We start from the raw sequence: 72,089 nt of genomic DNA on the forward strand, positions 1-72,089 counted from the left end.
CAGTGCTCCAGGATTCTAAGTGGGGAGAGCACATACAGAAAAGTGACTGTGTGAAACAGATCCTTCTACTGACCCAAGTAAGGCAAACTTACTACAGCTGGCTGCTGAGACATCAAATTAGGGAGTCCAGTTGATTGACAGATGTCATGTTCTTTTAGGAGGTCTTTGCTTTGGTCTTTACCCTTGCATCAGTTGAATCAAAGGTTTGGCCACTGGCTTCCATACAGTGTGACACTTGCTGCGTCTCTGTTCAACACTGACAGCATAAATGGCACCATAAATAACTCCTTCAATCTTCTTTACAGCTTCATTTGCTTTGAGTGGGTATGTTGGAGAGACTAAGAGAACATAGCATTTAATGGAGATACCGAAGACCAAGAAGTGGGGACAGGAATGAAAGAGGCATAAAGTATCTTGGTGTAACCCTAACCAAGCAAGTCAAAGACTTGCATAAAAAAATTTCAAGTCTCTGAAGAAAGAATTAGAAGAAGATATCAGAAATGGAAAGATCTCCCATGCTCATGGCTTGGAAGGATTAACATAGTGAAAATGGCCCACTTACCAAAAGCAATCTACAGATTCAATGCAATTCCCATCAAATTACCAACACAGTTCTTTACAGACCTGGAAAGAAAAATTCTCAACTTCATATAGAATAACAAGAAACCCAGAATTGCTAAAACAATCCTCTACAATAAAAGATCTTCTGGAGGTATCTCCATCCCTGATCTTAAGCTGTACTATAGAGCAACAGTTATAAAAACTGCATGGTACTGGCATAGAAACAGAATGGTGGATCAAAGGAACTGAACAGAAGACCCAGAAATAAACCCACACACTTATGGACACTTGATCTTTGACCAAGATGCCAAAACCATACAATGGAAAAAAAAGATAGCATCTTCAACAAATGGTGCTGATCTAACTGGTTGTCTACACGTAGAAAAATGCAAATAGATTCATACTTATCACCCTGCACAAAACTAAAGTCCAAGTGGATCAAAGACCTCAACATAAAACCAGACACATTAAATCGGTTAGAAGAAAAAGTGGGGAATACCCTCGAACTCATTGGTACAGGAGACAACTTCCTGAACAGAACACCAACAGCACAGGCTCTGAGAGCAACAATCAATAAATGGGACCTCATGAAATTGAAAAGCTTCTGTAAAGCAAAGGACACCATCATCAAAACAAAGCGACTGCCTACAGATTGGGAAAGAATCTTCACCAACCCTTTATCTGACAGAGGGCTAATATCCAGTATATATAAAGAACTAAAGAAGCTGAAAAGCTGCAAACCAAGTAATCCAATTAAAAGGTGGGGAACAGAACTAAACAGAGAACTCTCTGTAAAGGAATATCAAATGGCAGAGAAACACTTAAAGAAATGCCCAACCTCATTAGCCATTAGGGAAATGCAAATCAAAATGACCCTGAGATTTCACCTTACACCCATGAGAATGGCCAAGATGAAAAACTCAAGTGACAACACATGCTGGAGAGGTTGTGGAGAAAGGGGAACCCTCCTCCACTGCTGGTGGGAATGTAAAATTGTACAACCACTCTGGAAATCAATCTGGCGCTTTCTCAGACAACTAGGAATAGTGCTTCCTCAAGATCCAGCCATACCACTCCTAGGCATATATCCAAAAAAGGCTCAATTACACAATAAGGACATTTCCTTAACCGTGTTTGTAGCAGCTTTATTTGTAATAACCAGAAACTGGAAACAGCCCAGATGCCCCTCAACTGAAGAATGGATGCAGAAATTGTGGTACATCTACACAATGGAGTATTAATCTCCAATGAAAAATAAGGAAATCATGAAATTTGCAGGTAAATGGTAGGACCTGGAAAGGATCATCCTGGCGAGGTGTCCCAGAAGCAGAAAGACACACATGGTATATACTCACTCATATAGACATATAACATAGGATAAACCTACTAAAATCTGTACATCTAAAGAAACTAATCAAGAGAGAAGACCCTGACTAAAACACTCAATCCCCATCCCAAAAGGCAAAGAGGATGGACATCAGAAGAAGAAGAAAACAGGAAACAACCTAGGAACCTGCCACAGAGGGCCTCTGAAAGCTCTTCCCTGCAGACTATCAAAGCAGACACTGAGAGTTATGGCCAACTGTTGGGCAAAGTGCAGGGAATCTTATGTAAGAAGTGGGAAATAGTAAGATCTGGAGAGGACAGGAACCCCACAAGGAGAGCAACAGAACCAGAAAATTTGAATACAGGGATCTGTCTGAGACTCATACTCCAACCAAGTACCATGCATGGAGATAACCTAGAACCCTGCATAGATATAGCCCATGGCAGTTTAATGTCCAAGTGGGTTCCATAGTAATGGGAAGAGGGACTGCCTCTGACATAATCTGATTGGCCTGCTCTTTGATCACCTCCCCCTGAGGGGGAGCAGCCTTACCAGGCCACAGAAGATGACAATGCAGCCACTCGTGATGTGATCTGATAGACTAAGATTAGACAGAAAGAGAGGAGGACCTCCCCTATCAGTGGACTTGGGGAGGGGCATTCGTGAAGAAGGGGGAGAGAGGGTGGGATCTGGAGGGGAGGAGGGAGGGGCTTATGGGGGGATACAAAGTGGATAAAGTGCAAAAAAAAAATAAAAAGAATGAAAGAGAGCCCTGCTGTCCATTGCATTATGTCCTTTGTATCTTTAAAGTTTGGGATCACATAACTTATTTTAAAATTCAAATTTTTGAAGTGCAAATGGCATTGCTAGCCCCCTCTGCTTTCAGCTTTTAGTGGGCAAAGATATCCTTTTTCACAATTGCCTCAGTCCTTCAGCAGACACTAGCATGAAGACGGCATTAGTGCACAGTGGTTAGGCATCCCAAGTAGGCAGAGCTGTACTGAATCTGTTGCTGCCTGTTACCACCTGTGCGGCCATGTGCATGTTCCTCTGCTTCTTCTGGCCCAATTTTCCTTATCAGTAACATATTATAATGATAGGACTGATGTCACAACTGGTTAGAAGTACTGCATGAAGACATTGGGTGTCCACATGTCACATCTCAGTATGGTGCCTTCCTGGGGTGGCTGCATAAATGTTACTGTTTATAATTAGACATTGAGTAAATGCCCTCTGAATTGCCACTGAACTGGACAGCCAGATCCTGTTCCAAAATTAAACAAACAAACTGAAGTGACTCAGAGATCTACACACCCTGTGTTTGTGCTGTCCAGGTTAGTTTGTCTGAATTTATTTGAACTGTAATACAATCAACAGCCACAAAACAGTCTGTGGCTCAGCTGCCTCCCTTCCTCTGTTCTTTGCATTCAATTTGGCATGTATTGATGACCATTCAGAAGGAATGTTTATTCCCTGTGCAATCACATTTCCGGAAGGCTCAAACAAGGAAGGACAGTGGTATGATGAGGAAATTTTATTAAGAGATTATTTAATGTTATTGATAACATTGCACTGAGAGTCAAGGAAAGGTACTAATCGATAGATGCCCACATCAATGTTTAATCTGCTTTCAGCCCTTTGCTGGGGTGTTTAATTAGCTTGTGATTTGGAAAATTGCATGGCATACACAAGGCAACGGATGTTCTGGAACTCAAAGCAGAAGCAATTATCTTGTTTCCAAGGTTTGATGAAAAAAAATGTCTGGAAGATGCAGTGATGGGCAGAGAGCGCAGAATAGACCAGAGTGGTTTGATGGTTCCAGAAGCCTTAGTTTTGGGATTTGTACTTGTTTATACCCTGCTTGTATCCTTTACATTTCATTCTCACCCTTTGGGGCTAGTTTGCTCCTCATTTTGTGGATGATGAGGCACACACACTGTGCGTTTCAATAGCTTGCTCTCCGAGTCACACTTGGTAGCTGTGTTACTGGCCTCCACTGAGTCTGTTCATTGGTTTTGTCATAAGAAAAGGTTCCTCCATGTAACTGATCTATGTCACCCATGACTCAAGGGAATGGCAGAAAGATGATAAAATGTCTATTTGGTGGGCAGGGAAAGGGACAGGCAAGATAGGAGACCCCCCAGTACCCGGTCCCAATATCTATATCCTTAACAGGAAATAGAAAGTGTTCTGCTACTTGAAAAGGGGGACTGAGATTACAGATGGAATTGAGATTAGTTATCAGAAACCTAGAGATGGAAGTAACCTGAATGGCTCAATAGCCCCTGTATAATTCCAGAGTTTCTTGTAAGTGTAGTTGGGGGAGAGTGCAGACACATACACACACACACACACACACACACACAGAGAGAGAGAGAGAGAGAGAGAGAGAGAGAGAGAGAGAGAGAGAGTGCAGCATGCAGAGAGTGTGTGTGGCTGGAGTTTGCTTACTTTAAAGAAAGGACCATAGGTCAAAGAATCAGCTCCTGCTAGCTAGAAAAAGCAAGAAAACAAAAACAAATTCTCTCCTAGAGCCTTTGGAAAGAACACAACTCCGTTAATATTTGGATTTCAGCCCAGTGGCTAGTTATGGCAGCAACAGATAACTAACGCACGTACCATCAATTATCTCACACAGCCAACTGTTTTTTCCTACAATGAGAAATTTCCAGTCTGCTTAGGTCCTAGTCTAGGGCACTAGCTGGGCCATATTTATCAATAGGTGAGATAAAAGGTTACAAGTGCACACTGCCAATGCTTGCTTCTATGCCTGACCTTTAGTCCTACGAGGGAGAACTCGTGCACAGCTGTTCTCTGCCTGTGCTGGCATTCTTGCCTCTGTCTGCTGTTCCTTATGACGGCCAGGTGGTGGTGTCACATGTTCAAGCATCAGCTGAGGGAAAGAGGGACAGGGAGGGTCTTAGTGAAAGCAAAAGCCTCAGCTACAGCTCTGCCTAGTTTATCCACAGATACGGTATGGCGTCTTAGGTTCATATCCAGTTCAGGTAGATAAGTCGTACCCCTATTTCTTCCCTGTTCTCTTTATTCTCTTCTCTGTCTCTCTGTCTCTTTCTTTCTCTTTCTCTCTCTCTCTCTCTTTCTTTCTTTCTCTCTCTGTGTGGTCACATATACGAATGTGGTCTGGGAACAGCTCAGGTGATAGTATGTGACAGTGCATGCAGAGATTAGAGGACAACCTTAGATGTCAGCCTTCACCTTCGCCTTGTTTGACATAAGATCTCTTGTTTGAAGCTGCTACCTGACAGACAGGCTTCCCAGGGACTTGCCTGTCTCTACTTCCCATCTCCCTGTAAGCGGTGCTGGGATCATAAGTGTGTGCTATCGCGGCTGCTTTAACACAGGCTCTGGGGATTTAACTTAGCCCCTCACACTTGCTCGTCAGGCACTTTGACCACCGAGCCCCATCTCTCTGCTTCTTTCAGTCCTTTTATTTCTGTGGTGTTGGGAGAGGCACCATTCCTCACACAGCAGGTGAATGCCCTACTGCTGAGCTGCAGGGCCAGGTCTCTGCTTGCTTTTCTGTTTTTAGGCAGGGGGTCACTAAATTGCCCCAACTGGCCCTGAACTTGCTCAGAAGCCCAGGCTGACCTCAGATTTGGAACCCTCCTATCTCAGCCTAGAGAGTAGCTGTGATGATAAGCCTGTCCCGCTGAGCTTGCCTTGTTTTCCTTTAGTCCCTATGTTTATGAATCCTTTGGGGTTCCCTTGTGGGGTGAATCTAGTTTTAGACTGCATTTCAGTACATATTCCAATATAAGCTCAAGGCCTCACATTCACCCCAAGACATGCTCACCCCTAGGTCTGCCCCCAGCCCAGAACAAGATCATGGCTGCCTCAGTGCCACAGGGATGAAGTGCAGCTTTGCTTCAGAGGGATTGATTCCTCTGCTTATGGAGGCCTGTGAACTGGAGACCTGAAAGCCAGTGCCACATCCCAGGCTGTGGCAAGCCTTGAGTTCGAAGAAAGATGAGAAAATCAGGCCAAGGGAAGAAGTCCATGTCCCTAACAGAATCCAAGACGTACTCTCCTTTCAGCCACTTTCTAAAAATTCTGTTCTGGGTCTCCACAAGATTGATAGCTGCCCACCGAGAAATACAGTTGGTAGTGTCTGGCCTGGGTACTCCACAGGGCGGGCAGGCAGGCTCTTTAGACAAGCGGGTCCTTTGGAACAGATTCAGCAAGATCAGGACACTTCCCACACTAGCCCCACAATCAGCACTGTTGTAGCTGCCGCTACACCCAGCCAGACTGACCTGTTGACTCCTTTGAGAAGGCTTACCACTCCTCCGAGAGGGTGTGGAAATCAGCAGTGAGCGTCAAAACGAAAAGACACACGTGAAGAACAGGTGCTGCAGTCCCCTGCCTTGGGAATGGCATCTGGCCTGTCAGTCACCAGCTGTGTGCTGCTGGGAAAGTCACTTAATGTCTCCAGGCACCGGTTACCTCACCCGAGAAAAGGGGGACAGGTTTGTGTGAGTGACATAATGAAAGCTGAGTGCTTGCAGGGCGCCCGGTGCTGGCCACTGGAGCACACAGAATTCCCAAGGAGCCCGAAGGCAGTAACTCTTGCTGTAATTTCTCTCTACCAAATGAAATATTTAAATTTTTTTATTAATTAACTCATTAGGTATTTTGAGACAAGGTCTCACCAGGTAGACCGAACTGGCCTCAAACTTGCAATTCTCTGAGCTCAGCCTTCAAAACACTCACACAGCAGGTGTGTGTTTCCTGATCAGCCTTCAGTTATTTTTAAAGGAATGAATGAGTGAAGTGTCTGATGTGGTTTCCAGGCCACATCTCATCTTTTTCCCTGGTGCCTCAGAGAACCCGCCTCCCGTCTCCTTAGGCTCCTTCAGGGTCCCTTCACCAAGGAGCCTTTTCCCCGCCATTGTCCCGAAGCCCCTCCTCCCTGCCTGTTGAGCTGTAAGATCGCTAGTGCAATGGGGCCCCATCACTGTGGTGAATTACCTTGTTCCTGCTCTGTTTGTCAGCAGGAAGGATTTATAGGGGGGAGAGAATTCTTCCTGGAGACTTTCATCTTCTGTGTGTGTGCAGGCTCACCCCGGCACCCCTCCCAGCTCCCATCTATCAGCTGCCCTAAGTACATATATATTATCCCACCTGCGCCCTGTGATGCCTTTTCTTCCTCTCTCGCTTCCTTTGAGCCAAACATGGTTAGGGGTTAATGGAGAAGATGTGTAACCCGGTTGGCATTGGCAGGCGAAATCTCCAAGACGCTTTAGGAATGTGCCTTCTTCACATTCATGGTTGTTCGAAGCTGAAATATGGTCACAAGGAGCCCAGGAAATAGGCCCCATCCTCTTTTCCTGATAGAATTGAGCCATCTTTTTCCTAGTTGCTGCCTGCCACCCGCGCTGGAAGGTTAATCTCTTCCTCCTCTCAACTAGTGCATTTATCATAGGGAAGTGGTCTGTGGTGCAAAATATTGATCAAAGGCCTGCCAGGTCCTCTGCTGGGTTGAAATTGAGTGTTGCAGTCAATCAATTGCCTGGCGTTTGGTGGTGTGGAGAGCACGGTGACCTGCAAGTGTGGAGAGAAGGGACTAGAGACTGGGGGAGGGAGGGTTCTCCTCCAGCTGCCTCTTCTGATTGGCTCACAAAGCAGGTGTGGTCACTGTTGCTGGGAGGGATTGGGAACCTCAGGATCTTGCCAGCCTCAGTGTCCTCATAGACAGGTACACACAAGTGTATACACACACACACACACACACACACACACACTCACTCCATAACACTATATGAATTAATATGCTGGAAAAGTGCCAACCACTAAACTTGAAAAAAATTGGGGTAAGCACTCACATTATAATTGGCGCTCAGAGAAATGAATTTAATTGAGATGGCAGAAGTGACCACACTCTGAGACACTCTTATTTACAGAAACACCAGCGCCTCTTTGCACAAACTGTGCTGAATAATTAATTCTAGATTCCCGTCAGGAATTTCCCTCTCCCCCTCTGTCCTTCCAATCTTTTTTCTTCACGTGTGTGTGTGTGTGTGTGTGTGTGTGTGTGGTGTGTGTCAGGGTAACTGTGGGTTTGCTTACCAATATGTGGAGGCCACCACCTGGTTTTGGGGACAGGGGCCTCTTGCTCAGGTTTCAAAGAGACAGGCTGGGATTCACCTGCTGTCCACCCAGTGCTGGAGTTACAGGCATACACAGTTGTGTTCAGCGTGCTGCCAGGCACTTTGTTGGGAGTCCAGGGAGTACTGGGTTTTCCCCTTCCTCATTCCTGTGAGCAGTGACTGTCTATGGGATGTTTCCTTGAAGCTCTCCACACTTCATACTGAGGCAGCAAAGGAAGTGAGTGTACTCTGCCCCTTACCCTGCAACATATCCAGGTGGGCTTCAGGAAGGGGGTAGCTTTTGAATAGTGGTTTGAGGGAGGGCATCAAGATGTGGAGTGACGGTGAAAGTGTGCATGCAGAATGAGCCACCTGTGCAAAGGAGCCTGAAGGTAATTTGGGATGGCCTGCCTAACAACCACCAGCCTGGAGAGGCAAGAGGAACCATCTTGTTAGCTATGTGACAAGCCTGTCATGTAACAAGCTAAGGAGGCTATTGTAAGAAGTGACTGGGATCATGGAAGCAAAGGGCTTACCCCAGTGCTTGGCATGAAATATGTCCTCGAATGACAGCAGTCCCTATAGTAGCTGGAATAACTGGTTGTACGCAAACCGAGAGCTATCTATGTCAGCATCTCACACGATGCTAGATTTGAGGGTGGGTGAAGGAGCTACTTACCAAAGTGTGAGGTGGCAATAAAGGAAACCCACAAGGCACGGAGAGTGCAGAGGCTCAAGGAATGGCAAGATTGGGGGAGCAGTACTTCATCAAGCCTGGATGGGATAATGGGGGGGAGCTGTTGTCAGAATGAGAGATGGGGGCATTGGGTGACAGCGTTGTAGCCTGCTCTTCATAACACCGTAGCCAGGACCGAGAAAAACAGTCCTTGCCTCTCTCTCTCCTCTCTTCCTCTTGTCTCAGCCAATACATGCCACTGTCCAGGCACACGGGCACCCTGAAGACCTGGGAGCCAGAGCCCAAAGTCTGAGGGACAGAGGAAATGGATGAGGAAGAGCACACTTCAACCTTCCGGGTGATAATGGAGTTGAGTAGTTGATGGAGCAAGGACTTGCCAAGCAGCCAGGTCATTTATGTGTTGAGTGCAGTTAGAAGTGATGTCATCAGATTATATCATGAGGCTGGCTGCAAGAAATGTGAACTCCCAAGTTCACTTTCGCTCTGTTGTCCAAGGTGCTGGCTGGACTTTCAGACCACATGCAAGCTCTGCAACTTTGTGGAAGGAAAGGGTACGTCTTCCAGTCTGAATCGGGTCTGTCTTTGGTAAAACCTCCCTCAGTTAAGTATTCTGAAACCCAGTTTCTTCCTCTTTAAAATGGAAGCGCTATCGTCTTTACCCAGTTATAGAGAGAAGAAAGTAAAGCAGATAGGGCATGGGCTTTGGGAACTACCCTGCTTGGTTCCAGGCTATGCACTTTCGTGTGTCCTGCAGAGCCTCACACCATACACTTGGAAAGCAAGCATAAGAGTAGCTACTTCGTAAGTTGGTTAGATTGTAGATCGATGGTTCTCAACTTGTGTGGGTTGTGGCCCCTTGGGGGGTCCGAAGATCATTTCACAGAGGTTGCCCAAGAACACCAGAAAACACAGATATTTGTATTACAACTCAGAAAAGTAGCAAAATTACAGTTACGAAGTGGTAATGAAAACAATCTTATGTTTGGGGGTCACCACAACATGAGGAACTGTATTAAAGGGCACAGAGTGAGGAGGGTTGAGAATCACTGTGGCATTATTATACGAAATAATGCTTGAGAATTCCTAGCAGGACAAAACTTAGTAAGTTCTTTAAATGCTAACTGATGTAATTTTTATTAGTTTAATGGCACCATCATCACCATCATTATCATCATCATCATCACCGTGACTATCCTCACAGAGCATACTCAGGTGGATGAAGCCCTTTGCTCTTGAGTTTTCAGAGGATCCTTCCACATTCTTAGACACTCTCCACAGCTCTGCTGGGAGTGATCCGCAGCCTCACTGCATGAAATTTGTTTCACGTATCCCATTCTGTTTTCCCTCATTCCTGGCTTTGTTTCTTGTTGATGGCATGTTCTCTCAAATTGCTTTTCCACAGAGATGACCAATTTCTCTTGGCCTGAAGAGACCTGGTGGCAGTCACCTAATGCTCTACCCATGATCCTCCCATTCCCAGTGCCCTGGTACAGATACAGTCCTAACAGTGCCTAGGGTCAGTGGCAGGCTTACACATTTAGGGACAGGGAAAATGGGCTCCTAAGTCATCCCTCATCCCCCCTTCTAATGGGCTTCCTTTTCCTGAAAAACATCCATGCTCAGAAGAAGGGGCAACAGACGCCTTTTTTTTTTTTAATTTTCTCTTGCTTTGTGAAAGAACCAATTGTCCATGAAATCAAATAAAGGTGAAATACATATTGAAATACCGTGGGCCTGCTGAAATCGGTTCAATGAAAAAAAAAACGAAACTCAGAAGTCCTGCCAGTCCATGCTTCTAAGATGTATAATCGCATTACATCGCTTGTAGTGTGGCAGCAACAGCCGCAGAAACACAAGTGTGTGAGTTAAAAAATACGGTTCTGGGCAGCCTGGTGTGGTGCCTTCTTTCCTCTCCAGAAGAATGAGGTCACTAGATCCAGCGCACAGCACCCACCTCCTGTTGGAAGGTTCATCCCTGCAATGAAGTGGTGCGGCATGATTCTTTTTACTTCCTCGCCATCATCATTACTTGATTTTCGGTGGCTGGTTGCTGGGGGCTTCCAATCGCATTTTCTATTTTGAAAAGGAAAGGATGACTAAAACCGGCTGAAAACTCTGCAAGCTGCCTAGACTTCAGTGATTTGCACAGGTCCTGTGCCGCTCAGCTGCAAGAAGGTGGTTACTTGCTCCTTGTCCTACATAGGGAATATTGAGCTTGATATTTTTACACACACACACACACACACACACACACACACACACACACACACGTATACACATTGCCTTTCAAATGTTGCCTTTTGGGTACCCACCAAGTCCTATTTAGCCCCCAGAGGTGAAGTGTGGGATGCCCCTGCCTTGTAAAATGTTCTGGCCCAACAAATCTAAAGATTGGATCATGGAGCAGGTGGTGACAACACTGTTAGATGCTCAGGTCACTGGATGCTTCTGAGAATGAGAAGTTCCTTCTAGGCACCCCCTGTTTTACTGCTGAGATAAAAATGCCATAACCAGAAGCAACCTGGAGAGGAAAGGGTTTATTTCAGCTTATGCTTTCACATCACAATCCATCACCAAAGAAGGTCAGGACACAAACTCAAGGCAGGAACCTGGAGGGAGGAATTGAAGCAGATGCCATGAAGGCTCACTGCTTACTGGCTTGTTCCCCATGGCTTGCTCAGTCTGCTTTCTTAGTACCCAAGACCACCAGCCCAGGAGTTTTACCGCCCACCACAGGTTGGACTCTCCAACACTAATCACTTATTGAGGTTCCATTTCCCACATGGCTCTAGCTTGGATCAAGTTGATAGAAAACTAGCCAGCACACCCCTGTTACCAGGAATACCCATACCAGTAGTGACAGACTAGCTGGGACCAATAACTCAGCCCTCCTTAGCTCTTGTCCCTGGCCAACCCTCTCTTGGGAGACAGTTAATTCTCTAACTTTTCACCCCTCCTCTCCTTGGAGACTTTTCCAATCTTGCTCTTATCCTGTAAATGCTCATGATATCTCCTCTTGGATTGGTTTCCTACTGTTGCTAGGACAAATAAGCCAAAGCTTGTTATCTTAAGCAACACAGGTTCTGAAGGTCTGAAGCCTAAAATGTCCCTCCCATGGCTCAAGCCAACTGCAAACCTTCTGACGATTCTAGCGGAGAATCTATACTCTGGCCGTTGTTAACTCCTGAAGATTTCCTCTTCCAACTTTAAAGCCACCCAATACAACTTCTGACTTCTGCTTCCATCACTAGACTCTGACCCTTCAGGACAGTATCTTTTTAACAGGAATCACCCAGATGATACAAAATCATCTTTCTCTCTATTTTTTAAATTCAATTAAAAATTCTTGATGTTTGAGAAGTTCATGTATGAACACACACACACAAAAAAACATTATCACACCTATGCTCTCTGATGCTTTTTTCTTCCTCTCTCGCTTCCTTTGAGCCAAACATGGGTAGAGGTTAATGGAGAAGATGTGTAACCCAGTTGGCTTTGGCAGCCAAAATCTCCAAGATGCTTTAGGAATGTCCCTTCTTTGCATTCGTGGTTGTTTGAAGCTGAAATACAGTCACAAGGAGCCCAAGCTCTGACTGTGCTGGGAGGGAGGCAAGTGACTTTTGAAGCTTGGGTCGCAGGCAGGATGCAGCTTCAACCTGGGGTTCCTCCTGGGATGCACACCATGGAATTCTGAACACTCACAAGGAGATTTCCTACCCCCAGGGGCTGGGCTGGCAAGAGCACACAGGCAGAGAGGTGCTGGAGGGCCTCCAGCTATTGTTTAAATTTCTCTCCCCTAGTGAACTCAGTGCTGAGCCTGTGAGTTGCCTCCACAAAGACAGAATAGAACAGACACAGGCTTGTCTGCCCTGACTGCAGGGGCCATAAGTCAAATACAATAAACCACCCAACTGAAAATCAAAGAGGAAAAACTAACCAGTAGTGTTAGAAGTGAGGAGTGTGGGTAGCCTCAGGAAGCAGAGATAGAGGGGACCCCCCATCTTCACCAGACGCTCACCCCTAAATCTACAGACATTCACTGGTCTGCACGCCAGCGTTTCTCTCTCTTTCCCTTCCTTCCCGCACCCCTGTATCTTTCTCTTACACCTATCTCATTCTCTTCCCATATAGATATTTATATACACATGTGCCATGCTTCTATAAAAAGAACATACGCAATAGAGCAGGAGTTAAGTTTTTGGCCCAGATCCACTTTAGTCCCTGGCTTAGACTGTTACTTGTGCTCCTCAGAACTAATTTGTTCCCAAGGAAGGTAAATGTACAAGTCAAAAGAGGCTTCTGGGACTCTCACATGGTTGGAAAGACCAGGAGTCAGGCATGGCTGCATTCGGAGGATCAAATAACGTGTCTGTACTTAGTTCAACAGCTGTGACTCTGGGCTTACTTTCCCTATGGAATATCTACTTTTAAGTCCTCTCGGCCCTACAGATGAGGCAGAAAGAGGACCCGTCTCCCCACTTGTTCCAGTGAAGAGGTGACGTCTTTTATCTTACAAGTCAAAGTGGGTCATGTGCACATTCCTGGCTCAACCAGTTTTGCCCAGGAAGATGTAATATTGTGATCAGCCAGGGCATTGTCCAACAGCAATCCTGAGAACTGTCACTTACACTTCAGTGACAGTAACATAAGTAGAGGTATGTGGAGTACAGAGAGCACATGTTGGAAAGGAGGTGAGGAGCCTGAGCCTCACTTTTTCTGCCTGCAAATTGGGTTGAATGCTGAGCTCCAAGTGTCTCCCTGAAAGTGAGGTTGCATGTTTGTTTTTGAGAAATGGCCCATGAATTTTATTTCAGTGAATAAATTCATAATTCTAGGAATACAAAGATATCAAATTACGTCTTTCAGAGTCACATGATTTTGAACCCAATGCTGAACCATTTCTTAGTACAAGATGGTGTTTCTCAGGGGTGTGGTCCTACAACTAGCCAATGGCCTTGATCATGTTATAAACTTCTGAATGTATGACTGATTGCTTCTAGAAAGGAGGAAGAGAAGGGAGGGAAGAAAGACTGGAGGGAGGGATGCTGGAGGGAGGGCTTCACATTCTCTTGCAGATTCTTCTCATTTTCTCCTTTAAAGATGATGATAAATGAGGTTCAGAAAATTGAGTGACTTTCCTCAAATCACATAGCTGGTAGGAGCAAAGCTTTCTCATTCTAGAGAGTCACACACACCTGGGGTTCTGAAGCACATTCAGCAAACGAGATGCTGTACCCCACACATTTCTGTGTTCTGGGCTGCCTGTTGCACTATAGGAGTTTACAGCACCTTGGGCTTTTGCTTAGTAGGCAAAGACTTCTGCCCCACAGCCCCCAAACTATGGCAATCAAGTTGTCTCTGGACATTGCTCCATGTCCCCAACAGAGCAAGCATGCCAGCTGAGGACCACTGTTTCTATAGCAGTCACAGTCGGAATTTTGTCCCTCACCATCCCTGGGATTGCTGGCCGGGGGGGGGACAGCTTTTCATTTCTTTGAGCCCCAGTTTCCCTATCTATAAAATGGAAATCCAAGCCATAGAGGTATGATGTGTGGAGCTCCACAGCACAGTATGTGCCTAGCATGAGTGAGACCTCGTGTCTTACTGGAGCTTGGCGAGAGCAGTGTCTGCCTACATCATATGAACAGGACAGTCGGCAATTAGCTGGTATCTTAAGCGCTTCCTAGCTGGCAGGTGAGGCAATCTCTCTCACTAAGTTGCATGCGGTTTTTCCAGAGAGGATGTTTTATATTTGGCAAATTAGAGGCATGCTGAATTGCAAATGAAGACAGGCATTTGGGGCCACTCCTGTTGCCTAATTAGTACAACTCCATTGACAGCCCTGGCTCCTTCAAAGGACGCTCCCTGGGATGCGGGCCTTCTGCAGAGCCGGCTGAGAACTCGGCACAGAGTCAGATGTCCGACATCAAACGCTTCTGTGTTCAGCAACGAGGCCAGGTTCTCCAATGCGGAGCTCTCTCGGTAAATGGTCCCCTGCTTATTAAATTCCTGCAGCGGCCACTTTAATTGGACCTGCCTCCCCCACTTGGCTAGTCAAGGCTGTACAACTGTTCAGAGTGGAATGCCCATTGGAGGTGCACGTCTCTGCTTTCCCAAGTTCCTCAGAAATGACTTGGCTAGACCCTCACTGGCTCCTCCCACCCTGAACATATACAGATCCAGATCCGTAGTGTCAGCTTTTTAATCCCAGGGTGATGAGAGTAAACTCACCCCACATCTGTGTCCCTGCTGTGACTAAGACAACTATCTCTGTCCTGGAGGTTAGGAGGGGTGAGGGCTTCCACAGAGTAGCTGGTCACTAAGTAGTGATGGCGGCCCTGATAGCTCCTAATCTCTGCCCTTGGTCCTCCTGTCAGAGGCCTGATCCGGACACAAAGCCTAGAGACTGGGAGGTGGTGTTCAAGCTGCAAGCTTTGTAGGCCACATCTGAAGTGGCATCTCAAGCAGAGGCCACACTGGTCTGAAAGCCAAGGGCCACCTGCAAGCCTGTGTCACGTCACCTAATTGGTATTTGGGAAACAGGTACCTAGAAGAGCAAGGTGTGTGCTTCCAGATTTCAACGGTCCCAGTTGCTTGGCAGTCACATTCCCGCCATGGCTTCACGCCCGTGTGCTGCAGGCAAGTCCTTTTTTGTTTGTTTCTCAACTTAACACAAGCTACAGCCATCTGAGAACAGAGAATTTCAGATGAGAACTCTGCCGCCAGTAGATTGTCCTTGGGTCAGTCTATGGGGGCATTTTCTTAATTAACGATTGATAAATGTGGGGGATTTTAGCTCATTGTGAGAGACGACACCCTTGGGCAGTGCATGATAGGAAAGCAGGCTGAGCAAGCCGTAGAGAGCAAACCAATAGGTAGAGTCCCTCTCATTGCTTCTACTTCAGTTCCTGACTCTAGGTTCCTGCTCTCAGTTCCAGCCTCGGCTGCCCTCAGTGGACTGTGGCTCAAATAAACCCTTTCTTTACCAAATTACTTTTTGTCACTGTGTTCATCATAGCAATGGCAACCCCAACACGAGGCGTATGAATGTGTGGGTGGGTGGGAGTTGATCAGCTCCCCACAAAGAGGGCCTTTAACAGGCTATTCCACCTGTAAACAGGATCCTCAAACTGGATTCTAAATATCCACACTGGGCTCCTTTCATGTGGCCTGGATCCTGATCCTGATTTGTTCATTTCCCTATACAGTTGGAGCTCACTTTCTTCCCATCTTCCCTCTCCAACCTTTTGGCACCTTATAGTAACTAAGGGCATGGGACCTTGCTCTTTGTCTGATTCTTCTGGAACTCTGGATATGGGCTTCCAGAGAGTATGACTAAGGTCATACAGAGGCTGAGTGCTCATTCAATAAAGCAGTCCTTTTCCTTCTCCAACCAATCTGAGGGAGCTCAGTTCCCAAACAAGCCTTGTACAGTCAGTCACAAGACTGACTATGTGATCCAGCCAACCTCCAGATTCCGGTAAGTCAGGATCAGTGTGGCAGAGAGATGCAGAACATACACAAAAGTTTCTGGAAATGATCTATTTCATATTAAACACAGCAGATTCTTTGCACCACGTTTGAGGGATGCTCATTGTACACAACCAAGATTGGTTGTGGGAATGCTTTGAGAACAAATGTCCCAGAGAGAAAAAGATTTGTTCCAGAGTAGGTTAATGCAGATGAAGTCCCATTTCAATGAGCCTGAAGGAATGTGGAATTCCTCTGTCACCTAGAAGGGCTTGTCCATGGAAACTTGTTCTTTGGTATGTATGAGAGAGTGTGATTGATACCCAGCAGGTGGGTTTCCTAGGAGACAGATGGGATGGTGTTCACAAAGCCCTGCATTCCAGCATTCTCTTTCAGAGCTGGGAAACGAAGGCACGAGGATGTCAAGTCAACATAGACATTGGAAGAAGCTTGGAACCCTGTTTGGCCACGTTGCTCTGTGAACTTGGAGAAAGGATGTCCTCCCTCTGTACCTTCATTTTTCCATCTGTAACATGCACAGGCTCAGGAATTCTAGACCATAGCTACTATGTGTTTGTCCTGCTGACCCCTTACTGTTGTTAATTTTACTCTGATAATTTCATACTTGTATACAATGAACTGTGATGACATTGACACCATCCCACTGTCCTCTCCTTTCTTCTCCAACTCTCACAAATCTTTGTAGTGAGAATTTTTGGTTTCTTTAAAAGAACAGCAATGCTATGGGAATATGCTTTTATTTGTTTTGTTTTGTTTTAATTCCAGGTGTAGGATATGGGGCTGCTTCTGATTGTCCACGGCAGCTGACTATGATTTGCCTCATGCTCTAGCAGAGGCATAATTTTGCCAGCTGCAGACAGTTTCTGCAAGTGTATGACACTTGAAACTCTGGGGAATCTTGAGAGGGTACGTAAATGCGAGAGCTCCAAGAGAAGCTGTGGTACTGCTGCTCCTGCTGCTCCTCCTTCTCCTCCTCTTGCTGCTGCTGCTTCTGGTTGCTGGTTGCTCATTACTGTTGTTGCAGTTTGTCAAGTGGTTGTGTGCAAATAGACAACAAGAAGAAATTGAATACTCTGATGGTGAAGAACAACCCTGCCCCATAAACTCAATGCCCCTAATAAGCAAGAAGTAGTCTAGTGATAATGTGTCCCCTTTCCCCTCTATCCTTCTTTCTTTCCTACCTAGTGTAATGGGATTGTAAGGGTAGAATAAGGGTGGAGGAGGGTAGAAGAGAGAAAAGAACCCACAAAGTATTAGATGTCAGCTACAAATTTCCATCTGTCCAACTAGTCCTCTGCCTACTTTACATCCTGTTCCTGTTCTTTTTTTCTTTCCCCCTTTTCCCTCCTGGTTCCTCTCTCTCTCTTCTTGTCTTCCTTCTTCTCTACATCCCCTCCTCTCTCTCCCCATTCTGATCTCTCTTTCTCTTGACTCTGTCTGTTTTGCTTCTTTCTTTCTCTGCATAAGAGAACTTGGAGTTGGCTGTCTGCTGAAGGGGGATTTGCTTTGCAATGGCTCCAGTGCAGTAAATTGCCCCTTGGTGAAGAAGTGAAGCACAGATTCCAGTGAACTCATAACCCCTATTAGCATGTTCCTACAGGTTCTTTCCTCATGGCAGGGCATGTGCGGCTGCAATAGACACAGCAGAGGGCCACGCAAAGAACATGTGCAGGATTCCATGGGACTTTAGAGGGAGGAATGTGGAATACCTGAAAAATCTTTGCTGTCTCTAGGCCTCACTAGCAATATGACAGGACAGCACCTGATAACAATGAGCATGGAGGCAATTCACGGAGGAGGTGAGGAGAGGAGGAGCTGCAGAGCGATCCTTGGAGGTGATCAATCACCCAAGGCTGATTTTCTGCAGTCAGATGGGCAAAGAAAAAAAAGAGAAGATGAGCCACACCAAGGTGATGCTTGTGGGTGCTCAGCAGATGACAGAGGCTGCATGCAAATAGGAGAGTGCGACTTCCGGGTCACGCACCAAAGGGGATGGAAAATAATAAACTATTTCTGTCCTAATGATATATAATTCATATGAGGGGTTTGCTGTGTGCTAGGAGCCACATCAGGTACTGTCCCACAGCAGCAAACACTGCGAATACCTGTTTATAGTAATTTTCTCATTTTTCCTGATTAACACCATTTCATTTTTCCCCATTTTTTTTATTAATTTATTCATTTTACATCCCAATCATATCTGCCTCCCTCATCTCCTCCCGGTTCTTCCCTCCTTCCCTCTTCTGCCCTTATCCTCAGTCCCTAGTCTTCAGAAAGGGGGAGCCCTCCTCCCTGACCCTAGACTATCAAGTCTCTTTAGGACTGCCTATATCTTTTTTCTCTGTGGTCTGGCAAGGCTGCCTTGCCCTGGGGAAATTATTAAAGAGCTGACAGCAGAATCCATGTAGGAAACAGGTCCTGGTCCCCTTACTAAGTGACCCACATAGAGTCTGAGCTGCCTATCAGCTATATCTGAGCAGGGGACCTGGGACCTCTCCTTGTATGGTCCTTAGTTGGTACATCAGTCTCCACAGGACACCCAGGACCCAAATTTGCTGGCTTTATTGGTATTCTTATGGAGCTCCTGTACTCTCTGGGTTCTTCTATCCTCCCCTTCTCCTCAACTCTCTCTCTCTCTCTCTCTCTCTCTCTCTCTCTCTCTCTCTCTCTTCCATAGGACTCCCTATGCTCTGCCCAAAGTTTGTCTGTGAATCTCAGCATCTGCTTCCATTTTTTGCTGGGTGGAATTTTATTTGGATGGCATCTATGGAAGGCTCCTGTTCTGTTGCTTATCTTCAACCACCTCTGGTGTCTAATCTATTTGGTCTTCTGAATGAGAATTAAGCATCCTCCCTAAGGTACTACTTGTTCTTAGCTTCTTTAGGTCTGTGGATTGTAGTATAATACCGTTGCATCTTAAAGAATGGAAACGGACTCAAAGATATGTGAAGATGATCAGTTCACGAATTGTGTTCCCTGCTTCTAGGTATCTGCTCCAGCCCACAGAATTAATTTGCCATGGGTTTGCAGAGGTTAGGGAGTCTATTTGGGTATGACCTGTCCTCTGCTATATGGTATGGTTGTGTAGCTTGATGTTCTTGTGGGATTCATAACAGTGGGACCAGAGACTATCCGGACTCTTGCCTGCTTTGGGGACCTCCTTTCTCCTGCTGGATTGCCTTGTCCATCCTTGATGTGATAGTAGGTTCCTGGTTTTACTGTAGCCTGTTTGGTTGATGTTCCTGGAAGGCCTGCTCCTTTTTGAGGGGATATGGAGGTGGGGAGAAGGTAGGTGGGATGAAGAGAACTGTGGGGGGAGGTGAGAGAGGAAAACTGCAGTCAGGATGTAATCTATGAAAGAGGAATAAATTTTAAAATAGAAAAGAAATACTTGAAAATTAAAAGAAAGGAAAAGTAATTCATACTAAGATAGCAGTGTGGGAAAAGAGAATAATATAGGCTCTGGTCTTCCTGGCACCATGAAATGCTTACCGTAGCATTTCCTTTTTTTTTTTTTTGGAGGAGAAATCTTTAACCAGACTATTGTGGTACCCAGATGGACATCTTCCTTAAAGATACACATTCTGTTATTTAGTTCTTATAACAAACTTGCAAGCTTGGAACTTGTCTTAATTTGTTTTCTGGTTACAAGTTATTTTTGTAAGTTGGAACATATACATATTTCCATATATATTATATAGTATATAATCTATGTATGGTGTTTGTTTAGCTTATGGTTCTGTTTTCTTTTAAATGTATTAAAATATAATTACATCACTCTCTTATCCCTCTTATCCTTGTGTCCCCCCTCCCTCTGAGATTTATGACCTCTTTTAATATGTGTTTATATACATTCACCTAGGCCCTAGGAGCTTTCTCACACCTTTGTTGGGAGAGTGACTGGTGTTGGAGTTGTTCAGGTCTTGTTAAGAAACCATGTTTTATGAGTGTTACAGCTATAACGCAAAACTTCCCAGCAGACCTTCTGGTCATCTGGCTCTTAAAATCTCCATGTCTCCTCTTCCATGGTCTTCTCTGAGTTTAGGGATTGTGTTATAGTACATCAGTAAGACTGGGAACCTTGAAATCAGTTGTCATCTGAATTTTGACCAGTGGTGGCTTTCTGTACTGATCTCTGATTCAAAACAACAACATAAAATAAAAGCTTCTCTGGTGAGAGGCAATATTTATACTTATCTGTAGGTAAGTATAAGTGCTTAGAATGAAGTTAGAAATTATGCTGGTTTAGAAAAGTGGCAGTAATAGGTTATCTTTTAAACTTCATTACCTCCCTAGCCAAGTGTAGTTGGTTAGTTTTACAGTAACAGGCATGATTTTCTCCCCTATTAATGAAGAAAAAAAACCTTTTTAAAAAACCTACAACATGCCTTCATGATTAAAGTCCTATAGAGAGTATGGCTAGAAGGAGTATATCTCAACATAATAAACACTGTATATTTTAGTAAAGAATTTTGGAGTTTTGATTTCTTTAAAAAAATCAGAAATATTATAAGAATATGTTTTTGTTTAATCCCAGGTGTGGGATACAAACAGGAAAAGAAAAGTCAAATTTTATGTCTATTTGCAATACATATTATAAATTAGAGAGCTAAAATTTTCTATCAAAATCTCCTAGAAACAACCAACAAATTCAGCAAGATAGTGGAATACAGAATTAGTCTTCAGAAATCAGTAGTCATGCTGTACACCCACAACAAATGTGCCGAGAAAGAGAGTGTGGATAAATTCTCATTCATAACAGCCTCAAAGCAAATATATATATATATATATATTATTCCTAAATATATATAATTAAATAAAGATATATATTATTCCTAGATATATACATATATATATCTAGGAATATATATATATATTCCTATCTATATCTATATCTATATATCTAGGAATAATTACAATCAAGAAGGTATATAATAAAAACCTTAAATCCCCATAGAAAGACATGAGGAATACTCTAGAAAGTGGAAAGACCTCCCATGCTCATGGACTGGCAGTATTAATATTGTAAAAAAGACCACTCTACAAATTCAATGCAACTCTGATCAAAATACCCTCAAAACTCTTCACAGAAATAGAAAAAAAAATCCTCAAATTTTCATAGAACCAGAAAATACCCTGGATAGTAAAAGCAATCCTGAGCAAGGAGAATAATGCTGGAAGGATTAACACTCCATACTTCAAGATATATTACAGAGCCACTTTAATAACATGCCACTGACACAAAAGCAGACACAAAGACCAGCAAAAAATGGAGAAGACCCAAACAACACAAAAACATAGAACTACACTCATCTCATATTTGACAAAGATGATAAAAACATACTCTGGAGAACAAACATCATCTTCAACAAGTCTACGGAAAAAAAAAGGATGTCCACATGCAAAAGAATGAAAATATATCCTTATCTATCACTCTGCATGAAAATAAACTCCAAATGGAGGAAGGGCCATAAATGTGAAAGCTGAAAACCAGAAACTTCAAGAAGAGAACAGAAAGTACTCTGCAAAATATCGGTTTTGGAAAGGACTTTCTAAATAGGGCTGCACCTGCTCAAGAATTAAGATTAACAGGTGACAAGCAGTGCCTTATTAGCATACAGTTCATCAGGCTAAGAGGTCCAAAAGCATGGTGTGCAAAGTTGCTGGGCATTGGTTGAAATCAATACAATGAAGGCATCACGTGCAAGAAAGAGCAAGTGAATCATATCAAGCCACTCTGCTGCTGAGGCCATCACAGGGGCCTCATCCTCATGGTCTCATCTAAGGGCAGATCTTAAAATGCCATTAATGAGTGAATCAGAGGGCTAAGATGAATTTGGAGTATAGCAGGGTGAGCCTAACTATAGCAGTACCCATGACCTCTCCACTTCACAGATGCAGAAACTAAAGCCCAGAGATGTTCAACTAGGGAGTAGACTCAACTAGTCTCATTTGCTCTATGTCGTCACGTCTCTTCAGAGGAGGTAGGAAAAGATTTTAACCTAATTCTCATTAATTAGGTCCCACCAATGCTTGTGGGAGTGAAGTAAGAAGAAAGGAGGCAAGAAGGCCATGTTAATGTTCTTAATTTAGTCTTAAGAGGCAAAAATTGACATTGCTGGTCCCTCATGCTTTTCCCCTCCCCTGGTCAGCATCCATTGGGTGATGAATATCCTCAGGGATTCCAGAGAAGAGGGTAGTTGTGGGATATCTATGCTAGACAGCTTCCTGTTGCTATGACAAAATGTTTGACATAAGCAACTTAAAGAAGGGGAGATCGGCTCTACTCATGGTTTCAGAGACCTCCACTCCTTAAGCCTGTGGAGAGGCAGAAACAAAGAGGAGGGAGATGTCAAAAGAAAGCTACTTGCCATATAGGGCCATATAGGACCAAAAAGCATGTAAGAAAGAGGCACCACTGAATCATGATATACTCATCTGAGTTGCTTCTTCTAATTTTACGCCACTCCTGATGTAGTGCAAATTTTTATTTCTTTAAAAACTCAATTATGTGATATACACGTTTTTGTTTCAACCCCAGGTGTGGGATATGGGGCTGTTTTAGTTTGTCCACAGCTGTTAACTATGATTGTCTCATGCTCTGAGAGGGGCATGATCTTTGCCAGCTGCAGATAGTTCAATTCTGAGGACTCTGAGATGGTATAAATGCCAGATCTCAGAGACAGACAGGGAGTAGTACTCAAAGGAAGAAGGCAGCTGTTGCTCTCTCTGCTGCTACCTACCACTGCTGCTGGTTCATTCTGCTGCTGCATTTGCTGTTTGCTTATTTGCTGGTTTTCTGGTTTACTAGTTTGCTGGTTTGTTGGACTGCTGGTTATCCTGACTACGAAGATTGGACTTGCCCCAAGGAACCCAATAACCCTAATCATCAGGAAGTAGTAAAGAGACACACTCTGCCCCTTTCTCCTCTAACGTTCTTTCTCTCCTACCTAGTGTTGGGGGATTAGAAGGTATTAGGGTGGATAAGGGTTGGAAGGGAGATAGAAGTATAAGAATCCAAATAAAGTAGATAAAACTATGCCAACACCCTGAGGTTTTGACATCACTGGCCAAGCTGTCACACTATCAGTCCACCTGTGCATCAAGCTCCGGGTCAGAACCCGCAGGATCCAACAGCCTTCCCAAAGTTCCACCCATGAACACTTGCTAGGGGAACCAACCTTTCATGTGCAAGCTACAACAGGTCATGATGAGTGTTCAGGGAACAGAAACCCTTGCCACACTCTGAGGAGCTTCAAATGAGAAATGGAATGTTTCTTCTTTCTTTTTTCCAGGAAGAGCCAAGTAACTCCAGAGCAAACACAAGGTCCATCACTCATGGCAGACATCAAATGTTTTGCAGTCTCAATGGATTTAAGGTTTTTATAAGTCCTAAGAGGTAGGGCCTTCTTATCTCCCATTTCACATAAACAAAGCCATGGCTCAGGTGGTCTGGATAATCTATCCTTAGGTGCAGAATTAGAAAATGGTAGAATTGGACTCAGATTCCAACCTTGACCTTCAACCATCTTGATAGCGGGCTTCCTATCAGGAACCTGGAAATTGGGTGCCTCGTCCAATTTAGACACCAGGAACTCAGCATTGATCAAAGGGGCAGCAAACAAACACTGCTCTATTTGTTACTGTTTGAGAAGAGACCAGGAAAAAGCGATAATGCCTGTGACCCTGAAAGTCTCCGTCTCCTGGAGATTACACTTGCCCCCCTCTCCCCTCACTTACCTCCTCTCACTTGTTACGCTTCTTTTCCTGCCTTTCTTCATCTCCTCTCATCTGTCATGCTTCTTTTGCTGTATGTCTTTCTTTTTCCTGTCTCTATCTCACATCTATCACTCACTACCTTCTGCTAGGTATCATGGTGCTTATCACCTTGCAGGTGGGAGGCACAGCTTTTCGAGATTTGAAGATTTTTCTGGGTCGCAGGACACAGCAAGAAGACACTCCGTGAGATGAAAGGTAGAACTTTAATATAGCTCTGGATGGGGGAAGTCTGGGGAAATACGTGCATATGTGCATGTGGAGATAAACATTATCTTCCTAATACTACCATTTTTGTTTTGTTTTGAGATGGGCCTCTCCTTGAACCTGGAGCTCATGTATTCCGCTACAATGGCTGGCCTACAAGCTCCCGTATCTTCCTATACTTACCTTCCTAGTACTGGGATTATATGTGTGTATTGCAGCATTTGGCATTTTTAACATGGGGTCTGAGCAATTGAAGTCAGGTCACATTACTGACTGAGTCATCTTTCCCATCCCTTATGCCAATATCTTAATTATTCTGTGTCTCAGTTTGTCTTCTATATATTGGAGATGTTGGTAACAATGGTCACCACCTCATTTATCAGACTGAAGAAGGAAATGAATGTAGCAAAGTTCTTAAAAGAGTTCCCAGCAAAATATTTCTATTCACTAAGCTACAACTATTATTATTAATATAATTGTTTTTATAATAAAGGTTCAGAGCTAGCTGTGGGGAAAAATTACATCAGGTTGTAAGACTATAGAGGTTGGACCAAGAAGTGTTCCTATGAGGTTTGGAACCCAACTTACAATTATAGAATGTGCTGTACAACAGACAAAGCTGGGAAAAGGGAGAGGAAATCTCAAATGAAGAGTTGTCTCTACCAAGTTGTTCTATAGGCAAGTCTGTGGGATTATTTTTGATACTGTATCTCATTGTATGGTCCTGCCTGGCCTGGAACTCAAAGAGCTCTGCCTGTCTCTGCCTCCTGAGCACTGGACTTAAAGGAATGCACCACTACACTTAGTTTGGGGTGTTTTCTTGATTAATGATTAATATGGGAGGCTCCAGCTCTCTGTAGACAGTGCCAATCATGTACGGGTAGTTCTGGGCTGTGTAAGACAGAAAGCTGAGAGAGCCATGGGAAACAAATCAATAAGCAGTGTTCTTCCATGGCTCTGTCCCACCTCCAGGATCCTTTCCTGGTTTCCCTCAATAGACTGTGACCCCAGATATGTAAACCAAATACCATTCTTTCTCAAGTTGCTTTTGGTCATAGCAATAGAAACCAAACTAAGTCAAGCCACAAAAATCTTAGCTAAAGAAGCATGTGCGGACCTTTCTGAACCGGATGGGCTAGCCTTCTGGGAGAGGTAAAAGTTCAGCCTGCTGTAGGAAAGCCAAGGGTGCTGAATAAAATGGCGGAGTAGACCAATCACAACCTAGAAGAGCCCACTGTGAGAGTGGACAGAAATGGGCTTTAGGAAGATGCAGTGCCACAGGCAGAAAGCAGGGCTACTCTCCACGGAGGCCAGCTCAGTGGCTGCTTTTATAGAGTCCTTTAAGGGGAAGAAAGCCCCTCAATCTATGTTTCTTCAATACCCAACTTTAGCATATGTATGTGATTGCTCCTGTAGGCAGGTACTTTCCACAGGACCAAGTCACACCTCACGTAGGGGGGCATAACTAAATCCTCACCCAGTCTTCCGCTGTGGAACAGTGACTCCCACTGACACTTGGTGGCACTAAAGAACTTAATCTTGATGGAGGCTTGCTTAATTGTTTGAAGTGTCTCTGGCATATTGGGCCTGCACGATTTCACCCAAATTTTTCAGGGTAGTCTTAAGCTGTTCCTTCACTAATTGATTGATTGATTGATTCAGCCAGTCAGAATTTGATTGCAATAGGTCTTACAGATACCACAATTATAAGCATTCTTGCCACCAAGGAGTTCCTTATCTGGTGAGGGAGACACACATCCATTTACTGAGTGTGGGCAGCAGCAAGCTGCAGACTGTATTTGGACAGGGCTTGGTGCATTGGAGACTTGGGCTTTCTGGATCCACTTTCTTAGCTCTGCTTTGCTGAGATTGCTTCATTCTTGGTCAGAGGCAGGGCCTCCTGGTGGTACAGGTTTGCAGGAAACAAATGAGATCAACTGTCTTGTGGAAGGGCTTTGCTTGCTCCCACAAAAATCTCCTTGGAACTGGCTGAATGAAGCTCTATGGCTTTCCTTGCTACCATAGAAGGGGTGGGGTCAGGCACATCTATGCTTCTAGAGTGTGTTTAAAGCTTGGTTCCCTAAAAGCTCAGGGTGCTTCTTATTGGATAGTAGCTGAGTAAAGACAACAAACAACCATGGGAACAGGACATGTTCTCTTCATGGAGAAGGAAGATAAGGGACTAGAAAAGTGGCAAGGTCAACATACTGGCTCATATTTCATTTGAATCTAACCTCACAAGTTATAAGAATTTAATAAATGTATGTAAAAGAATAAAGAAAGGTGGCAGGGAGGGAGGGTGAGCCCAACATGATCAGAGGGCCTTGCATGTATGCATAGCCATGTCACAGAGAATCCCATTAGTTTGTACAATTTATGTTAATAACTGTAATAAAAATGCAGAGGAAAGAAAACCAGTTCTTGAGAGTTCCTGGAAGGAAGGGAGGCTGTGATGGCCTTTTGTGAGTCACTGAATGCTGCAGTTTTAGCACTTCAGAGGCCAGCTCTACTTGCAGCTCTTACCTCATCCCTCTAAGATCATCCTGAGTGAAGCAATCCAGAAGCAGAAAGACACACATTACATACTCACTCATAAGCAGATATTAGCTGTATAACCTAAGATAAACAAATTAAATCTACAGACCTAAAGAAGCTAAACAAACAGGAAAGACCCAAGGGAAGATGCTTAATTCTCACTCAGAAGGGCAAACAAGATAAACACTGGAAGAGGTAGAAGAGAGGGAACAGAGGGGAGCCTACCACAGATGTCCTCTGAAAGACTCCACCCATCAAGGGATGGAAGCAGATGCAGAGCCTCACAGCCAAACTGTGGGCAGAGCACAGGGAGTCTTATGGAAGAAAAGGAAGATATAATGACCTGGAGGGGACAGGAGCTCCACAAAGAGACCAACAAAGCCAAAAACATCTGGGCCTGGGGTGGTCTGCAAAAACTGATGTGCCGACCAAGTACCATGCATGTAGAGGACCTAAACTCCCTGCTCATATGTAGCGCATAGGCAACTCAGTCTCCATATGGGTACCCTAGTAAGGGGAGCTAGGGCAGCTTCTGGCATGAACTCCGTTACATGCTCTTTGATCACTTCTCCCTGCCCGAGTGACCTTGCCAGCCCACAGAGGAAGAGAACTCAGGCAGTCCTGATGAGACCTGATAGGCTAGAGCCAGATAGTAGGAGATGAGGACTCCCCCTTTCAGTGAACTAGGGTTGGGGGCTAGGGAATAAGAGAGAGGCAGGGTAGGGCTGGGAGGAGATGAGGGAGGAGGCTACAACTGGGATACAAAGTGAATATGTTGTAAAAATAACAATAACAACAGCAGCAATGATGATGATGATGATGATGATAAAGACTTGCCACTCCCTTCTGCCTTTGTGGCTTGTTCAGGTACCCAGAGTTGAGCTGAGCAGTACCTTGCTCATGAAGCCCGTGCATGCAGCAGCAATCATAGCATCAAGGAGAGCCAGGGTGACACTCAGTTTCTAGGGTTCATTAATGCAAATGACTGCCTGATGTTAGCTACTAAGCATTTCATCGGCAAAGTGTTACTTGGGGTGTAAAGAGTAGGGACAGAAAAAATGAATTAAATTCTGATTATTTTGAAGTAATTATCTCTATTTCTACACAGGGAAAAATGCAGTGGCATTTCCAAGCTTCTACTGACATTTCAGAAAGCTGGGATTCCTTGGACCACCGCTAAAGAAACTCTAGCTCAAAGAAGGGGAGGAGAATGCAGGTAATATGAGGAGGAAGAAAAATCATGCAGCAGGAAGTGTTAAAAACAAGTGCCATTACTATAGACACTTCCTAAAATATATACATACATACATGGTGTAGGGGCAATGCCTTTCCCAGATACCACTGGTTATCAAATAAAGAAACCCGTGCCAACTAGGGGCTGCCTCCTTTGTGTTGTTGGTCAGTGAGGTCCCATAGGTTTTCCCCAACATTACAAGCTGCTTCCCTCGTTCTCGGTTACCTTCCAGAACTTGAGAGAGACTCCACATACTTGAATCATAGGACATGAATATATATATCACACCGATACTTCTCTGGAAGCTTCATCCCTACTGGCTAGCTGTCATGGTATCTGAAGGTGATTTGCAAACTATTGGGAGAGGAAAGCTGTGAACCGTTCTAACTACAATAACAATTGGCCTGGTAAGATATGGCTGCTTGTTCAATAGTGACAAGAAAGTGGAAGTAACCAACCACCTTCTGATTTGATTTACAGTTCTCTACACAAGTACACACGTACATACTTGGTACTATTAACTCTGTCAAGAATTCATTGTCTGGATACATCATGGGCCTCAGGAGAGTGCTTGGCCCTAAGTGGAACATTTGGGTCACTGTGGCTTAGAAATCACTATGACAGAGTGGGTGGAAAGATTGTAACGGTTAGAGGTAGGAGGTGATTGCAGCTTTCTGAATATGACAACGCTGTGGCACACATGCATTCACAGCAGCTGTGACTGCATGTGCAAGACCAACCCAGCCAAATCCCAGCACGGACTGGGGAGGGACTCATGAGGTCTCACTCAGAGCTGAGGAGCTATTGGCATTTGATGGCTTCTAGGGAGAGGAAGTCAGATTTCTTCAGGAATGTGGTTCCTGAGAGACTGCCTCTGCTCCAGAAGATTGTTTACAATGAAGAACTTACAGGTAGTACTGAGTGGACACAGTGGGTCTAGACAAAGAGAGCCTGAGGTTGGGAGAGAAGAATGGCTGGGATATGGTGGCATAGCTGAAGGAAGGTGATGAGGAGAGGAGTTCATCAAAAGACACAGACATGTATGAAATTCTCAAACAAAATATAAAATTAATAAAAACTATAGCTGTACCATAGAAATTACAAAGTAATTTATTTTTAGGGAGGCTTGTATAGCTCTAGGTGGCCTCCAACTTGATATGTAGCTAAGGAAGACCTTGAACTCCTGAATCTACTTCTCCAGTACTGGGATTATAGGCATGAACCACCATATCTGGATTAAAGTTATTTTCAAGGATTCACATATGTGACATCATGTAGGGTTTGTCTTTCTATGCCTGGAATATTTCACTTAACATTATAATCCATGTTGCCTCAGGTGGCAGGAGTTAATTATTTTTATGGCTCTATGGTATTAATTTTACCTACGTATACACAGAGTCTAGATGCTCTCTCGCATGCACCTATACACACACACGCACACACACACACATACACACACACACACACACACACAGAGAGAGAGAGAGAGAGAGAGAGAGAGAGAGAGCACTTTTGCATAATCATTTGCTGATGTTTAGCATTTAGGTTGAGTCCTTAGGTTGAATCGCTTTTACTTTGCTGTAACAATAAACATATGGTGCTAAAATTGCTGACCTCACAGAAGTGGGGAGTAGAGGGAAGACACTGGTGAGAACAAAGACTTGGCTGGACAGAAGGAATGTGCCCAGCTGTACTGCTCAGAGGGGTGATTATAGCCAGCAATGATGTAGATGTATCCATACATTAAAAGACAGCAAGAGAGTAAGAGTTTGAAGGTTGTTATGGCAAACAGATGAATGCCTGAGCTGAAGGGATAGCCTGAGCTTGCTGAGGTGATCATCCCACCATGAACACCCTTGCTGAGATGTCATGCTGTGCCACATAAATTTGCTCTAATTGTAAGTATCTGTCCAGTAACATTTTCATAAAAACACATCAGTGGCATCACAGACGCAAGCATCTCTTCTTCAAAGAAGCTTGTCCTTGATATCTGTTTGGCCAATCCAATTTTTTCTAAAAAATGTATAAGATATTTCCTTTTAATAACAAGTCCCTCCCATATTAATGAAAAGGAAGAAATTTTGTAAATGTGAGAGGGACTTTCCAAATTTTCATAAATCCAAATATATAACATTTCCTCCCAGCTCCTATTTCTGGACAAAATTATAGGCGAAGAGTTCGGTAATGTTTTGTAAGTCAGGGGTGTAGTTTTATCTTTTGATCTGCCTCTAGGAACATCAAAAAGGAAGTGGCTAAAGTGAGGCTCTAGGACTCTTTAAAGAGGCAGACTGTCCTTGAGACACTAATCCATAGTGGTCACACCACCATTCAAGGAGAGCGCCTTCTGTCTTTCATCCTATCTGTGTGCCAGTCTGCTCTATGATATGCCCATCTAAGAAACAAACACCCAGCATTCCGTCAAGTATTCTAAAGCTACTATCAGGGGTTAGCGGATGGACGGACGAAGCAATGAGTCAGAAACACAGGGCTTAGGCCATGTGAGGACTAGCCAATATTGTTTGGTTACCAGGCTCCAGATGATCTAACCAATTCACCAACTTCTTGATCCAGAATTAGGGTTTGCATTAAGAGCCAGAACGAGGACCTAACAATTGATGGGTGCACTTGACAGGATTAAATGCAGGTTGATCTGCACTTGATTTTCTCTGAAAAGCCACATATAAAGCTTTGCCTCATCCTAAAATAAATGGTGTTTCAGAATTAGCAAGTGTGATGTTTCTGGAGCAGCCAGCATGGAGCCCTTTTAACTAAGTAACATTCTAATGGTTTTCTCCTCTGTGTTTCCATAGGACCGGTGTTCATCATTGCCCATCTCTGCAGTCTTGGTACCCCACTTCTTTCCCAACATTTACCTGCATCCTAGTCTCCTCCTGGGCTCTGGGCCTCTGTCTCTGCCTTGCCTTATCTAGCATTATCAAGTTTCCTAAGTCTGCAGAGTAGGCCACTTATGTCGATGTTGATAGAGAGAAGGTCTCAAGCTTCCTACCTTTGTTCTTTTGTGCTATTCTCCAGCATTGACACAGTCATCATGATCTGGTTACCATTTGGGGAAGACTTTTGCTCTTCCTTAGATGCTGTGCTCCTAATGCTAAGGTGAATCACCCTGGATCTTAGTGGATCTTTCTAGGAAGCAGACTCCAGGAGGAGAGGACTGGTCTATAAGTTACCTTTACCAGATTTAACCCACTCAACACTGAAAACTATGTTTGGTACAAGGTGAATACTGACAAAAAATTTGTCAAATTAATCTGCAAAAATAATTTTTGATGGTATAGATGCAAATTTGTTCTTTTTTTTTGAAGATAAGGAGCATTTTGTATCTTGTTTCTTCTTGAGATTATTTGGAGTTTGAGTTTTCCCAAAAGGTGAGTGGAAGAAATCCCTATGTTCATGGACATAGGTCTCCAAGTGTGTCTGAACATATACATTTACACCATCTATGTACATGTAAAACATGATGTGTGAATACAGGGTATGACTTTGTACACGTCTCCTTGCCTTTCTGTAATAGTTGTAAATGTGCAAGGAATATGCATGTCTTTAAACTCAAAGCTGTGCATGACCTCACGTACATGGATATGCAAATTATCTCAACTAATATATGTTTGCAAATGAGTACATACATGTCTATGCATTTGTATGTGCCTAGTCACACATTCTCTTTTGAAGCTATCTACTATGACAAGGTTGGAAATATTCTCAATCTTTATGTTGCCTAATATAATTCATATCAAATAGGGTAAAACTATCAGATAGCAACCAGAGCTTTCTTCCTTGAATCCATCTTTACAAGCTTTCCTGGATTCGGTAAGAACACAACAAATTCCGAAGACTTTTTTGGGTGGTAGAAGGGCCTTCTGAGTTTTAATTTCCTGGAATAGATCAGTGAAGTACTCTGAGATTTCTCCAGAGAAAGAGGCTACAAATGTTGAATGTACATCCAAAGTAACCTCCAGCTAATGAAGCCCAAACACTGAGAATGGTTCTACCATCAGACTGCTTGCTTCTTGTCCTGTGTTTTAGAGCAGTGCCCCAGCTTGTGCAGTTCTAATTGGATTTAAGACTCATTCAACAAGATGGAAATCATGCCTGGTACTAGAGACATAGTCAACTTGGGCTAGCGACGTCATGGATCTCAGAGGGAGAACCTTCTACTGCTACTTTATTAAATGGTATCATTCCTAACCGAGTTACAGATATTTATCCTTACACTAGGAGAAAAGTGTAGTTCTCATCTCTCATTAATGACTCTTCTATTTTCAAGAAGCATGGATTATTCCAGAAACCTACAACCTGTATAAGTGAAGAGAACAAGTGATTGTGGGGCTTGTAACCAAAGGAATGTGTCTATACGACTCCTGCACCTAATGTTCAGGGAACATCACAGAAGAGCGGGTAGAAAGATTGCAAGAGCAAGACTAAGAACTATAGGCAACTAAGGGATGATGAGAGCTGGAGAAATAATCTTCCCCAGGAATTGTTTTTCCAATACCCAACAGTGTGTGTGTGTGTGTGTGTGTGTTTAACAATAATAATTAAAGAAAAAAGGTCGTATGTTGGAGAGGAGGCAGAGAGTACATGGGAGAGTTGGAGGAAGAAAAGAGAAGGAAGTGATGTAATTTATTTTAGTTTTTAAAAAGTTTAAATAATAAAGACAATATTTTAAAGAAAGCACTTTCTCCCTTAAGACATTTTTGCTGAGTGTTTTTTTCTCATAGTAGTGGAAAAAAAAACTGACCAATATTTCTACTTTACATATTTAGAGGAAAGTAAATGCCACACAGAGTACCTAGAATACAGTTCATCATTATATGGACTTGAATCCCGGAAACTTTTTTCTATTGGATAGGAGTTCCTGTGTCACAGGTATGTCTAAAGTCATCTACCTACTACTATTGGCATTTCCATCGATTTCAATGCCTGACAACTCAGAGCAAAGATTCTTTTTACTATTTTTCAGATGAGGAAATAGTGGGGTTATTAACTTACTGAACAGGTTGGTCATTGTCAATGGTGGATTTGTGTCTGACACTTGCTATTCTCATCCCATGGCAATGCTTGGTGTCACGTCCAGGCTGAGCATAGAGCAAGCCACTGGCCATACTGTATTGTGATTGTTTCATCAGAGATGGGTTTATCTTTAGCACAGAAAGAATGTTTAGCAAGCTATTTTTTTTTTTTTTATGAGAAAGACCACTGTAAACTACTGTCAGCTCCCTTTACTTCAATCTTCTCCGAGGAGAACCTTCTTGGGGCTGGGAAGTGAGTCATCTTGAAGAGGCAAAGACATCATTCTGCATGTGTCAAGAACACTTTCTTAGAGAGGTCCAAGGGCCAGAGATGAGATAGTGAGTATTATCTGGCCAAATGAATGTCAATCTCACTTTTGAATTTGAGTCACATTTCTAACCATGTGACCATGGATAGATCCCTCACTTCTCTGAGTCCAGTTTCCTCATCTGTGGAATGCCCCCTTTCTCTCTTCTATTTCTTTCTCAAGTGCTTTATTATTGTGATGCCTGAAGTAGGTAATTGATGTAAGTGCCCGACCCAAGTGCTCAAGGCGGAGATTAGCATTGGATTTTTGATATTAGTTAGGGAATCTCTAAGGAAGGTTTAGATAATTTTTCATCTTTCTGGCCTAGAGAAAGTGTAGCCCCGGGAGCTAAAAATCCTTCACATCTGAAATTTGAGCTATTTCTGGTAGTCTCCAAGGCACCAGAAAAGGGAAAAAATTTTAAATTACTTCTACAAATGGGAAGGTTTAAGAAAGACAGTTCATGCCAGCTGACTTCTAACATGCTCGCTCATTCCTTATACATTTCCTTCCACTAATGTCCAGGCGCTCAGTGTTTTCATCCTTCCTGAATGGACAGTGTAGCTTGAGGTCACACCATCAAGGCTGCTGCTCTGACACCTGAGTTTCTGGTCCATGATGAATTCTTCTTTATTGCTCTCAACAATGTCATCTGGAGTTGCCAAATATTCTGGTGTCCAATCACTTCCAGGAGTAATTTCACCTCGGTTGGATTTAGCCTTAAAGATGGCAGCATAGACTAGTTCTGATCTTAAATGAGTCTAGGCTGGTAGGTGGACTTTTTGGTACCCTTTTTAGTCACATTTATGCATCACTCAGATGTCTTCTTTGGCATAGAGCTTAATCGTTGTATCCAGTGACAATAAAAGGCTCTTGTGCTTTTCTGAGATCACCACCATGTTTTCTTTCCTCCTCTTTTTCTTCCCCTGGTCCTCTTCTCTTCTTTCCTTTCCCCTCCTTTTGCCTTCTTCTTTCTTCAGACATACACTGTGCAGTCATGTCATGTGAAGACTATGGCTTTATATTTAAGGTACATCCACTCATGGTTTCATCTATGCATGGTTTCACTAAGGACAGACACAAGAAAAATGTATTTGTCATTTCCTGCCACACAACATTGTCTAATAAGCTGCTTTACAGTCATTCATCGGCCTGTAAATAGTCAATACAATATTGACTTAGAACAAACACTCTTCTCCTGCTGAGCTCTGTGAGAATACTCTAAGTTTCAAAGTACAATTTATATACACTTTTTTCTTTTCTTGCCCATAGAACTAACATTACATATAAGTCCATTGCCAAAATTAAGGTAATAAAGATTTATCTTGATTTTTTTTCCTGAGAGTTTATAGTTCTAACTCTTCCACTAGACAGCCAGACAGGAATAAGAAGTTCATGTGTGCTGTCTCACAAAAGAACGACTGTAAAGAATAACTACATGCTATATCTTCAACAAGCTAGAAGAGAAGAATTTGAATGTTTTCATCATAAAGAAATGACTCATGTTTGGGGAGATGGATATATTTAAAGTATATACGATGTATATGTGTGTGAAAACATGACATGATACCCTTTAATGATATAATTTCATATATCCATTAAAAATAAAGATAAAGTTTTAATAATGGTGATTTCTGTAAGAGAATTTGAAGACTGCCAAATGCTGTGTAAGCATCAGTTGCAATTTTAGCCCCAAATCACTTATGATTTCCATTTTCTGTCTCTGTAACTGTGCTCTCACACTCAGGGAATGTCCCATATAGTCTCTTACCCAGAGTTGGAAGCCTAATCTGTGGCTTCTCACTGGCTTTCAGAGCCTCAGTTCCCTAGTAAATCCTTCTGATGTTCATTCAACATCTTCTCAGGGGATGTAAGAATTGCAGCAAGCTGAATGAGAAGCTGGAGTCCACACTCAGGGCAGCTTCATTAGGAATCCTGAATCCTCCCACTCATTTCCCAACTATTTGTTACACACTTGCTTGGTGTCAACCCTTGTTCTAGAGGCTGGATTGGACCGGTGTTCTGGCGCATAGCAAAAGACTACAGATAAATAGAGCAGAAAATGTATCTAGAAACAAACTTCAGACTGTGGGAGGTGCTCAGGTGTGGAAGTGAGATGGAGCAATCTATAGGCTACTTCAGATGGGGTGGCTGAAGAAAGTAAACATAGAGAGGTGATGCAGAGGGAGATTTGGAGGACCACAAGGATTCAGGGGTGGAAAGGTCATTAAAGAGTGATGCCGCTGTAGGAGCGTGTGGAACAAAGTCCCACGGAACTCCTTCCTTTTTCCTTATGCCTCTGTGAACTCTGCATTCTAGTGCGTGTAATAGACAAGAAACAGGTAAATAATAAGCAAGGCTACAATCACTGCAATAGAGGTTATGAAGCAAACAAATGGAAGAATGTGAGGAGTGGGGAGAGCTCCCTTACACACAGTCATTGTAAAGCTCTTAAAGGTTTGTGATTTGCATGCATGCCACTCCCCAAGTCCACTGATAGGGGAGGTTCTCCTCTCCTTTCTGATCTTAGTCCATCAGTTCACATCAAAAGTGGCTGCATTGTCCTCTTCTGTGGCCTGGTAAGGCTGCTCTCCCTCAGGAGGAGGTGACTAAAGAGCAGGCCAGTCAGTTCATGTCAGAGGTAGTCCCTCTTCCCATTACTATGTAACCCAATTGGACTCTGAACTGCCCTGGGCTACATCTGTGCAGGGGTTATCTCTATGAAGAGTCCTTGGTTGGAGTATGAGTCTCTGGGAAGTTCCCTGTGTTCAAATTTTCTTGTTCTGTTGCTCTCCTTGTGGAGACCCTGTCCTCTCCAGCTCTTACTATTTCCCAGTTCTTACATAAAATTCCATTCACTCTGCCCAACAGTTGCCCATCAGGCTCAGCATCTGCTTTGATAGTCTGTAGGGCAGAGGCTTTCAGAGGCCCTCTGTGGTAGGTTCCTATATTGTTTCCTGTTTTCTTCTTCTTCTGATGTCCATCCTCTTTGCCTTTCCAGATGGGGATTGGACATTTTAGTTAGGGTCCTCTCTCTTGCTTAGTTTCTTTAGATGCACAGGTTTTAGTGGGTTTGTCCTATTTTGTATGTCTATATGAGTGAGTATATACCATGTGTGTCTTTTTGCTTCTGGGACAACTCACTCAGGATGATCCTTTCCAGATCCCACCATTTACCTGCAAATTTCATGATTTCCTTATTTTTCATTGCTGAGTAATATTCCATTGTGTAGATGTACCACAATTTCTGCATCCATTCTTCAGTTGAGGGGCATCTGGGTTGTTTCCAGTTTCTGGCTATTACAAATAAAGCTGCTACAAACATGGTTGAGCAAATTTCCTTTTTGTGTGCTTGAGCCTCTTTTGGATATATGCCTAGGAGTGGTATGGCTGGATCTTGGGGAAGCACTATTCCTAGTTGTCTGAGAAAACGCCAGATTGATTTCCAGAGTGGTTGTACCAGTTTACATTCCCACCAGCAGTGGAGAAGGGTTCCTCTTTCTCCACAACCTCTCCAGCATGTGTTGTCACTTGAGTTCTTGATCTTAGCCATTCTCATGGGTGTAAGGTGAAATCTCAGGGTTGTTTTGATTTGCATTTCCCTAATGGCTAGTGAGGTTGAGCATTTCTTTAAGTGCTTCTCTGCCATTTGGTATTCCTCTACAGAGAATTCTCTGTTTAGCTCTGTTCCCCATTTTTTAAGTGGGTTACTTGGTTTGCTGCTGATTGGGAGGGGAGGGAGGGGCTTATGGGGGGATGCAGAATGTAAAATGTAATTGATGAAAATTTAAAAAAAAAGGGAAAAAATAATTTAAGAACCTTAAATGACTTTTAAAAGTGGAGGAAAACATGGAGTTAGTCAATTTACATGGAGCACGTCTCGCCCCTGGGGGCAATGGTCTCCTGAACCTACTCAGACACCACCACTGCTAGTTTTAGAACTGATGCAGGATGTTCCAACGAGGGGGTTAAGGCTTCTCATAATATTTCCTATAAGCCCACACCTGTTTGTTTATATCCCCCATTTTTATTCATTATTAGCCAGATAGAGCCAAGTAATTGTGGTAATGATACTTGCTTTTTTGCCCAATGCTGCAATGCTAGTAAATTTACTAGCTGGTTACTCACATGTCTCGCTGGGTGCCTGTGCCCATTGATGCCCCACACGCTATGACTCTCTTCAGACAGAAAAGGGATCTTGGAATTACAGCTGCCATTGTTACTGCCATCTCATTGGCGGCTGTTGGAGCTACCACCGCGGCATTAGCCATGAGTCATACTGGGCAGACTGCTCAGACCCTGAATAACCTTTTAGCCAATGTAGCTCATGCCTTAGATGTACAAAAAGGAATTAATGCTCAACTAAAAGGAGGTTTGATGGTGTTTAATCAGAGGATTGACCTCGTGCAGGAGCAAATTGATACCCTATGACAAATCGCTCAACTTGGCTGTCAATGAAAGTATGCTGGACTTTGAGTCACTAGCATACAGCATGAGAATTTTCCCTGTTCTGCAAATCTGTCTAAACAATTGTCGAGCTATATTTTAGGTAATTGGGCTGGAGAATTCGATACTACGATGGAGCAGCTGAGAGTGGCCATTGTCATGGTAAATTCTACCAGAGTGGACGCAGGACTAGCCACAGGATTATCATCATGGATTGCTGCAGCCATGAATCATCTGAAGGAATGGGCGGGCATGGGAGCGTTAGCAGGCCTTCTGGTGTTGGTCACCTTGGTTTGCCTGTGGTATATATGCAAGATTAGAGTCTCACAACAGCGTAATACAGCCATGACCATTCAGGCCTTTACAGCCATTGAAGCAGGACAGTCTCCCCAAGCATGGTTGGCTACCATAAAAAGCCAAAATGTTACACTCAGGATGCGAGGCTAAGCACTGCACTCAGGGTCAGCCGCTTTGGACCCAGAGAAGAGCATGTCTGATTGCATGTGGGTTGATGCCCCAGATCCCGCCTCTGAGAAAAAGGTATCGGACGGGTCTGATGTTCTTTGGGTGGATGACACCTAAATGAACATCAGTACAAAGTCCCAATTTATTTCTAATATCAGAGATCAGACCTCTACTCTTGCCTGATGTGTCTAAAACAAAAAGGGGGAACTGCAGAGAGCTGCGTAATGCCGCGCCTGAAAGATGGAGCTGATTTCCGCCTTCCACCTTCCTGATGGTGATGGTGAGTGCTCTCTGTCACGAACAACTCCACATTTGGCTAAGGCCGAGGATCTGGCTTGCTTCCATGTATGTGGACCTATCTGCATTGCCCACGTGGCATGCTGAGGTTGGCTACCCAGAGGCTATTTAAAGTCGGTTGGCTTTACCCAGGGTCAAATGATTGTTCAAGGTTCCTGAATAAACTGCATTGAAAAAAAAAAACTCAAAAAAAAAAAAAAAAGGTTTGTGATTTGAATGTATCACAGTCCCTCTAGAATTACAGGGACACTTGGCCCCTGGCTGGTGGTGCTGTTTGGGAAGGTCTTGGAACCTTTAGGTAGGAGGAGCTCTGCTGGAGGAAGTGTTTCACTGGGGGCGGGGGAGGACCTTGACTGAAACAATAGAGCTGAGTCCAACTTTCTGTTCACCCTGTGCTTCTTCCCTGTGGACTCAGTGAGACCAGCTGTCTGCTGCTCCTGCCACTGTGCCTTCCTTACCTACTTCCATATCTTCCCTGCTGTAGTAGGCTGAGCCCATAAACTCCATGCCCGAATAAGCCTTCTCTTCCTTAAATTGAGCTGGTCGGGTATTTTTTTCCAAGGAACCAGAGGAATAACCAATTCAGCCTAGCACTCTGGACCCCACATCCAGAGTATTAGGCCATATTCCAAGTATTTCTGCCTGGCAGTCTGAAGGTGATACACATACCCATGGCCCATGCCTCAGTCTAAGAGCAGCTCCCAGAGAAGAACATGGAGGAGGGCTGGGAACACTTCAGATATGTTAAGCAAGCATTGTATGCTCCCAGAAGCCTGCGAGGCAGCACCATTGCTATTGATTGCTGGACCCCAGCATGTTCTGATGGGCCTATTTCTCCAGCCAGCAGCCTGCTCAGTAGGAGATGAGGGCTGCTCTATTGGATGTCTAGCTTCCAACCCTGGGGGCCTGTGTGTTTGATTCAATCAGCAACAGTTTCTGAGAGTGCTGACCGTGTTCTTTCTGGCATCTTCTTTCTTGGGTTTCTGGCTCTAGCTGGCTTCCTGCTTCTCCCTTTTATTTCCCACAGACCCTGGAGCCTGTGATTGATCCCTTTCCCTAAAGATGCCTGCTCTCCCGAGTTTACCATTTTTAGATAGTTTGAATCCACCAACTTCCTCTTCATAGCCCAGACCATGGTTCTGACCAGGTAGTTTCTCTTTGCTTGAGCTCCTCTCATTCTGATGTCAAAGAGTCTGTTTCAAAAGTATCCTGGTTTCTGCTTATGATCCCTATAATCACCCTCTGGCTCTTTTCCCATAGTTTATTTATTTCCTTCCTTCCTTCCTTCCTTCCTTCCTTCCTTCCTTCCTTCCTTCCTTCCTTCCTTTCTTTCTTTCTTTCTTTCTTTCTTTCTTTTTTTCCTGAAGTTCACTGGGGGGAGGGGCGGCAGATTATACCATCAAAGAGAAATAAACTAATAATGTGAGACTTTAGCAGCGTTTCCAGATTCTTACAAACTTTCCAGTTGTTGTGTGTGGCCGTTCACTCCCTCCCTGAGACACAGGAGTACTGTTGGAATCAGACTTACTTTATAATTGCTGTGAATCTGAATAAGCCCTCCAAGGCTATTCGAAGCTATACCTCCTCATAACAGCCGGAGTCCTCTTGACTCAGCTGGGGGCAGTACTATTTTCTGTGCTTTAATGGAAGATGAATTATTATTGGAAACATTTGGATTTAAATTCACATCTAAATTATGCTCTTTAAAAGTTCCACAAAGCAGGTGGCCTTTCCACGTCTCTGAAATCCTTCTCTGTAGAAAGGCAACATCACTCACCTTGCAAGAGTTGCTCAAAAACTCTGATTAATGAAGAAATGTGGGTTGTGGAGAAGTCTAGGACACCCCATGATCCTACTTCAAAAGTGCCTCCCTCTGGGAGTCACTGTCATCCCTGACTTCCCTGGCTTGGACTAGAACAATCTGTTGATTGTAGCTTAGCGACCAGAAGCATCTAGAATTCGTCTCCACAATGTAGAATGGGAATGAAGAATTCTAGACTTCAAACCAAATTCTCAGTCTTGGGATGTTATTTGCAGATGGCTGTACCTGATTCCTCCCCGCTGTCAGTTGTTCTTCCATGTACTAAGCTCAGCGTATAACTGATGCACCGTGGAACATAAGCATCCCTTCAAAGCCTCATGCATTAGAGGCTTGGTGCCCACCTGCTGACACTATGGGAGCTTGTAGGATTATTAAGAAGTGGGGCCCAGGGAAGGAATAGAAGTAACTGGAGATGCGATCTTAAAGGAGAAAAGGAGAGCTCAGTACCACCCCACCCCACCACACTTCCTACTGTCTGTCATGAGTTTGTTGGCTTTTCTTCACCACATAGTCCCCACCAGGCTGTTCTGCTGCACACAAGCTCAGAAACAATGGACGTAGCTGACCACAGACTGATGTTCCTAGAACCAGGAGCCCAAACAGTTCTTTCCCCTTTTAAGGGGTTTATTTCAGGTATTTGACCCAACACCCAGTAGATTAACACATCAGTACCCCTCCTGAGCCAGTGTTTTTAATGTGCCTGCATGTTTCATTTGTCGGCTATCACAGCACCTAGAGCAGGAGGTACACAAGAGTATGAGTTGGGTTTCAACCCTGTGATTCTCCTGGCAAATATGGCATATTGTTACTTGTGCTTTTCAGATTGAGGTGAGACTGGGAGCCATAGACATCTGCATTTTCTTCAGTTTGACTTTTCTAAAATATTCTGTTCATTGAACCAAGTCTTTGACAGCCTTGCCTTCTTCATCTAGATCCACATTTCTAATGAGTCTGTGGTCCTGTTTTAACCTTCAGTTCATTCAACTGGGACTCCAGACTTTACCCAGGCCTTCCAATGCCATTTCCTTAGGGCCCTGGTTACTGAATCCTGAACCCTCACACTGGAGTCTTACAGCAGCCAGGGTGGCCAGATGGAATGTTCCAGATGCTCTCCTGAGTTCTCTTTCTCTATCTTTGTTGCATCTCAACCATGGTCAAAGGTCACAGTGGCTTCTGCCTAGGATATATAATAGTTAACTGCCTTGATAAGATCAGCTTTAGGAGAAATCTCAGGTTTTCTTCTTGCTTCTGCTTCATTTTCATCACCATCATCACCACCAGTGTTGTCACCAACATTATCATCAGTACCATCACTACCACCATTAACATCATCACCAGCACTGTCACCAATATAATCACCACCATCATTAATATCATCATCATTGCCATTGCTACCGTCATCATCAATATCATCATTTATCAAACAGAGATTAAGAACTCATTTCCTTGTCCATATTTGAGTCTTGTTTCCTCACTGGCCTCACAACAAGGGCCCACAAGGCCCCACAACAAGGGCCTCTATGACTTTTACTTTCTCATTGACTAAATGGAAAATTGAATAATTTTATAAGATTCTTATAAAAATCTAACAGAAAGCACAATTCAGCAATGACACTGTATATATAATGGATACCTAATCAGTGTTCTTGATATTAATATCATCACCCATACTACTTCATTTTATTACATAACACATAGTGATGTGTTCTTACTTGAATTTGGTTGAACTATTTCCATCCAATAACTCATCAAGATATAGAGAGTGCTTGCCCTGTGGTAAACATTATTCTAGACCATACAGCTATGTATTCTGTTGTCTCATAATGAATACAAGGGACAAAGCTTCCTTCCCACTGAACGTTAGTTATCTCAAGAGAAGGAGGGATAATTAACAACTCAAAACAATAGTTTTATTTCTAAAAATAATTACGCCATTTTGCATATTAATGTAAATGGATATAGAGAAGATGGAGAAATAGGCCAGCCATTGTCTGGAATATTCCTCACACTTTCTCTCATCCTACCAAACCATGAGGTAGATCTTCTCAACAGCTCTTATAGCCAGCCTGGTCAAATTACCTTCCTAGATCTATCCCCACTAGTCACCCTGTGTTAGCTCCTTCTGTCACTCAGGATTTCCTCTTGGTTCCAGAAGTCCTCTGAGTGGTTTCAGAAGGAACAGCTGAGTATCAGCTGAGTGTCATGCTTTCCTCAGAGCATAAAAATATACAAGGCTAGATTATCTCCCTCAGTGGGAACAGCATGTCTCCTCAGTGAAGGGCAATTTTCAGCTAAGTGCATCTTATTTAAGACTCTAAGAATGGCAGTTTAAGCAAATGCAGGGGGAGAGAAATGTATATGAAAACTATCCTTTGAGAGCCTGTGGCTAAACACATCAACTGCTGAGGTACTGTTTCCACGTAATGATAGCATAACCACAGCTTTCAGCAGAGGCAGCAGAAAGGGAGGGGCAGGGGCCCTGGAGTTTGATTTGCTCTCATTGATTTTCTTTATAGATCAGTTTGATACGAGATGTTATAAGGTTAATTTTGGATGATTAACTCCTCCATATCGGGATATTTGATTTAGTTCTCTTTCAGACACTTTCTCCTCATTGATTTTCAATATTGCACTTTCTCAGATGGAGGCAAACAGCTTTGGCAAGGACTTTAGAGTGAGCGGAGCTGCTTCCTGGCTACCCAGTGTCCCACCCAAGCAGCCTCTCTGGATAGAGATGACAATGTGTAGCTAGCCGTGGGGAAGTCCTGTGCTCTGCCTGTCCAGGCAGGTTGGCTGTGCTCACTTCAACAGACCTTGGCAGTAAGGAGCAAGAACGAATTCTTCACAGTTGGTGGAATCTGGGTTGCAATGCAAGTCTTGCCACATGGTGATTGCCCTTGGCATGTTATGTGCCCAGTATGATGCTGGGTTCCATATCAGTTAGTATAGGAGTGTTTTCTCCTTTGGGCCCAGCATCCAGCATCTCCTCTATGGTACTAGAACCATGGTTACCTTTGAGCACTTTAACCCACTGATCCTCACATCTTTTTCTTTATACACTCCAGATCTCCCAACCTCACTCTTCCTCGTATTGTCTCTTACTCAAGACCAAGAGTTTTGGCCCCCTCAGCAATCTTCTTTTTTTCCACTATATCATAAACTTCATGATGGAGTGACAGCATTTCTCTTGGCCAACATTGCTGGACATGGTGCCTGAAACACTGCAGACTCAATCTGGACATTTTTGAAAGAATAATGAAGATCAGTGACCAATTCTAGGATGTTAGGAAATTGTATGAGAGGAGAGAGACTTGAATTTTCGTGCTGTGCCTCATGATTCTGATGGCAGACTGGCCCAACTTCTTGTCTCCTACCAGATGCTTGTCTTACCTAAGAGTGACTACTGGATACTCTCTCTCCTGGTACGTTGCTAAGGACCCTGCCCTTTACCCTACAGCCTTCCTACCATTCCAAGCTAGGATGAGCAAATTGGAAACTTCAAGTGCTCTTTCAACCTTCTAAACACCCTAGAGCTTCAGTTAGTCAAGCAATTTCAGTAGCTTCTACTAACTGATCAGTATGTGCAGATATTCTAAGTGTTTTTTTCTTGCCACAATTTTTGTACAAGCCTAAGAGTTATAATATATATTATCATCATTATTATTTTATAGTTCATGAATCCTAGGAGGTACATAACTTGTCAGATTGTGTCTGTCTGGCAGGTGTTGTGGGTGGAGCTCCACACATTGCCTTCTATTCCATACTGTGTCGTGGTCAAGGTTGGACATCATGCTCATCACCTCTCACTAATCAGTCTCTGGCCTTGATCCCCAAAGCTTTAAAAGAGCTCAGAATCCACACTGGAACCCTCAAACACTCTTTCAGGACCTATTTCCTCTTTGCTTAGTTCTGCCAGCTACTTTAAAATGTCTCTCTATGGTCTGACGTTGACCTGTAGCTTACAGTAGGGAAATCATTGCATTTGGTTTCTGTTTTTATCAACAACTACATCTCTGGTGGCCATGGCTCTCTCTCTCTCTCTCTCTCTCTCTCTCTCTCTCTCTCTCTCTCATTCTCTCTCTCTCTCTCTTTCTCTCTCTTCCTTAACTGACTTGGATATCCAAAGTCATCACCTGCTTTATATTCACCTACAACCCACACCTTAGAACTAGGACTTTTATGTTGACACTGCTTCTTTGCCTCCTCCCAAAGCTCTGGGTTGATGCCCTCTTTCTCACCAGAGTCTCTAGCAGGAGCCACAGACTCTGGATCTTATGCTGAAAAGATGCTTATCACCTGCTTGCATGAGCAATGGACTTCTCATATGTGAACTCTTTTCACATGGTCCCATTCTGCGAGGTGGAACAGACACAATTCTGCATTGAAGATGAGCATGTAAAACAACTACATCTTTTCTATGTCAAAACTTGGGTTAAGTCATTTCTTTTTAATTTACCATTTCTGACTTAACTGGAGTCTCAAAAGTCTTTCAAAAGTCTGAAGTGCCACCCTTAGGGTTCTGAAGCAAGCTGGGTACCTTGCGATTAGAAAAATGTTCTCTTAACATTGGGGTTGGTATAAGATTCTCAAAAATAGGCAGGCAAAAGTTAGACCTGCTTATTTACATGTTAGCGTGTACTGAGTCGTGAATATCATACAGAAATAAAATTAATTGCACAGCCCACTTTAATCCTTTACAGCATGATTGGCAAGTTTGTGCAATAAATGTATTCTGTCTTCATTAAAATGATCTAACCTTTGCTTACACTATCAGGTTTCTATTTCTGGCACTTGGAATTATCCAAATACACGATTTCCCTTTTCTACAATTATTTCTGCTCTCTGAACTCCAAAAGTCCTTCCTTTTTATCTTTTTCCAAAGCCAAGATGTTCCACTTCTCAATGCCTGCTTGTGAATTCTGTGTGGATGTTCTCACCCACCTGGCGGTCACGTGGGACTTTTTCCATCCTGGTGTATTCCTTGGGAGCATAGCTTAGCAAGCCAGTGCCCCCTATCATAGCCTTGGAGCAGGTGTGGGTGTTCTAAAGTGCTATTCCTTCTGCCGTGCTGCTCTGTGTGGAACCTTTGCTACATGGCGCTGTGCGTCAGGGAGACACCCTTGTTTAAAGCCCTCAAAAGACTGATTCAGATGTGTGACCTTGTAAGACTGAGTTCCAAAGCCCATAAAAGCTGGCGCCTTATTGTTCCTGACCTTACAAATCACACTGCCAACTCCACCCAGCCCCCTGCATTAGTGATTATTTGTGCTGAGCCAGGAGTGCTGGTGTGGGCCAAGGCAAAGCTTGTGAAATTGAGGTCACTTGGCTCCTAATCAGAGTTCAGACACCAGCTGGGAGCTGTGAAAATTTCCTTCCCAGAGCATCAACTTGGAGGAGGCCCAGAGTACAAGGAAGACAGAAGTGAAGTTTGACATCCACACAGGTCCTGAAATGGAATGAAAATGGCTGGCATCCCAGAGAGAAGAGTCAGAGGCCCAGGGTAGAGAGCAGCAGGGACTGTAGTTGGCAGACATCTCACTGCCTAAGGCCACAGCTCACATTGCTATGATAGTTACCTTCTTGGAAATCTTTCACACCGTAATACAAGGTTTGGGGAGCATAGGGTTTCATTTGTATTCATCCCCTTGTAACGCACTAAGCAAAACTGTTGAAGGAGGCTTCTTCCAACTGCCAACACTGCTTGCTCTGTTGCATTGGCTACATCACAGAGGAGAGGGAGTAGGACTGTAGTCAGATCTGGAACTCACTTGTCTGCATCACACACTTTCCTCCCGGAGCTCTACCCTCTTCTCAGAACTTGTGGCTTTGCTGGCCTTGAGCTTCTCCTCTGCCTCTGAGAATGGATGCTTGCCTAAGACCAGGGCTCTCTCTTCCTGTAAGTCCTGCCTTAGGGAGCATCCTTACCTCACTTACAATGAAAATTAAGACACTAGGCAAAGAAACATATTCATCAATTCAAAAGAGACTCGCTGATAAAGACATTTTCAACTCAGATACTACTCTTTGATGGATCCAATATCTGAGAGGTTGTGGGAAGGTAAAGAAGATCAAAGCACAGGGCACACATGCAGGAGAATGTCCAAATGACTTCTTTTTAAATGAATAAATGCTAGCAAGTAGAACTTTAAGATGAAAATATTAGCTATTGGAGCCTTTTTGGCTTTGGGTTTTTAGATTAGGAAAGTTCATCCTGTACTCTGCCCATGGCAGATAGCTTTTCTCTAGTGTTCATGCAGTGTGAAAGGATCAGATTTTTTTTTTTCTTTCCTGCCATAGCCTTGGGTAGCTAAAAGGTTTTACTGTCTTCTCCACAGGCATACAGTTTTGGTCTTGTGTGTAAAGGAAAGCTGGCTCTGGGATGTGGGAAGGTTATTTTCCCTCTCCTAGTGGTGTTGTAAGCTTTAGTTTACATGTTAGGAAGTCTATGAGTGGGTTCCATGCTTGTCTCCAGGATGATGACTACCAACTGGTATCAAGAATGAGCTACAGTGGCTTCTTCCAGCACTCCATCTCTATCCTTAACTCTTGGTGGTCCTGCAGACATCAGACAGTAGGGGGTTCTAGTAAGAGGTCATTGCAGGTCCACAGAAAACATCACATCTGGGTCACAGACTCTCCTTATGTCTTGACAGCACCCAAGCATTCCTCACTCAGTCCCATCCTTAGTACATCTTGCTAAATATATTCAAATCTTCAACAAAGTTTTTAAAAGTAGAAATTAGGCTGAGATTGAAACTTAGTTAATAGAATGCTTGCCTAGCTTGACTGGGACTGATGTGGAATTTTTCACTTGAGATGTCATGGTGGTTCTTAAAAGGCTCTAGATTTTGTAGTCTTTATGCTTTGCAATAAATTTTAGGATTTTTTTTCCATTTCTGTGAGGTATATCAGAATTCTGATGAGGAGTATATTGAATCTGTAGATCACTGTCAGTTTTATGGCCATTTTTAGAGTGTTATTTCTGCTGATCTATGAATGTAGGCTGTCTTTCTATTTCCAACTGTTGTCTTCAGTTTCTGTATTTATTGAAACACTATTCACAATGACCTAATGTCACCTTAGATACCTACCAACAGGTGCGTGAGTATAGAAAGGATGGTGCATATGCAATGAGTTATTCTTTAACAATTAACAAAGGCACGTTATGCCATGTACAGGGAAATGGGCAGCTCTGATGATTACCATGTTAAACAAAACAAGCCAGCCTTAGAAACACAAGTATAACATTTTCTCAAATACAAGAAACCTAAACTTTCAAAAGAGACTTGATTACTGAGGGAAAGGAGGTCAGTATGAAGAGCTGAACTGAAAACGATTGCCCATATCCACTGAACCATCTCAATGACACATCACTGTCCTTTCTTAAGTCACGTTGCTTGCAGGAAAATGGTTCTGACTAGAGATAGTAATAGGTAAATTAGAAAGACAATTATGTTTGGTTTTCTCTTGTTTGTGATTCCTAGATTTTTGTAAAGTTGCATAAAATAATGCATATACATGTGACATGAAAATAGAGGTAAAATTGTCCAAAGAACAAAAGGTATTAATGGGAAAAGTCAAAGGGGGGGAGTGAAGGGTGGGAGCCAATGCTGGGTGCATAATGCATACTTGTATGAAATTATAAGAGCAGAGACAGATTTCTTTTGCTCAGGAACATACCTACAGCATATATTCAAAATTCTCATCTAGGACATTCTATATCTCAGCTTCCTCTGGAATGGTTTCTATACATTCTCCCTGTTACTGTGAATGGATCATGCTCTCTTGTCTCCTTGGTTGTCTTGTAACTTAATTGTTTCCAAATGGAATTCTTAACCACACTGTGACAGCCAAGGAAATCAGACTCTCTTTCCTCCCCAGGATTTCTTGTTAATTATTGCTGATGTCTTTTTTTTTTTTTTTTTTTTTACAAATTCTGTAAGGTCCATATTCTTTGTTATCTGTCACTGAGGACTCCCTCCCATTGATCTAATGGTCAGTTAATGATTGAGCAGATGTTTCCTCTGATGCCTGAACTAGAAAGCCTTTGTGTTTTCTTAGGGCTCTGTACTGTTTTGGGGTGCATCTTCAAAACTCAACCAGGATGTCTGCAACTCCACCTTATGCCTTTCTTGCTGCTTTTGTATACCGTTAGAGTCACGAGGAGGCAGAAACATGGAACATTTTCAAGTTTTTGAGTGAGTGCTTTCTGGTTCTAAGAAATGTATTGGGGCTTTTCAAATTCATTGAGACCTTTAGCCTCAACCAACAGTGATCCAATGGAAGGTTTGTGACAATCCCTCCTTTCTGTGGTGCTTGTTCTTGATGGCCAACTTGATGGAATTTATAAACACATAGGGCATACACTTATTGGTGTGTCCATGAGAGCATTTCCAGATAGGATGAAGGCTAAGCCCTGCCTTGAAAGGGGGTGACATCCTCCTGTGGATGCTCAGACACTAAAGTTAGAGGGGAAACAGCTGTGCCTGCTTATGATCACTTCTTACTCAGTGAGTGTGTCTATTGTTGTTTCTCCATACTGCAATGACTTGAGATTTTTGTTCTTTCAACAGGGTTTCAAAGCCAGTGAGGTAACCACCTTTGTGGAATTATCAGCCTCTCATTTTCACAACCTCTCCAGTCTACAGACAGCCATCGTTGGCTAACAAGTCTCCATCATGAAAGCCAAGCTAACAAATCTTGTGTGTGTATGTGCATGTGAATATATATATGAATAAACACACACATATACACACATACGAATAAACACCTACACACACGCACACACATACATACACAATTTTTGCTGGTTCTCATCTCTGTGGAGTCCTCCCTAATTCATCTCCCACAGCTGCTTCAACACTAGAGTCTAGGTAAGCAAACTGTGGCACTTTGAGGCTGGTCTTGGGAGATCACTGGCGAGAGTAAGCTGTACATTTAAGTTCTTTGTAAATGCTGCCTCCTGTGTACCCTTCCATCCTGACTCTTATTGTCCCAGTTGCAGTTGAGGCAGCCAATGATGGACTGGACCTGGGCTAGTTAATAAACTAAGACGCCACAAAGATGACATAGCTGCACTACTCTAAAATCAGGATTTTTTTTCTTCGTTAGTTCATTTATTTAATTACTTTATAACCTGATTGAAGCCCCCTTTCTCCTTTCCTCTTAGTCCTGCCCTCACACTTTCCTTCCTTCCGATTTCTTCCTCCCCTTGGTCCCCCATATGTACCAACCCACTCTAGCACATCAAGTCGTGACAGGACTAAGCACATCCTCTCTCACTTTTCTTTTCAATGTCCATTATTAACTTTTTGAATATGTTTTCATTTAGTTTCCAGAAGAGCTGATCCCCACTCCTTTTTCTTTGATTGTTGCTCTTATGGTTCTGACACAGAGGCGGGATTTGGAGTTTCTTGCTATTTTCCTAATATCCTGAATTTTCTATTAAAGCGAAATATGTACTTAACTTAGATCCCTCTTATATATATTTATTGAGAATAATAAAAACTTAGGCTTACAGGAAAACTGTATTCTTCAATGTTTATATTGGGCATACGGATCTTTGTCACAACCTGAAAATTGTGTACATGCATTTGAACTCGTACAGGGATAAACACATTGTGGCTACAATATACACTGGGACAACATTCAGCAACAAGAAGTGATAAACTCATGCTAAATAAAAATTTGCCTCTCTAATGCATTATGCTAGGTCAGAGAAGGCAAACTCAAAAGACTCTGGAAAGGCAAAACTACCTAACATAAAGCAAATCAATGGTATTTCAGGATCTGGAGTAGGAATAGCCAATACTCAGAAAAGATAAGGGAAACAAGAATTTGACAACTCTGTGCCTTGTGATCCTGAAAAATACCAAAGAGGATTATAATTCCTCAGACAGACCTTATTTTTTTTTTCCCTGTGCCTTATAGTTCCTTCAAGGCCTTCTCTCCCTCTCCAGGCTGCAAGTCACAGCCAAGTCACAGGTTCAGCATTATAATGGGCAGGTAGAGCTTGCCACAGGCAGAGGTGAGCTCTGTTTAAGGGCTGACAGAGGCAGATGTTATGGTCAGATCTAGGAAGTGTGATCCTTTACCTATAGGAAGGTGCTTTTACTATTTAGAAAATAACTCTAAAGTTTCAACAACTTCCCGCTGCGCTAGCCAACTGTCCTTCTCCAGTGAGGAGGCCTGGGTATAGTCGGGTGTTTGTAGTAGCCAACTGTACATCTCCGGTGATCAAGACTAGGTGTAACTAGGTGGCTGTTTCAGTCCCTGACAGGGCAACACAGTCCACAGGCTCATCCAGCTTGTATTCTCGCTGAGACTATTTTAGATTTAACTAGAATTTGATTTCCCTGATGGAGAATCCAGTAGAAAATTACCGAACTCTATTCTAGGAATTCAAGGTCAAGATGCCCCAGCTAACTTATCTCAGCTTCTGTTAAACTGCTTTCTTGTACAAAACCCAACCCTGCAATGGCTAAGCAAGATACCAAAATGTGTTTGTTTGTTTGTTTGTTTTGCCTTTAAACCCCCCTTGGAACTACACTGAGTGTGCTGAGGAATGTAGTCCCAGCTGGCAGGAATACAGACTTTAAAATTTTTTCTGAGTGGTCATCTCTGGTGGGCTTTTCATAACTTAAGTCAGCTGTACAGCTCTGGTGACCTGAGGCCTGGCTGCAGCCAGTGAGGTGGCTCTCGTTAGAGCCCGTGTTTAATTTGCTCCAGGTGCCTCATCTTTGTTGAAGTTATTTTTACAAAACTGGGTTTGTTTTTCAGTTTCTCTCTTAACCGGCTATCACACAAATAATTGAGACTCTCTTATATTTAATAATAAGCTTCACAACACGGTCACTGAGCACTTATTACTCTATTCTTCATCCTCTAAGCTAATCTGGTTTCCTCCTAGTGTATATTCCAGAGACACTTGTACTTTGTAGCTTTCCTGCTCCAGCTCCTCTCTGATCTCTCCTGGATCTCTCCCCTGGCTGAATACCCTACCTCCTCTCCTAACTCCTCCTATGCCATCTGTCAGGAAGTCCAGCCTTATTCTCTGCCCTGCTCAGCAATTGGCTGTGAGCTACTTCATTGACACATTAGGGGAGAATTGGGGAGCAGTGTTTACATAACTTTGAGACAGGAGATTCTCAGAGGAAGGATTTCCACCAGATATGGGGGGGAGGAAGGGAAGTCAGCATTTAGATTACACAATAACCATACACATAGCCTACACATCCTCCTTGTTCCAAAACCATAGGTCATGCTTGCACACTTACTGCAACAGCACAGAGGCACCCTAAGACTCCATGTGTCCCCTTGTGCAAGAATGTCTGTCACACTGCCAAGCTGCATCAGGAAAGTGAAAAACAACTACTGCTTCTATAACACTTTATAAATCTAACTCATTACATAATGTCTTTATTCCAGGCCATTTGGAATTTGCACTGATTTTTTTACACCTTTTTCTGCCTCGGTTTCTTCCTCTAAAAAAAGAGAGTATTGCTCCTGTTCCCAAAAGTTTCGGTGAAAATTGCTAGAAAACAAACAAACAAACAAACAAACAAAAACACATAAAAGGCTCTTTACCCCATGCAGTGCTTCATTCTATGTGTTTTCCTCTCTTATTTACTTAACAAATTGGTGGGAATGTAATGTAAAAAGAACTATTGAGATAGTGCAGGTGGAAAGACTGGATAAAATAATCTGTCCTTCAGTGGGTGATGAGACCAAAGTGTCAAACACTTTCCCTGGAATGTAGACTTAATTACACCTGTTTAGGTGTTCCTCCACGGGCAGCCAGCAGGAAAAGGGCCGGGTGTTCTTGAGATAAAATGAGCTTGGAGACAGAAATCGCAAGCCTGTTATTTGGTCTGTGAAAGCAGAGGTTTCTGATCTGCAGCAGCTGATAGTTTCTGTGTAGCCTGGGCTTAAAGGCAGCTTGTTGCAAAGCATGTGCTTTATTTAGCACTGATGCTAAAGCACATCCTGCTTTAATCCTGAAGGAAGGCACCATTGGAACTGAGCAGGGCGGCAGTTGGATTGCGGGAATGACCCACAGCACTGTTGGATTGCAGAGATTTCAGACCTCCCCTTTTGTTGTCAGCACATGGTAGTGGTAAATTCAACAAGTTCTGGTTTTGCAAAGTTGCCTGAAACTTTGAGCTTGAATCCCTAAGGGTCATGATACAAGTCACCAGCAGTCAAAAGTACTAGCCAGAGTGGGCCACTCAGTTACATTTGAACTGCAAATAAATGAGAGAGTACCTTTTCTGAAGGAATTGCTAATCTTATGTTCATTCAAATTTAATTGGACCTCCTACTAGCCCATTGGTGAAACCTAGTAGTCTTAAGTACAGAACATCTGTACAAATTTGGGCATAGAAAGAAGGACATTCAAACATTTGGACAGGCAATAACTGGCTTGTGGATGTTGAGTGACTCACAACAGGGACCTCTGATGTGGTCCAGGGAGGGAACAGTGAAGATGCAGAATTGAAATGACAGGTGCCATGGGAAGGCAAAGGAGAGTGTTGGGCGCTATAGGGAAGCAATGCAATTAGGCCACACAGACATGTATGGAAACAAGGAATCATTACCATGGGTTAGATGAGGTGAAGAGGTAAATAAACAGGTACTCTCTGAGAATGTTCTAGCAAAATCAAGGCATGGGCTTTATTTATTATTTTAAGCATCAATGGGTAGCAGAGCTAAAGCATGTGTTAGCTTCCATTACTGTGGCCTGAACAGAAGCAGGACAAATACATAGAAGTAGACATACAATGCAGTCATCAGTTTACTCATCATTATCCACACGTGAAATATCTTCCTCAAGAAGGTGGGAAGCTCCATCCAAGCATTCATTTTTCCAAGGACATGGACTTAAGAAAACACAGTCAAGTCTACTCACAGATTTGATCTCACTGATGCCCCCTGTGGCCTTGGCAGGCAGTATAATGTCGCTGTTTAAATACAGGAAGACTAGCCACAGAAGAGAAAAGATAATAACAACAGTGGCCTCAACCAATGCACAGACCTCTGTTTTAAGCTCACTGGACACACTGGAGATAAAGACATTTTTTCCTATCTAATACAGTAGATGATATCATCTAGGTTTTACAGCTGAGAAATCTGGGGTACAGATTTCTGGGGTACAAAGACCCTGTGCCATGTATTTATATATAGCGTGTGTATCAAAACTCAGCAGCCCCAGCACAGTGGGTGGTTTACTCCAAATGACACCACACCTTTCCGAGGGAGGGTGACTAGAGGGATCCCAGGCAAAGGCAGGTCTCCAAACTCTGCATTACTGACCTCCACGGGAGTTGGCAATCTTCCTGGCTTCGTAGGAAGCTGGTACACATCCAACAATGAGGAAGATTGGGAATCCCATGAACGCTTGGGTGACAGATGCAGCCCTCTAGCGTTTTGCAATCCTGTATATTCTTAAAATCCATTTACAACAAGCAAAGTCATCTCTAAATGTCTCCTCTTTGAGTCCTAGAAGACCAGACTCCCAGATCATTGTGATCCCTTGGGCTTCTTGTCGGGCCTGCTGTGTGAAAGAGATTGGATCTGCTCACAGGACAGGGTTGTAAATTAGAGTTTGACTTATCTGAGCTCCCTGGAGCTTGTAATGGAATTGACTAATTACACCCCACGTTAGATGCTGAGACAGCTGCTCACTGTTTGTTGCCTTGATGTGATTCCTCACAGTATGTGCACCATGGCGCTCAGAGCTCAAACCCCTCAGTGCAATAGAGAAAGTGAAGGCTATCTCAGGGAAAATCTTGGAGAAAGCGTAATTTGATTCAGCTCACTTTATATTTTGTAAAACCAGATCAGCACTTGAGACGAAAAGAGACAGTAGAATCCCAGAGACAGTACTTCTGCCTCTAAGTGCAATTATACCTTTTATCATTACTGTCAACTGGAAGGCTGGCTCTATTTTATCTTCTCAATCAGGGTGTCTGTACCACCGTATATCCAAGAAGAAGTGTGAGCCTGACCAGTGGCTCAGACACACTGGGATTCTGATGTGTTTTACATTAATAGTTGCATATTATTAACCGGTCCACAAATATGGAAGGGAAAGGGTAAATTTGGTCTAAGAACTGACATTTAATAAACTATGGTCTGGATCACTGGTGTAGTAGGTTTTGGTGAACTTGATCCCGAACCAACATAGAGTGTGCAGTAGGAATATGTGGAGAGAAGTGTTGGTGACATCGATGTTTCAGGTTCCACAGTTGAAGCACATGTCTATGACCAGAGCACTGTGTCCTAGCTCAGTGTGCAGGTTTTTCTTCCATGAACTTGGGGGAATCAGTAAAACACACTGCTTGTGCCTCAGTTTTCTTATTGGGACAATGGGGATCACTACATAGTCTTCTTGGTAGGTTTGATCATTTCCTCCACAATCTGGAGCATCGGCTTGACTCAGATCTCTCTTTTATACTGCGAGGGTCCAGCACAGGACAAGGCAGAGGAGCCTCCATCCTTGTGGGTCCAAAACCTTACCTTCTGATAGGTAAGGCAGTATTGAGCACAGAGAAAACAAACAAACAAAAGATGGCAGGATGGTTGACTTGGCCACTTTTTACCTCACGAAGATTGGGTACATCAGGGGCACATGTCTCTGAGAACTGACACTTAGATGGTGAGATGACAGCTTGCTGAGGAGCTAGGTAAGAGGCTATTAAAAATATCCTGAAGATGGAAAGATTTAGTATGTTTGAGGATTAGGTGGGATTATGTATCTACTTTAAATGGTGCTCAGTTCCTTTACAAGTTAAGTGAATGGTATGATGCTATTAGTGATGGCTAATTGGCTTTCCAGTGTGACAAAATAAGTGAGACAAATAACTCCAAAGGAAGAACTATTTATCTTGGCTCATATTTTAGGGGTTTCATTGTATGGTTACTTTGCTCCATACTTTTGGGCTTTGGATGAGACAGAACCTTGTGTGTCTTGAGGTGAAAGAGACTGCCCACAGCATGACAGCCTGAAAGCAAAGAAAGAAAAAAGCAGGGGATTCCAATATCCCCCTCTAGAAGTATCTCCCTCTAGCTTCCTCCCAATAGGCTCCGCCTCCTAAATGTTCTACCATGTCCCAAAAAGTGCCATCAGCTAGGACTAAGCCTTTAACACATGGCCTTCTGGTGTTACACCATAACACGGTGGTGTTACACGGTGGTGACTATGAGGAGGAGAAGGAGGAAGAGCAAATGAAGAGTAGCTAGTCATGGGAATGGGGTGCAACTTCTCTGGGAATAAGCCAGCAGGAATCAGATGCTGTTCCTTAGAATAGAGCCCAGAACAGAAAAGCTGATAATTTTGTCGTGTTAGCTAGTAAGGCTTTCACTTTTGATATACAACATCTCCAAGGTCATCAGGCTCTAATCTCTGCATCATGGGACTGGGGCACAGCCATGCCCTGTAGACCCACCCACGTGTTGGGTTCTAGTTCTGCAGCTGATGGGTTGGAAGCTGCAGGTTGAGGCTGATGTTTCCAGTAGGTGAGCAGAGCTTGACAGCGGGAGCACACACTTTTCTGCATTCAATTTATCCTTCTAATCCAAAGCCCGGGAAACCTTCATGCCATAGATTTAGAAGCTGCGGCAGCCCCGTTCCAGCTGAGAGGGAAGCTGGGGTTGAGTTTATAAACCTGTAGGTGCCCGTGGAGAAGCTGGCAGGGAGGCCCTATGGCTGAGCGTGTCCTCATCCTGGAGCCTTGTGGGAAGTCCTCTGTTGTCAGATATCATTACCATACCTAGAAGGTTCCTGCAAAGCATGTCTCTTCTCAGTCTCTCCTTCTAAGGGCACTCAGGCTTCTGTGGTGTTGGCTCCATGCCTTCAACACTGGGACATTTATATTTGATAGTGTTGGATGAATTATGCACACACCCTACTGAACACAGATTTAATGAGGGGATTTCATTTCTGTTCCTTGCTTTGCTTTTAATGGATTTCAGGCTTTGAATTAAGCAGTGGCTCGGCAATGGGAGCCTGCAGGGGAGGTGCGGAGAGAAACCACCCTTTGAACAGGAACATGGAGGTGGCTGTATTGGCAAGCAGCCTGCTACAGATGTCCTCCATCTTGGTCTTGTTTCTGAGTCTTGGGTGAATTTGGTGATAAAGTCAATCTCATCTTGAAATCATAGAACAAAGACCACACTGCATCAGATGAAGAAGTAAACTTGAGCTCAAAGGAGCAAGATAAACTAAGAGCCAAGTACAGGCCTTGGCTGAAATCATACACACAGTTCTGAAGGGAAATATACAGCTCCAAAGAGAGGGTATCATGGACTTGGGAAAAAGAGTTCACTGTCCAGCATCTGTCCTCTGATTCCATTAATGGATTGGTTTTTCTTATTAGAAAATCACTTTATATGCTAAAGTGATGTTCTGTCTCTTTCTTCTGTTCTCCACCCCTAAGAGCAAACTCATCTACCAAAAGTTTCTTTCTGGCTGTAGCTACTCATTTGTGGACCAATGACCCAAAGACAGTTAGGCCTGGGATGTTTGCCAGAAATTCTGGGAGGACGATCCATGATGTTTTCTTAAGTTATTTAACATGCACCTTTGAATACATTGTTGGTAGCCAATGACAAGGGCTCGGAACACAAAGTGGCAGAGAACTGAGCATCTCAGAGAAACAGAGGCAGAAGAGGCACATGGCATTATCCAGGTCTCTTGATCTAGCTGTACCTGAAGCTCGTATGAAAAGAGATATCAAAATTTTTAATAAAACTTATTTTTGATGCTGAGGTTTTTTTTTATTTCCTAAATGCAAGAAGTGCAGATGTATCAAAGGCCAGTTTTGACAACAACAGGGTTAAACTGAGGCTGGCCATAGATATGGCTGCCTGATCACTCAGACTTTTCTCAGGGTAATTTTCCAGGCTTAAACTGATATTTACCAACCGGTGGCTTCCACTGATAGTGGTATGCTGAGGGGCCAGAACTTAATTGCTCTTGACAGCAGAGCTGATAGGTGCCTGCCATGGGCTTACACTGATGGTAAGTGGGGCTAACTAAGGTTGATGGCCCCTAGAGAGGGCTTCTCACTGGTAATGGCAAAGAGCCTACAAAAAAAAAGGAAAGGAGAGGAAAGACCATTCACATGCACACACACACACACACACACACACACACACACACACACACACAAAGACACTCTTACAATTGATGATGAAGTAAGACAGACTCCAGTAGGTAGGTTCCAACAAGTTCTGCTTTCAAGCTTCTCTTACTTTACACATACACATACATACATATATGCACACATATTCACACATTGGGTAGAAAGAAACAGATTCCAACCCGACCTTACACACACATACACACACATCTTGGTGGATGGAACAAACTCCAAAGTGCAAGTCAGAAAGATGATCTAATGAAACTCTTTTTAATTGTCATAATTTTTTGAAGAGTACTTGACTTATATGAAACCAAAGAATAAACAAAAACAATCAGCAAACAAAGAATAAAGAGTTAGAAGGAGACAAGGGCCCACAGCAGAGAATGAAGATCTACTTTCATGAGGAGCCTCTGGGGGCGTGATGTTGATTCCATTGCTTGTAGACAAAGGCCTGCACTGGCCATGGCTCAGAGGAGTTCATACAGAGCTGTTCTGGCCATGGATCAGGTAGATCAGGTTTGCGCTGGTCATGTCTTGGGTGAACACAGAGCTGCACTGGCCGTAGCCTGGTGGACACAGGGCTGTGTTGATGTGGCTCAGGTAGACACAGTGTTAGGTGGACTGTGTTTGATTCACTCAACAAGTGTTTAGGGAGCACCACCCACCTGTGTACCAACCAGACTGCCTGGCGTAACATCCAAAGGTCAGAAGACGCTGCTTATGGCCAAATGTGTAGCTGCGAAGTATTGAGCTCCTCGTATGTGTGCAGGACTGTCCTAGGTGATGACACAGAGATGAATGTGACACAACCATTTCCATAAAGTAGGATTTTTTTTTTTTTTTTTTTTTTTTTACAGAGACAGGGTTTCTCTGTGTAGCTTTGACTGTCCTGTAACTCACCCTGTAGATCAGGCTGGCCTTGAACTTGCAGAGATCCACCTGCCTCTGCCTTTGGAATGCTGGGATTAAAGGTGTGCAGCAACACTGCCCAGCTTAAGTAGGGGACTTAAAACCATACAGAAAATAAAGGCAGTATTTTAAGGGAATAAAGATGTCCCAGGGGGCACAGATGCCAAGGAGGCCTCAAACTGTTTTCAGAAGCAAGAAAACCAATGAAATGCTTGTTTTGTTCAGCTCCAAAAGGCATTAGCCATGAAGAAGGACTTGCTGCTGTATCTTAAAATGTAATTTCACTCCCTCCAGGTGGGAGCCGTGAGTGTTCCCCTGGAGGTGAGGAGGCAGGTACTTTGCAGACATTTAGGGGTACTTGCACACTAGCTTTCTCTGACTCTTAAGCATGTCCTGACTGAATACCTACTGTGTGCAAGGCACTGCTCTGGACCATCAGAGCTGAGCAGGGATGGAGTCCTCGCCCATGGCGTGGATCTTCCTGTTGAACCACACCTCTTTGTCAATCTACCTTATCTAGAGAAAATTCTTATGGTAAAATTCAATGGTAAAACGAGCTTGCCCTAAGTGTGAGCAGTCAGCCGCCTCACCCCGCCCCATCTCTTTGTTCATAGCTGGTTCCTTTAGGTCCTAGTTATTAGATAATGGGGGCCGTCATAGTTACTTTCCTGCTGCTGTGATAGAACACCATGAGCAAGGCAACTTATGAAAGAAGAGTTGATTGGGGTTTATGGTTGAGGATGGGTAGAGTCCATGGTGTCAGGGGCAGCAAGTGGGAGGAAGCAGGCAGCAGGCAGCAGGCAGCAGGCACGCTCTCTGGGTCAGCAAGCTGAGAGATCACATCTTGACCTACAAGCACAAAGCAGACCAAGTGACTTGGAAATAGTCCTGGCTTCAAATTCCGAAAGCCTGTCTCCAGTAGCCATGTGACAGTCTTTTTCCAATCAGGCCATATCACCTAAACCTCCCCAAATGGCACCACCAACTGGAGAGCAAGTGCTCAAATACATGAGGCTATGCAGGATAGTCTCATTCAAAAAACAACAATTACTAGGTCAAGTCAGCCTGTGAGAAGTCGGGGCAGAGACTTCCCTGTGGAACTCTGAGGACAGCTCCACCCAGTATTGAATATCCATCATATTGATTGGTGCAAATACCTCACTGGACATGATGTGAAGTATTTGCACCAATCAAAGAGACAAATAAGCCTTACTCTAACAGACACCTATCAACACAGATCATCCGAACTTGTAGTTTTCTCATGACTCCATTGTCATATAGTCCCAAGGCAGAATTGCGTGGTGGTTAAGCTTTTAGGTGCTGGAGAACATTTTCATTTTGGGTAAAGTGCCTTACTTACTAACTGGGTAGATTTAGGTGACACGCTTAAGCTCCACGATAACATTAATTTTCAGTGGATATGTTCGATGTGCCCAGCCATGTGAAAACAACCCCTCAGGGTACAGAGTTAGCCCTGGGTAAATTGTATTACATCTTAGTTTCTGGGCAGGGTTGACGGCTTTCCTCTACTATGTTTCTCAGGAGTGTTTCATGTAAAGGAGAATTAAAACCCGGGAGCGGAAGAAGATGTGATGTGGCTACATAGTTTTATCATTACTTTAAAATGTACCCCTTCTTTGCATCTAGGGAGAACAGCACACTCCTGGTGTGAGTCAGGGCAAATATGGTTCTTAGCAGACCTGCTTCTTCTGCTCTCCACAAGAAGGGTCAGCAAGAATGCTGGGCCTATAGTTGTATCAATTGCTGTCCTGTTGTATATTTCCAACATGAGGACTGTGTACTTGCACTGTTGTAACAAAATGGCATAGACTGACTATCATAAATGACAGGTGCTTCATAGCAGAAATACTACACCCAAGTTCCCAGTTCCCAGCTATGAAATCAGGTGGCTCACCATCGATAGCTGAGTAAGTGTTCTATACGCACAGTTCATTCACCCATAAGGAAGAATGAAATTATGGAATTTGTAACAGATAGAACTGGAGATCATGTCAAGCAAAATAAGCCAAATTCAGAACAACAGCAGCCATTCTTTCTCCATGTATGGATTCTAGATTTTTTTTTAAGTCAAGAAAGAGGAACAAAGAAACTATTTGGGAAGAGGGAGAGGACCAGTGGGGAGCAGGAGGCAGGTAAACAAAAGCAAAGCCTATTCTTTATAGCTATCATGTCTTAATAAAACCTATTTTTGCATAATTAATAAATGTTACTATACAAGAAATTACAAATTAAGAAAAAATTAGCTTTTTCAAGTTTAATCATGCTATATATAAAATGGTTGGATGTCTAAAATGAGGGTGTCAGCATGGCTAGCCTCTTGGCAGTGAGGGAAAGCTCTATCCTCTTCTTATTGATATAAAGTCAATAAAACACCACTATAAGTCCAACATCCTAGCCTGGACTAAACCCAATCACTTTCCAAAGGTTTCCCTCCAAACACTATCAGGAGGAAGGTCTTCAAGATAGGGATTTGAAATGTGTGCACCCGTTCAGTCACATGTCTATGATTCTAGAAAGTAACACAAGTCCATGGACATGATCTGCTACATAGTAGATGGTCAGGAAGCACTTACGAATCTGTATTTGAGTGACTGGAGCTGTTATTAACTTAGTTAAATTGGCAAGAGTATTCTACCCAACTAAGCCACTCTGGGAAGGCCCAATATTGTAATAGAAGATATTCCATAGTTACCTGAGGGGCATGTATTGTGTCGATCCCACAAGAAGCTCATTAATTTACAGTCCTACATTTTATTAAGTTAATTTGAATTTTAATGAAAAATAACTAAGCCAAAGTGATTTCTGTCTTGGGGAGAAAAATAATATTTCTATCCAGGTTCAGGGGATAGAATGTCAGAAAGGAGATGTGCTTCTCTTACGTTTCCCCAGAGGCTATAGCCCACTAACTTACAGAGAGAAAAGGTTTAAAAAGGTGATCCACACATAAATAGTAGTAGGATTTTTATCCATGAGGCCTCACCAGAAAGACAGTAGCACATGACTACAATGAATGGCAGAAGAAGGGGAAAGAGGCATGAAACAAAATGGCTTCATGGCACCTAGGGACAGTCATGGCACCTTTCAACAGCACATGTATGCCTGGACATTTATACCTGTTCCTGTGAGGTGGGTCACATCAGGGTAGTACTGTGTGAGGAAGACAACTCAGCCACCAAAGGAGAGGCAGCATTCCTTCTTCTGTGTGTGGATCACTCTTCAGATCATTCATGCCAACACACCTAATGCCACACACTGCTGAGGACTGCATTGGCTCCAAGGAGTTGGACATCAAGTTGAACTACTGTGAATAGTAATATTTGTGCCTTAATGAATAAGTTTAGCAGTGGGTGTATAGCTCCATGGTAGGACATTTGCCTAATGTGAGAGTGACCCTGAGTTCCATCACCAGGACAGTGAAAAAAGGAATGGGGAGTGGGAGGGAATGGTGAGCAAGATGGGGACTGGGACAGAGATGGAATGGAAATGGAAATAGAGGTGGATACAAAGAGACATAGAAGAAGAAGTTTAATTGTAGGCATCAGCTTTTATGCCTTGATTCAGTTTCCTCAACACTGGCCTGATCATGGGTAGGTTCTCATCCTATGCCCACCAAGGCGGTCCAAGCAATCCCAGGGCATGAGGCTTGTATCCCACCAACTGAAGGACCCCAGGATGGTGAGAGTATTTGTTGGGCGATGTTTCTGTGCAAGTCCTTAGGTGTTGTCTCTTGTCCCATCATGGGTGACATTGCTATCCCTTATCTCAGTTCAGAGATTATGGAGGATCTAATCAGCCAGAATGGGCTAGCTGTTCCCCTGAAGAGTTAGAATCTTCATGCAGGCAAACTCACCAAGAAAAGACATTATCACGGAGTGTAGTTTAACAGGGTGCTTGTGGACTAGCTGATGTGTGCTCCAGAGCAATGACCAGGCACTCGGGACAGACAAAAATAGCAAGTATTTCCTTCACTGGGGATGCCACTTTTTAGTTCTGGGTATCAAAATCAACTAGTCTCTTTGGTGACCTGCTGTAGGTAAGGGTTTTATTTTCTAGGGCAGAGTGCATGCTGGGGTCTGAATCTGAACAACAAAGTGCAAACATCAGGAAAATGTGGTTAAAATAAAGGCCCACGATGACGAGGCATGTGGGGAAACTTAATTTTAATCAACATCGTGAGCTATTCTCTCCCACCGTGTCTTGGGCATAATAAGTGTTCAATAAGCATCACATACTGTATGAGTGAAACTATAACCATGGCTACCACTACTGCTAATGGGCAGGTGGCAAGAACAGTGTCTACACAGCAAAATAGGGATGGCGTATAGCTCAGTGGTAGAGTGACTGACTAGCACACACAGAGTCCTGGGTTCATTTCCTAGCACCATAAAGATAAACAACAGGTAGGTACTCAAAGGAGCAGCCTATTCTTACGCATCCTCCAGCCAGCAGTTTTGGAACGGTTACTATGTGCCAAGACGTCAACCAGCAACTGATTTTCAGCAGCCCATGAAGTCAAGCCTTTTCTCTTCTTAACCCGTGTTATAAATGAGGCTGGAAGAGGTTAAGCCACTGGCTTAAGGATAGCATTATCAGTTAACTCAGACTGTGAGAGCAGGCCCAGACATCAAAATGTTTCTTACACATTTGAAGTACAGTGCGGTGGGGAGGTTGAGTTTGTTGCACACACAATATGATGGGGAGGACAAGTTTGTGTACACATTTGGTGTGATGAGGGGGATAAGTCTGTCTACACTGTGTGCTGGGGAGGGTGGGTTCGTTACACATGCATTATGATGGGGAGGGAAGGTCTGTTACACATTCTCTTTTGGGCTCTTGCCCCTATTACTGTGAAAGTTCACCCTCTCCTCAGACCTCAGATATGATGCAGGTTCTGGTAGACTACAGAATGGAAGACAGACTACAGAGAAGGCCCTCTGTGTCCCAGACAATTTGACTGACGGTGGTGGTAACACATGGCCACGTTGTTCACAGTAAAGCAGAGGTATGTCCCATTATGTCCTAGGCAGGCAAAGTGATGTAGTTCCTGTGTGTAGCCAGGAAATAGAACTGTGCATGAATGCCGGTGGGCAATGGCAGTCACTTCCCCCCTATACCCTCCCCGTCAGGAATAGCTCAGGAGCCTCCAGGCACTTCTTCTGTACTTCCCTACCTGAAGGCATGAATTCCTCTTGCCCTTGCTTCCCCCGTTTCCCACTTTTTCTGACTAGGACCTTGGCCTGCACCTCCACCCCGATGCCACGTGCTTCTGTGAGAGATCCAAAGGCCAGAAGCACCACACACTGGGGCTCTGATGTAGGACTTCCGGCTAGACCTCACTACCAGGCCTCTTCATCAGATTCCACCTAAGGAATTTCTCTCTGCTGCAGAAAACCCAAAGGTGAGATAATTTGATGATTTGATTCTTAGGAGATTCAGCGGTATGAGGAGACTGGAAATGAAATGTGGCTTCTAACCCCCCACCTCCATCTCTTTGATCATTAGATTTGTTCTTAATCTCACAGGCAGACATTCTGTGGTTTTATTTTTTTCCCCTTTTTGGCAGGTTAATTAAAGCTGTCTTTAATTTTTTTCCTTCCTTTTCCAATTCTGTGTGAGCCCTGGGAGAAAGATCTGAGTCTCTAATCTCTGAAAGCATTTGTCATGGAATATTCTACATATTCTGAAGCATAAGCTGCTCCCTCTTCGAGCTTGCAAGTGCTCATTCAGGCTGCCACAGCTCCTACCTCAATTGTTTTAGAAACTTTAACTTGCAGGGAAAGAGGGTCACTTAATAAGAAAATTGAACAATAAAAATCTCAGGAAATTGGACATTTAAGCATTCAAAGTAATTGATATCGAGGAGAAAGTCAGAGCAACCAGAATCATAAATACACAGTCTATTGCCCATGCTTTAGAAAGCATGTGCAACCCAAATCTAAAATTATGAGGGTTTGTTACAGATGATGCAATCACAGACGGTCTTCTTTACTCCATGCATCAAAACCACCAGTGCTCTGAAAAGCTCTCATCTTTGTGTCCCTACAGAAGGAGGAGACTGCACTTTTCCTATCGTATGGCAATTTCTAGGACATAATAACATAAAAATTCCACATTAGATACAAGCCTTAGCAAACAGTATAAAAGAAGGTGAAATTCCATCTAGGCAGCTGGAGGCAAAAAAAATATTGAAAGTGGTGCCCTTAAAGGAAGAGTAAAGGTTAAGAAAAGGAAGAAAGGAGCTCGATGTGCGTGCATGGCTGGAAAAGATTGGGGGATGAATTCATTACCCAGCTGACAGCATGGCTCCTTCACATGGCTGTTTTGACATATGGCTGATTGGCATTCACCATTGTGCTTCCTTAATTTCAACAAATAGTTAAGCCCCCAAACCCAGACAGAACAGCTATACCTGAGACAAAGCCACAAAGGTATTGACTTGTGTTACCTTCCCTAACAACCCTTTCACCTTGATCCCAGGATGCAGTTCCAGACATCCTCACCTCAGCTGACAGCCTTTCCCATCCTTTCTCTCTTGGCTTTCTTGATACATTTTGTTTCTCCCATATTTCACTCAGAGAGGACCAAAGGCGTTTCATCTGGGCACCTGTGGCCTGGAGCTTCCCTGTAGGACTATGATGTCATTGTTAGGAGTTTTGCATCTTCTGTGGAGAATTGGTCTCAGGGCAAGGGCCTGCATTTTATCTGCAACAGCATCCTGCAGGCCTGGCATACATAATTACACCTAACAAGAGAGCATAAAATAATGATAGACTGGACTGAATTGGTGTCCTTAGAACCTGTTACTTGGTACATATTACACGAAGCTAGAGCTATTTTGCCATACATGTCCAGGTTAATGATTCTCATTATTGTTTCCCCTATACACACTTCTACAACAATACTTAATTAATGTTCTGATTTTGATTAGCATCCATAGCACAGGCTGATGGGTTTCACTGAGATGTTCTCATGCATGCGTATCATGTGTATTCTGCTTATATTTACTCTCTCAGAGATTTTTATAATGTGAATTGCAACCTGCTATGTAGCAGTTTCCTCCCAGGTTAGAACTGTCCATCTTGGATAGACACTCCTTAAGACACAGAGTGTTAAAAAGAGATGTGGAGCAACAGGATGGTCTAAGTGGCGGTGAAAGCCCGTTCAGTAAGGAAGATTCTCAAGCTCAGGAAAGAAACAACTCAGTGGCCTCAAAAAGTCCCTGAAACTGACCTGACTCACTAGACTCCTCCCTCCCCAAGTATAGATAAGGTAGAAGGACTGCTGAGAGACACTCTCAGACAAACTCTGCTGCATGGAAGAGGCTCAGGTCACCTTGACCTGTTTGAAAGAGGCCGTCTACAGCCTACCGAGCCCCCTGCAGGTTGTGTCCTGCACCCCAAGTTTCCAGTTTCTGTGAGATGTTAGCCATGCTGAGATTGGTTTTGGTGATGCAGTGGTCTTTGACTCATTTCTGCTCCTCTAAGTAACCTCTAACCTGTACTCCTTTAAGTAACACCAACAAAACTCTTTGGCTCACCAAGTTGGATTTTGGTGGTGTCTGTACTTTGATCTATCTTTGGTTCCCCAGGAGGGCTGACCATGTTTGTTCATATCTCCACAGGAATAGTGTCACACAACTCAAGTATCAAAATCACATTGATAGCTTGCAAGTAGCATTTAGAAATAAATAATTATATCACTGTGAAACAGATTAAGAGTGGATAAGGTAGAGCAGGGCAGGTAGCAGTAGGCTAAGATAGAAAAGGATAGAAATATGAGCTTGACTATCATATACAAGGTGAAATATTATTTTATGACAAATATAGACTATATCCATTATATGCAGCAATATAATGCAGATATATGTAAAATATAATATATAATTCTGCAAGGTTATGATTATGGGTATGGCTTGGTCACAGTATGAAAATCTTATAAGCCAGGATCATTTCTGCTAAGATTTTAGTAACAGCATTGCTGGAAGATGGACAATAGTCAGCCAAGCCAATCTGACCATCAGGAACTCTCCAGTCAGGTTTTCAACACTACTGGGCAAGTTACTTAGTTCTCTTGGGTTGTTTAGTTATCTTCTCTTTGTAAATAGGTGACACTCCTCCACTATTTCCCGTTTGATGCACAGTGGTTTTCTTTTGAAGAAGAAAGAGGCTATTGCCCCACACCATGGGCATCAGCTTGGCTGTGGGTCTTGATTTGGCCAATGATGAAAAGCCTTGCATGGATGTTAAGAGCCTTAAGAAGACGTGTGTCTATGTATATGGATGACTCTCATTTTAATCTCTGCTGTGGGAAAGGCATGTCCTGTGTCCTGCATTCTCTGAGTCCTGAATGGGGAAGACACAGAGAACAGAGCACAGTTGGCTCAGAGACAACAACATGCAGCTTGGCAGGAGACCAGCTTGCTCAAGGCGTTGTTGAGAGTTGGTTCTTGCTTTGTTTTATTGTTTGAGAACTTCTTACCTGAATATAAGGTGTTTTGTACAAATCCCTCTCTGTTTCCTTCCTTTTAGTCTCTTCTCATCTTTCCATCACTATTCCCTCCCAATATCATAAAATTAGTGCTGCCATTATGTGCATGATATAGGGCTATCTTTTGGGATCATGACTATATCCCTGAAGAAACATATTCTCCCTCTCCCAGCAGCCATCAGTTTCCAGTAGCTCCTCAGAAAAGAGTGGAACTTCCTAACCATCTCTCTCCTCCAGGTTGGGGTTTTGTCTGGCTTGATCTTGCACAGATCTTAAACTGACACAACTGCTGTGAGTTCATATGTGTACCTGCCCTGCTGTGCTTGGAAAGCAGTGTTCTGCTGTAGCTGTTCACTGCCTCTGGATTTTAGAATCTTCCTACCCTTCTTTCATGTTAGTTCATGTTCCCAAAAGACATGGACATGAACAGTTTCATTTTTTTCATGACCACACTCACCCTTATAATCATTTTAAAGTATGTAGAGTGGCAAGCTCCTCTCTCTGTGTGTGTCTGTCTCTCTTTCATTCCTCTCCACTGACAATTTTCTCCCTGCTTAACCAGTAGACCTGAAAAAGAATAAATAATTTCCAGTCCTCCATGCAGATTGCAAAATGGCAGGCCAGACAGGAGAGAATATTGTGGCAAATGCTGTGAAACAAACGAAATGGTCCCTCCTCGAAGCCAGACTTCAGGAAACAGATGCCGCAGGCACCCATGACTGCCACTGTGCTGCTTCAGAATGCAGGCTTCTGGCCTGTGCCCAGGAGACACAGAGAAAGACACACTTGTGGCATCTATGCTGTGTGTTTAATTTGAAGTGTCCCCCTAAGGCATGCTAAAGGCTTGGCTGTCAGTTGAGGGGCTTTGGGGAACTGGATAGATCCTAAGGGCTCTGATTCATCAAAGGGTCAGTGCCGTGATGGGTTCATTATCTGGTAGCATTGCTGGATGGTTGGGAGGCTGCAGAAATGTTCGGAAGTAAAGCCTACTTGATAGGTCTACTTTTAAAGAATCTCTCTCTGTTTCTCTCTGCGTGTCTTTCTCTCTCTTTCTCTTTGTGTGTATGTGTGCGTGTTTGAGTGTGCGTATCAGTCTAGAGACAAAAGTCAGCTGGCCATGGGACACAATTTCAAAAGCCATGAGCGAAAATAAGCCTTTCATCCTTTCACATTGCTTGTCTCAGTATTTGACAGAGCAATGAACAGTTGACTAGGACAGTCTGGAATAGAATAGCCAAGGTAATGAGCATGAACTTCACTCCTGTCACAGGCAGTGCTGCAAGAGCAAAAATATCTCCGCTTCAGCAGGGCCCAGACACTGAATGGAAAGTCTTACATTCTGTCTCTTAGCCTTGAATACATTTTTAATAAACACACAACTCTCCTCACTCGCATCTGCCTATCAGTCTCCAATGGCCCTTGCAAATACTCATATACTTCTCATATTGAGCCTATTAAATGATCACTCTAATCAGGCTCATCTCACAGGTGAGGAAACTGAGGCCTAAGGTGGTGAAGAGATCTTCTAGAGGTCTCATAGCTAAAGTGGAACATGGGTTTGAAATAAAAAAGCCAGGCTCCCAATCTGAGCTCATTGCTTCACCTCAAGCCTTTCCTTGTATGCTAGACCTACATTTGCATAACTGGTCCTTTAATAAGCACATAAGCCACCATCCAGCTTTGTTGTTTTCTTTCCTACTCTTTCCTAACTCCCGACTCAGTTTGGTCATGTGATGTTTTGCTGCAAGCTGGGCATGTGATGTTTTTCCCAGGCTGGCTTGTGAGAGGGCATGTGATGTTTTGCTTTCTCATTCGAGGACTGTGACTTTGGCCAGCTGAGAACATACTTGGTTGGACTTTGAGGAGAGGACAGATATAGAGGCCTAGGCAGAGTGAGATTTCACTTTTTGGATCGACATCACTGCACTGATCTTCGTACTTCAATACTTGGCTTCATAGAAAGAAACGTTCCAGAGAGCTTCTCTGGGCAATTCGACTGAATCTTTCAGCTTTTGCGACTCCATGTTGGCCTTTGGCCTGGACTTCTGGTACCCTGACAACTGAGGACTGAGTTTGGTAATCCTCTAACGAACCACCGACCCTACTCAGCAGGAAGCAGATAAATGAGGACTACAGCCCTCTTCCTTGTTAATTTTATATCTAAGGTTGCAGGGGCTTGGAAGGGAGGTAAAAGTGCTTAAGAACCCTAAAGAAAGTAGGTTTTGTGAAAAATCTAAGCCTACGGGGTGCGACAAGATGACACACCACAGTAAAAAGTATGCTGTGTGTCATCTAGAATGTATCTTTTTTCTGTTCTTTCACATTAAAGCTCAGAGAGTCCCAATGTCTTGAAAAATATCACTTTATTTTCTCCCAACTCCTCAGCCTTTGGTTACAGTGTCATTCTTGGTGACTGGTTCTTGGTAGGACTCAAGGAAAATGTCCCAGCAGAAGTGACTCTTACATTTTTATTCCGTCCATAAGCCAATAATTAAATTCTTTAGAAAATGGTTTTCCCTGTGCAGGGAATCTTATGGCTTCAGGTGATGTCAGTGTGATATTCAAGCTTTGATGAGAGATGTTAGTGGAACTGAGCTGAGAAGTTTGCACAAGCCAGCTTCTCACCCATTGCTAATCCTGTCCCTGGACTTCTCCATCAGAACCTACTCTGCACCAACTCAAACATTCTCAGTGACAAATGGCCTGTTTCCTCCCATTGCTATATGGCTTGTAGCCACTAGAGGCAATGCCTTCCATTCATTTCAAGTCCACTGGTTAGCCACTTCAGTCTAGCGGTGTTATTCTTTTCCATCAGTTCCTATGGTATTAAGTAATTTGGTCCTCTTTCTCCCCCTCCTCTCATATCTATAAGCTATCAACCTCTTACTATGGCACCAACATGAGACATTGTATAGAATACCATTTAAAATTTCACGGCTATACTGTGAGTTGATGAAATTAAGAATAACACTTCACAACTAAAACTCAGTGTGGCCAAACGGCATCTTCCCCCTATGTGGTTTCAAACACATCCCAGCTTGCTGGGATACAAGGTTATGTTTCATGGTATTTGGTGTGCATGATCAGGGACATAGGAATATGAACATGTTACCCCTTGTAATTTCTCCACTTACTGGTCAAGGAAGAGATTCTTAAGTGTTGTATAGTTTCTCATTAGCACTTGTAATCTGCTTACCTCAGAGCTTTGGGAACAGTGTAAGGAGCTCCAACTTACACTGAAGGCCTCAGACTCTTTGGTTCTTCTAACCTCAGCAACAAGGCCCTCTTTCAATGTAAACATTAGGGAAATGGCCTCCTTCATACCCATCAGTTCATTATTCTGTAAGCCCTCATTTTTAACTGTTCATCTCATGCTTGGAATTCTGGGAAGCTGAACCCACAGACGTCTTTACTTGTACTTGTCCCAGATTTCTACTTGAGCTCAGCCCGTGCGAAATGCTTTGTCCTCGGAGTGTGAGAATGGGCCTGAGATACTGTCCCCCGCTTCATCCTACCCTGTCTGCCATGTCTGAGGGCATTTCCAGAGAAAACTAGAACACGATGGTTCTGACCTAATCAGCAGATTTCTTCCTTAGTTGATACACAATATGAGGGCATTGCTTGGAAGTGTTGAACTAGGTGGGCCTAATTTGGGGAAGTGGTTCCCTGGGGGGCAGGGATTGTCCTTGAAATCTTTTAGGCCTGTCCCCGATTCCATCCCTTCTCTCTGCTTCCTCTGCTGAGAACTAAAGAGCACCCACCACCACCACCACCACCACCACCACCACCACACACACACTGTGTGCTACTCTGACAGCATGGGGGCAAGTTACATGGACCAAATCCTCCAAAACCCTAATCTATAAGGAGTCTCTCCTTTAAACTTGTTTATGCCAGGTATTCTGTCACAGCAAAGAGGAAAGCAAGAAAACAACACCTTCCTATTTGTAAGCCAACACATCATTGGTGCCTTTGGGGCAGCTCTGTACTCTGGGCTCCACATTTTATTAAACTCCAAAAGGCTACTTTCTCCTCTTTTTGGCATTGGGATGCAGCATTTGAGTCTCCGTTTTTAAAGTCCCTTGGTGCCTCATTATCTCTTGTTAGCTCCCTTCACCCTTCCCACACCTCTAGAAATAATCACTTTATTAAAGGCTTGAGCCATCTGAGTAGAATTCTATTTTTTATCAGGACAGGATAAACCACAAACACAGACTGTGTGAGAAAAATGTATCCAAACCCCTAGAGCATTCCCTGAATCTACCTGCCCATATGTTGATAACCAAATCAGAAGAGAGCCACAAGAAGGGTCTCGGGAGGTCCTTGCCTTAGTTTATTTAGATCTAAATGGTGCAAAGAAGAAGGACTGTGCCCAGTGAGTGGAGAATGCACCAGTTCCAGCCCCCTGGTAGCCAGAGACTGGTCAGAACAGAAACCCTGCAGCTGCGGGGGTGGAAGACGTACAGAAATAATCCTGCCTGGGGATAAAGAGTCTAATGTTCTTCTCCTCCTATGTGACACTTCTCCTGAAAAAATTCTTTGGTCCTTAAAAACAGCACCAGAGATATTTTGTGATTGTTCCGGGATTATCTGTGGCTATTGGCTTGAAGTAGGTTTTGCCAATCTCATCACTTTATCTCCATAGTCCATAAAAGTCCCATCCATGGTATAAGAATGAAGATGCCAGCTGAAGTGGACATGGGACAAGGTCATCTTGCCATCTCATTTCTAAGCCCAGCCAGTCTATGTTCACAGGGCCCTGTTTTGTTCAAATATCTCTCTGGTGAGTCTAAGTGTACTTAGGAGTCAACAGACTCCACACCTTCTCTTCCTTTCCTCTGAGACATGAATAACTTCAAAACATATTTTATAATACTATAAAGGATATTCTGGTATTCTTTAATTTATATGTAAATTACATGTAAAAGAAAAGGCCTGGGCTTCTGTATTAGCCTATCTCCCGAATTCTAATGTCTCAAGCAGCCTGCTTTTATTTCTTGTTTGTTTGTTTTGTTGTTGTGGTTTCTTTTAAGACAGGATCCTTCTTTGTAGCCCTGGCTGGCCCTGAACTCATGATCCCCCTGCATCTTCCCTGAGTGTGCCACCACATCCAGCTCTGACAAGGGCCACTTTATGAGGAAATCTCCTGAGCTCCAGGTTCTGTAGCCTCAAAAGCATGGTGGCAGCACTAGCTCAGCTCTGTGGACATTTCCTCCTAGCAGGAG

This window comes from Meriones unguiculatus, chromosome 14 (assembly GCF_030254825.1).
Source record: "Meriones unguiculatus strain TT.TT164.6M chromosome 14, Bangor_MerUng_6.1, whole genome shotgun sequence".
NCBI lineage: Eukaryota > Metazoa > Chordata > Mammalia > Rodentia > Muridae > Meriones > Meriones unguiculatus.